The sequence below is a fragment of the Pristis pectinata genome, chromosome 20 (genome assembly GCF_009764475.1).
Source record: "Pristis pectinata isolate sPriPec2 chromosome 20, sPriPec2.1.pri, whole genome shotgun sequence".
NCBI lineage: Eukaryota > Metazoa > Chordata > Chondrichthyes > Rhinopristiformes > Pristidae > Pristis > Pristis pectinata.
Window position 1 is genome coordinate 13,444,438 of NC_067424.1, and position 72,089 is coordinate 13,516,526.

General features: G+C 41.7%; 1 protein-coding gene across 2 annotated transcripts; it reads left to right on the forward strand.

The window, feature by feature from the left end:
- The first annotated feature begins 1,120 nt into the window (after positions 1-1,120).
- Positions 1,121-58,186, forward strand: wnt2bb (wingless-type MMTV integration site family, member 2Bb). Of its 2 annotated transcripts, XM_052034534.1 has the most exons (6): positions 1,121-1,244; positions 11,793-12,333; positions 19,094-19,314; positions 30,667-30,944; positions 38,762-39,026; positions 56,370-58,186. In XM_052034534.1, exons 2-6 carry the CDS (start codon positions 12,146-12,148, stop codon positions 56,597-56,599), a joined length of 1,182 nt encoding a protein of 393 aa, XP_051890494.1. In that variant the 5' UTR covers positions 1,121-1,244; positions 11,793-12,145; the 3' UTR covers positions 56,600-58,186. The 2 variants fall into 2 exon arrangements, with proteins under 2 accessions (XP_051890494.1, XP_051890492.1); XM_052034532.1 differs by lacking the exon at positions 1,121-1,244 and having other exon boundaries at positions 11,737-12,333.
- The last annotated feature ends 13,903 nt before the right edge of the window (positions 58,187-72,089 follow it).

Below are 72,089 nucleotides of genomic sequence, written 5' to 3' on the forward strand. Positions count from 1 at the left end.
CACAAATTTGGTAGAGTTTGTGAGGAGGTGACCAAAAAGATTGGCAAGGACAGGGCAGTGGGCATTGCCTACATGGACTTTAGCATACATTGAGGCTGATGCTCTGGGCAGAAGTCAGGATGGGCCTCACTGTCACATGTGCCTTCTTTTGAATGAGAGGTTAAAACTCAAAAAGCACATTCTCCCTGCTGCCAAGGGCAAATCTATTCCCTCAACCAACACTAACAAATACAGATTATCTGGACATGATCACTTTACTGTTTGTAGTACATTGATGTGTGCAAATTTGCTGCCACACTTCCTATATTACCATTAGAGACATTTCAAAGGTACTTAATTGTGTTGAAGCCATAGGGATATACTGAGGTAGTGAATGGCACTACAAGAAACTTCCTCCTTCCCCTCTCCCTCCTTCATTTCCTCCCCCCTCTCCCCTTCCTCCCTTCCTTTCTTCCTTCCTTTCTCCCCTTCCTCCCCTTCCTCCCTTCATCTTTCCTTCCTTCCTTCCTCCCTCCCTCTTTCCTTCTCTTCCTCCCCTGGATTGCCTCGAATGTATGGCTCTGTGGCTGCCTGTGGCTTTACATGTAGCTCATGTCCCCTGATCTTTCAGTGCTCACCTGCCTTCTGGAAGTTTGTAATCATCCTTTCAGCCTCTGTTCATTGACTTCAGGAAACCTCAGTACAAAGCTTAAAGTTTTCAACGTCTAACAAGGACAGATTCCCATGAATAGTTTAATGTTTTGCAGTTCATGTTGAATTTAGGATTTGTAGAGTTAAACTGCATCCTCTTGCAAACCAGAAAATGGTCATTCTGTTAGAAATTCTTTGACTAAATACACTGAAAGTTTGCAAGGCTTAGGTTAACATAAACATTTTGTTACATCTGCCCAATCTTGAATAAAACTGGGTAAAGATGGGACACCAGGTCAGTATCAGCTTCCAACAGCTCAAGCAGTTCTAATGTATAAACTATAAACACTGTGTTAAGTCAGGAATGTCCCACTTACAAGCCAAGATGTTGAGCAAGAAATTCTTGTTGACTAACTTTATCTGTTGACATCTGCGAGCAAGCTGCTGTTTGTGTTATGTTGATGCTTGGCCCAGCAGGGAAGGAGCAATTGTTTGGTGTCAAAGAAGGCAATTGCATAATTCGATCTAAAATTGGACTAAGGACTTCCAGTGAAGATGCACAAAATTTTTTGAGTTTCAAATCCTGTTAGAAAACAAGAGTTCTTCACATACACGTATGTTGTATCCTTTACAATATGTTCCGTTGTTATATGCTTTCAGTTCAAATCCAGGTTTGGAAAATACATTGTATTAGAATTAATTTGATTGTTTAAACCCTAATTTATCCAGATCCATCAATGTCATAATTCAAAGCTCCTCGTGTTATAGAGACTTAGATGGTGTTATCATTTCCCTCTGTGCATGGTTTACAAAAATAAACTGTTTTCATACAACTCCTTCAGCATGGTATAACCATTCATGGTGCTTCACAGGAGCATGATCAGATTAAGCCTGATGCAAAGACCCATTTTGAGGTACTAGGATAAGTGACCCTAACCTTGACTAAGAGGTAGGTTTTGAGAACCAAAAATGGAGGAGAGAGAGGTTCAGGGAAGGAATTCCAGATCTTAATGTTGACAAAGGCACAGCTGCCAATGGTGGGACTAAGTTAGCAAGATATGTCCAAATGGACAGATTTTGAGACCTCAACAGATTGTAGCCTAGATGATGATATGTCAACTGGGAAGGCAAAGACATGGAAGGATTTGAAAACAAGAATGAGAACTTTGAATCAAACTATTGATGGAATTGGAGCCATTGTAACATGCTGTATCACTCTCCTGTTCTCTTCTTTAGCCCACCTGTCCACTCCTTGTATCTCAGAGAGTTATAGAGTCATAGAGGACAGAAAACAGGCCCTTCAGTCCCACTCGTCCATGCTGACCAACGTGCCTTCCTGAGCTTGTCCCTTTTGCCTGGATTTGGCAAATCTTTGGAATATCTTTCAAATATTCTAATTGTACTGTACAGCTTCCTCTAGCAACTCATTCCATATACCCTCTGTGTGAAAAAGTTTCCACTCAGGTCCCTTTTAAATCTTTCCCCTCTCACCTTAAATCTATGTCTTCTAGTTTTAGGCTCCACTACCGTGGGAAAAAGACTTATCTACACCCCTCGTGACTTTATATACCTCTCACCCTTCAGCCTTCAGTACTCTATAGAAGAAAGTTCCTGCCTACTCAGCCTCACCTTATAAGTCAAGCCCTCCAGTCCTGGTAACATGCTTGTGAATCTTTTCTGCGCCCTTTCCAGCTTAATGACATGCTTTCAATATAGCGGGGCAACCAGAAGTGAATACAATACTTGAAGTGTGGTCTCACCAATGACTGGTACAGTTGCAACATGACGTCCCAACTCATGTACTCAGTGCTGTGACCAATGAAGGGAAGTGTGCCAAATGCCTTCTTCACCACCCTGTCTACCTGTGCCTCCATTTTCTGTGAACTATACACCTGTGCCCTGAGGTCTCTCTGTTCTACAACATTCTCCAGGGCCCTACCATTCACTAAGTCAAGCTACCTCTTTTGCTCTCTGACTCTGTTTTACAATTCTCACTTACATTCTGTCACCTCCCTGTGCCTTCTCTCTCTTCTCAAGTTCTGTCCACTATTACATCAGCGATACCTCATGGCCACCAGGGGTTGGGTTTAGTCCAGATCTGATGTGTGGACTATTTCTATTTCCTTCCCTCTGAGCTGGGGAAGGCTGTGAATGGGATTATATTAACAGCAGTGGGAGGTGTTTGAACTTCAGGCTATTCGCAACAGTCCAATTGGCCTGTGCTCTCTGACAGCTGATCGCAGCCCTGTACAGAAGGGAGAAACTGACTCCAATCCAACAATGGGGTTAGTGAGTCAGTGCCCTTTATGAGGTGCAGGTTGAATTGTAGCAGCTGGGACTTGAGTGAGTTCCAATTGTCAGCCAAATTAAAAATAAAACAACTCTCCCCCTCAACTCAAGTTTTCAAAGTTCCATATTGCTTTATGACATAGAAAGAGGCCACTTGGCCCATCAATCCCATGCTGGCTTCAGAGCTCACAGAGCAATTCCTTTCCCCACTAATTTTCCCTGTAACCCATTCTACCTACATTATCATCAGCTCCCCCAGGCTGGATTCCACCACTTATCTCTGCACAAGAGGCAAGCTGGAGTGGCCAATTAACCTGCTCACCAGCACTTCTTTGGGATGTGGGAGGAAACCAGAGTACCTGGTCACAGGTTAAAGGTCAAACTCCACAGTGGTGGCACCAGAGATCAGGACTGAACCCCGATCGCTGGCACAATGAGGCTGTAACTCTACTAACTGTGCCACTGTGCTGCCCATATCATGTTACAAGACGTTACATTAAGCTGGAAAGAACGAAGATAAGATTCACGAGGATGTTACCGGGTCTGGAGGGCTTGAATTATGAGGAGAGGCTGGATAGGCTAAGACTTTTTTGCCTGGAGCTCAGGAGGCTGAGGGGTGACCTTACAGAGATTTATAAATTCATGAGGGGTATAGATAAAGTGGATAGTCTTTTACCCAGGGTAGAGGACCCCAAAACTAGAGGGTATAAATTTAAGGTGAGAAGGGAAAAATTTAAAAGGGACTTGAGGGGCAACTTTTTTCACACAGAGGGTAATGGGTATATGGAATGAGCTATCAGAGGAAGCTGTAGAGGTGGGTACAATTTCAATGCTTAAAAGACCTTTCGACAGGTACATGGATGGAAAAGGCCTTGAGGAATATGTGTCAAATGCAGGAAAAATGGGAGTAGCTCAGATAGACCTCTTGGTCAGCATGGATGGGTTGGGCCGAAGGGTCTGTTTTCTGTGCTGTGTGACTCTCTGACTCTCTGACTCTATGTCTTTGTGTGTGTTCATTTCACTGCACTCTCTATTTCCAAATGTTATTTACGTCCACCTCCGCCTCAACTCAGATCTTTCATTTTGCACTCCCTCACCAGTCCACCATTCTTTCATTGTCTCTCTCACTCATTTTGTCTCTATCTCTTCACATCACTCTATCTATCGATCCACCTTTACCTCCATTTGTTTTCCTACCCTCACTATCGCCCCTCCCATTTGTCACCAGGGTCCCTCTTTATTTCTAGCAATCTGCCCCTCACTGTCCTATTTGGTCTCTGTATCTCTGTTGGTTAATGTGTCTGTATGTGGGGTGAAACTAAGCAAGGAGTGTTTGAACAGGCTGTTCACACCAAACTGTAAATGTACCAACTGATTGATGCTGGCACTGAAACTGAGTGATGAGAGAGTGGCACCGACACTGGGAGAGAGTGATGTCTCAGTAGGATAGAATGATGTGACACTGAGAGAGATTGACACTGAAACTGGGAGAGAGTGATGTGACACTGAAACTGGAAGAGTGATGTTGACACCAGGAGAATGATGTGTCACCATTGGAAAATGATGGAACATTGAGAGACAGGGAACTGGGAGAGAGTGATGCTGACATTGGAGAGAGATGCTAAGACTGAGAGAGAGTGATGCTGACACAGGGAGAGAGACATTGACACTGGCAGAGAGTGCTGCTAACTCTGGGAGAGAGTGATGTCACACTGGAAGAGTATGATGTTAACACTGGATAAATAATTGTTTGCAAACAGGAATGGACAGATTAAAGGAGAGGTAGTTAACAGAGTAGTCAAAAAATGAAAAATCATTAATAGCTACCAGCTTGATAAATAAATAATGTAGCCAGATGGTCAGTGGACAGATATGTAAATTGATCATTGTGTTGAAAAATGATAGATAGATAGACAGATAGATAGATATATAGACAGATAGATAGACATAGACAGATAGGTAGGTAGGTAGGTAGATAGATAGATAGATAGATAGATAGATAGATAGATAGATAGATAGATAGACAGACAGACAGACAGACAGACAGACAGACAGACAGACAGACAGACAGACAGACAGACAGATAGATAGTTGGAGAATTAGAAAGAAAGGTAGGCAAACAGAATGATACCAAGAATTAAATAGTTAATTATAAACATGCATAATAGATCAAAAATACATTGAAATTTAAAAAGTTCTAAGTTTTAAAGGTTTTGAATAAAAAAGTAAAGATAATACTTGACTCTGTAAATAATTGCCTTCACCACCATGAAAGGAGAGGATAAAGACTGGAGTTCATCCTTGGGGAAGAGGCAATGTAGCTATCCTAATAAGCTTTTTAAAACTCTAAGAAATTTGAACATATAGAATGAGAAAAACTTAATAAGACAGGAAATCAATCATTAGATGGTATAAACTTATTATCAAAATGGACCAAACAGGAAAGTCAATATAGTGGATTGGATTGTGCAGTCAATGAGGAAATGAAGGTGCTTGTTGTGGTGTTCAAATGAAGCTGTCACGGAAGGTTTAGCTAACTCTGCGGCATGGATGTTTTTACATCAGTTAGTCTCAAGTTGTCAGCAGTCCAGCAAGAATACTGTCATCAAGCTGGTTGAACAACAAATCACATTGAAGAACCATTCAAGTCAGGGAGCTAAAATCACAATTTTTAATTGAGATTTCAAACATTTAACAGGTTTGCAAAATCAAGATGGGAACATAGAAAATGATGGTAAAAGCTGAAATAACACAAAGAAAGATTTTAAAAAAGATATAAATAATATCTTAAAGATAAATAATAAAAGATTTAGAAGTAAAAATATTCTTTACATATTTATGAAATCTTCAATACATTTTTGCAGGCTGCAAAATTTCAGAGTCGCTTTGGTTACAACCAAAATTTCATTGGAAATCACCAAATCACCACTATTTTGTGTTAAATTCCAATCTACAATGTTGGAACAGGAGTAAATCCAAGGGAAATCCTAAACATAGAGCTTTCAACATACTATAACTTGATAGAATGTGGTAATTGGTAATCTATGAATAGAAAAGGAAAGAGACTTACATTTATATGCAATCTTTTGAAGTCAGTGAAGTATTTCTGAAGGTTGTAAAGTAGGGTATATTGCAGCCCATTCATACACAGCAAACACCTACAAAAAGCCAAATATAAATGACCAAATGATCTCTTTGAGGTGTTGATTGACTGTTAAGTGATCAGGGAGCAATCCCCAGCTTTTCTTCAAATAGTGTCATGGATCCTTTTCCTTCTGGTCTTCTCAGGCAATCCCTCGGGATGAAGGATGACTTACTTCCATTCCAGTTTTGTGGGTTGCAAGGTGACTCTGGGAACTGCCATCACTTCCACAGACAGACAGGTGGTGGTAGATGTGGTGGGCGGTTTGTAGCTTGTGAGGTGGTGCACTCCTTCCACCAGTTACGCAGCCTCTGTGTGCTCCTGATGCATGGACTCAAGGTTCTCAATGCCAGCCCCGACACTGCTTCTGCAGCTTGAGCTGCTGTGGGCCAGAGATTTGCAGGAGTCATTGGGGATGTGGCATTTCTTCAAGGATACTTTCATCATATTCTTGAACCTTTATCTCTGTCCATCTGACAATCTCCTTTCATGACAAAGCTCGGAATAGAGTGTCTGCTTTAGGAGATTGGCATTGGGGCATGCAGCTCACTCAACTTAGCTGACTAACTAGGGCCTCAGTGTTGGGGATGTTGGCCTGGGAGAGGAGGCTGACATTGGTTCATTTCTTCTTCCAGTGAACATGGAGCGTTTTGAAGAGGTAGCATTGGTGATATTCTTCCAGCACCTTGAGATGCTGCTATAGCTAGTCCAAGTCTCAGCACACATAGGAGGTCAGGTCACTGCTGTCCAGAGACCATGAGTTTGATGCCAGGTCTGACGGTTTGATATTCAGATACCCTTTTGCACAATCTACCAAAAGCTGACATGTTGAAGGCGGTGATGAGTTTCATCAAGGGGTGGTTCTCGAAATATGGGAAGTGGTTCACATTTTCTAAGGTCTCATCTTGAACCCTTATTTTGGAGAACAATGTGGTGCAGCAGGGACAGGTTGGTCCAGCGGACGTTAAGTAGAAGACCCATCCTCTCATATTCTTCAGTGAACAAGTCATCAATGTCTTATCCTCTGAGCATGTGCAGGTTCAAGTGCCATCTTCATGCTTGGCTGCTGAGTTTTGGGTGACCTTGGTTCTGGAGAGTAGATGCCACAGGTTGAACAGTTTCCCATTAAATCTTCACAATTAATTCTTCATCATGAGAGTGTACAAACCTCAAATTAACACCTCCTCTGATGGGTGGAATACACTCAGTAAATTTTCTTCCCCAACAGAGGGAATCTCGAAAGTTTTCTCCTGGTGTGAGATTGCTGATATCGAAACCCTACTTCACTAAGTTGAACCATTTACCCCACTTTTCACAACTGGAAAATTAAAATAGTGTCATTTTATCAGATTATTGGGGATTTATGCATAATCTATAAATCATATGATCAGTGGAATTTTATTTTTATTCAGATAGCTACAGATATACTGAAACTACGGTTACTGGCTCTTCCAGAACATACACAGTGTAAAGCAATGCTAGTGCAATTACTCATGTCTTTATCTTTTTAATTCATCCTTAAAACCCTTAAATTATTCTTGAACAACTTTTGTTTTAAAAACTTAAATTTTTATAGCGCCTTTTGTGAGCTGTTCGTTACAAAGCGATTAACTACAACTGAAGTACTTTTGAAGCATTATCACTAGAAAATTCATCAGTCAATATGATCACAGTAAAATCCCACATAAAGCATTGATCAGTTAATCTGATCTTTAGCAATATTGGCTGGATAAACGTTGGCCAGCGTACTCTTCCTTAAGTTATTGCAATGGGAATTTTAAGGATCCACCTGAGACAGAAGGCAGCGTATCAGTTTAATGGCTCATATGAAAGACGTCACTCCAACAGCTCATCACTCTGTCTACATTGCACAGGGAGTGTCTGCCTAGATTTTGCGTGCTGATCTCAGAGGTGTGAATGCTACCCACTGAGCCACAGCTGCCAGCTTGAGAAATCTGTTAGCTGTAGCCAAGGCTGATGGGTCATATTAGTCGTAAACAGAGATTATTTACCTTCAGGGTAAGTTGCTAATTATACAGAAATATTCCTAGTGTTCCACCCCCTGGTGTCTGGAAGAACACATTGCGGTTAGATCGAACAATCCCAAAGCAGGTTTTGTTTCAGTTCTATTCCCAGCAGACTTGACCATCCAGGGAATAACTACGTCCCTTTATTTGTACTCTAAGCTCAGCATCTCATAAGACTAACTCAGCAGCAGCTGTCTGCTTCGGCTGCGCCCACTCCTGCACATAATCTATCAGTTATTTGATGATAGCTTGACATTGTCTTCGGTGCCTAGATTGTCTGTATAAGTCGAGCAGCTAAGTATGTCCCATAGCATTAAATAGCTCAGCCATTCTGTGCATCGTTCCCCACTTTGGCTTTCTTTCTCAGATGGCCAGAAGGTACATCCCTTCACAGTGTGGCAAAAATTTCATAAAAATTTTATGCCTATGTCTTAGCCTTTTATTTCCGAAAAGAAATTTACACACTTTGCCTACAAGAGCTTGCCTCATCCACCATCACTGATGTCCTGTACCTCTGCACTCCCTTCACCCAACATTGACAGCTGAACTACAGCCATTTAGGCTCTGGAATTCCCACTCTAAAACTACTTCTCCACCCACTCAGCTCTCCTCCTTTAAGGCTTCTCCACTAAACCCACCCTTATACAAGTTTTTAGTCACCCATCCTGTTATCTTCCTACCTAGCTTGGTGCCTGATAACGCTGCCTTGGGCTGTTGTGATTTAATGACAAGATCTTATCCACCATACTATGATTAAAGAGCCACTTTAGTTAGGATCCATTGAATCACTAAGAACTCCTGCTTTATATTGCAATGGTGATTACAAATCAAAGAGTACTTCTTTTTTTGTGAAACAGTCCGGGACATCCCTAGGTCAAGAAATATTTTAAGATATGCAAGTTTTCTTTGTCATTACAGTAGAGAAAAAAGAAAGTAAAACGTCCATTTTTCAATGTGAGGTGTTGTACTTTCATACTTTTTTGCCCTCCTGCCTGAAGCTTACATCAATGACAATGTTCCACTTGATGCATTCAGCAAAGCAGTCAGTAATTTCCTGGGCAGTATGTTGGATGTAAAGTGTTCTGCATTGTTTCTGAGTGGGTGAGGCATTGTGAGTTTCCAAAATCCTTGCAATTTACAACAATTTCAACATTCAAATTATTGGCATTGAAGTGGCAGAAGATAATTATATCTCTATATTTATTCCTCTAGGTGTCAGTGTAGCACAATGGCTGGCATGGTGTCTTATGAATCAATAGGTTCCTCTCCAGGGATCTGAGCGCAAACCTAAACGACCTGCTTAATGTTGTGCCAAGGGAGATCTGCATTGTCCAAGGAGTCTCCATTGTTAGGTTTGAGCTGTCTTGTGCACCCTATACAATCAGCCAAGTGGGCGCCAACAACCATTGGTGGAAACTTCATTTTTGAATTCAAGGCACAAAGCCACCACATGCCCTTTTCAGGTTGGGATAGGATGGCCGTGTGCCAAAGGCAGATTGGGTAATGCAAAGGACGGGGGAATGATCCAACTAGCAGTCTGTATGATGGTTAAGGGTCGAGGGGAACCAGCCCAGAAGTTTAAATGGTGCAGTTGAGATCAGACTGTAAATTTACTGGTGGCAATTGTGTGGTTAGAGGGCAGCACTCGGGGCCTGAGATGCAGGTGGATGTGGAGGCAGAAGCCTGGGAATGAGATTGGATGGTACAGGTGTGGAGCAGTGGAGAATAGGGAGCCCAAGGATGGGGGTAAGGAATTCCTCCTGTCCAGTTCTGTGCTGCAGACACCACATTATCCTACAATAGTTGTTTCTGAGACAACATGATCCAAGTTAGAGACATGAGACACTGCAGATGCTGGGATCTGGAGCAACTGGAGGAATTCAGCAGGTTAGGCATCATCTATGGAGGGAAGTGGACAGTTGACGTTTCGGGTTGAGACTCTTCATCTGGACGGAAAGATAGAGGGGAGGTAGTCAGTATAAAGAGATGGAAAGAAGGGGTGGGACAAGAACTAAGTTAGCCTGCACCAGTCCAACTTTACCTGATCCAAGTTAGCCTGCACTGCTCCATAAGCAACATTGCAGAGAGATTAGCATCAGTCCATGGAGACCTGATGCGGAAATTATGCCAGGGAGAGAAGACGGGCTTGGGCAAAGAAGTGACCAGTCAATTAACAAACAATCTGCTGGAGGAACTCTGCAGGTTGAGCAGCATCTGTGTGAGGGAAGGAATTGTTGATGTTTTGGTTCAAAACCCTGCATTATCTATCCTGATGCAGGGTTTCGACCTGAAATGTTGACAATTCCTTTCCTCACACAGATGCTGCTCAACCCACTGAGTTCCTCCAGCAGATTGTTTGTTGCTTCAGATTCCAGCATCTGTAGTCTCTTGTGTGTCCAGTGAAGTAGTTGGAGTGACAGGAAACAACCCAGAAGTGGTTGTTATCAGGACTCAATCTGGAAAATATCACTTTCAACTGCGTAAGATTGATAAAACAGTGCTATACGATTGAATTTCTAAGCAGGTGTCTGCCTTCTGCTTGGGATGGGAAGGATCCTATGTCACTGGAAGGAGAACAGAGGAATTCTCCTGTATCCTGGCTGATAGGAATCCCTCAGCCAATGTCACTAAATAAAAACAGATCAGCTGATTGTTGTTATTTGTGAGAGCCCATGGTCTGTAAATTGAGTGTCATGTTTATTATAATTTACTTTAAAAGTACTTCATTAGTCTGTAAAACACTTTGAGACATCCTGAGGTCATCTGATATAAAATGCAAGTCTTTTAAATGTAAGTATTAAAAACCAGTGCCACATTGTGAATATGCATCATTAACAAGTAACATTTGTGATCTGCATAATAGACAAAAATCTATGGACCCTAAGACCCAAGTTCAGCAGTTTAGTGCTAAGGATTTGATCACTATAAGCTTTTGTATATCTCCTGAGCTCTGTGTGCATGTACAGTATGTGTATGTGTGTGTGTGTGTGTGTGTGTGTGTGTGTGTGTGTGTGTGTGTGTGTGTGTGTGTGTGTGTGTGTGTGTAGCATCTATGTATGGCTGTGTGTGGGGAAAGTGTTGGAGTGTGTATGCAAACGTGTCTGTGTAAAAATGTGTGTGTGGCGTGTGCCTGTGTATCTGTGTGTTTGTGTGAGTGTGTGTGTGTGAGTATGTGTGCATGTGTTTGTGTATGTGTATGCGAGTGGGTGTGTATGTATGTGTGCATCTGTTGACTATGTGGGTGTGTGTGTATATGCATGTGTATGTGAATGCGTGTGCATGTACCTGCGTTCCTGTGCGTGCACTTGTCTGTGCACACACCGTGTGTGTGCTCGTGTATGTGTGCGTGAATGTGTGTGTATGCATGTATGTATATGTGCATGTGTGTATGCATGTGTGTATGCGTGCACGTGTGTATATGTGTGTCTGTGTGTGTGCATGTGTGTGTGCATACATGTTTATGTGTGTGTGTGTTTGTGTGTGTGCATGCATACGTGTGTGTGTGTGTGTGTGTGTGTGTGTGTGTGTGTGTGTGTGTGTGTGTGTGTGTGTGTGAGAGAGAGATTCTGCTCCAGCAGGTGGGGATGTGGTGCCTTTTGGAAGCTGCAGTTCAGCCTTGATGTCAGTGAGTGGATAACCAGTCGACAACCGAGAGTGCCAGGACTCTTCTGTCTCACAGCACTGTTATTGGCTTGATCCAATAGGAGAGCAACGGAGACGGTTACAGATTGCCAGTGCTTCACGGCAGACCTGATCGGGGTGCTCCCAGTCCCCAGGCACCAAGAACGCAGAGAAAGAGAGAGACCGGCAGAGAGAAAAAGAGAAAGCATTCAGTTAAAATCAACGATCGCCCGTCTCAGCTTTGACTTTACAAAGGGAATTTACAGATTAATTTGAGATGTCACTGTTCAGGATGAAAATCCAGCCAAATCAGAAGATAGATTTAACATGTTAGACAAAAACATGACGGTTGACAACTAGAAGACACTGGGAAGTATTGTTTGTGCACAAACATTGTTAATTTTCTGCAAGATTGCTTTTCTTCTTTTAAAACACAATGTCTGTGCTGGCCAGAGCTGAAGAGTGCAGGCTATACTGTAAAGCATCCCATATCTCAGGCACAGAAGGTGTGAGACAGATTAACAGGACAACCAGCAGCGATGGGACTAAAACCTGCTCCAGACTTTATCTTGCCTTCATATTAATACTGCTCACATTGACACCAAGAGTGGACTCTTCCTGGTGGTAAGTCTAATTCATTCAAATTCATGAACAGAATCCTTTTTTGCTTTTTGTTTTGGTTGACAGGTTTACAGTAGACATTCCTATTATTGTAAAATGATCTCTGTATTATTAAAAAGACTTAGAGGCACAAAGATGCAAAAGAAATCTGAATAGATGATTCAAAAATAGCAAAGTTTTACACATAAGGACTGGCTCAGGATTTGTCTTTTAAAAAAGAGAAGGTTGAAGTGTGACTTAACACAGTCCTTTAAACTTGTGAAAGGACTTGATAAAGCAGATGTGGAGATGTTTGCATTTGCGGAGAGGAGTACTCCTAGGGATCGTGATTATAAGATAGTCATCAATGAATCCAATACAGAATTCTGAAATAACATCTTTACCCAATATATGGTAAAAATGTGAAACTTGCCGGTAGTTAGTTGAGGTGAACACCACAGATACCTTCAAGGGGAAGTTAGATACGTAAGGAGAAAGGGACAGGTTACACTGACATGTTAAGGTGCAGAAGGTTGTTCATACAAAGTTTAAACAGACCATTTGAGCCAATTGCCCTAATCTCATGCTGTTAACACAGATAATTCTATATAATGTTTCTAACTCCTAGTTCGAGATTATTTTGATCCACTCTCCACTGTGCTCAGCCCCGTGACATCTCAGGACAAAACCATAAAAGGCTACTCTGTGACTGGGAACCCAGTGCCTGATTCTCCTCATCCTCCCGACCTTTCTTTCACGGCTTAGTCAGTAGCACACTTGCCTCTGAATCAGAAGGTCATGGGTTCAAGTGGCACTCCTGAGACTTGAGCCCATCAGCTGGGTTGACATTCCTAGTGCCATTCTGAGGGAGTGCTGCTGTGTTCAAGGTGCTGTCTTTCCAATGAGATGTTAAATGGAAGCCCTGTTTACTCTCTCAAGTGTACATAAAAGACTCAATGGCTCTGTTTCGAAGGAAAGACGGTAATTTTCTATAGATTCCTGCCCAATATTTATCCTCAATCAGCATTCCCTAAATTAGATTGGATGATTACTATCACATTGCTGTATGTGGCAGCATCTCTGTGCTGTTGGACTCTGGGAGAAAGTTGTGATAATAAGGATATTACCAACAGTTTCTGGCCCCCAGCAACTCCCTGACAACCCAGCACTCTACTCAGTTGAACTTGAGTGTGCCCTGTTCTTCCTGTAAATGATCTTCCGATCCACACTTTGTCCAGGTTCATTTCCATCCCTCAAAAATTCACTTGCCTCTATCCTAATCTTAGTCACACAAGATTCAAACATTTATTTATCTTTTTCACTTTGAATTTGATTGTTCCAATGCTCTTCTCGTTTGTACCCTCTCTCCACCATCCTCAACTGTCCCCATTGCTCTAGGTTGTCTACATTGCTCCTGTCCTCTGACTCACAGACGGTCCCTCAATAACACTCCCTTGCTCCTTTATCCTGATCACATTTACCTACACTGACTCCCAGCACACAGTAGTCCCTCCACAAATATGCCCAACATACTCCATCAACCCACTAATGCATTTCGCCCAATACCTTAAGAAGTTTCTTAAAGGGCATATGATCACCAAAGCCACCATTCCCCCTTGTTGACTTTCTCTCCATTGTTTTATGCCCTTTTATCTTATTTTGTTTTCCAAAATGCAATACTATTTTTCCTTGCTACTACAGTCAAGATCTTTATAGTTAAAGTTACAGAAAAGTTCCTTGAATTAAAGAGCATATTGAAAACTTCAAGAACCAGCCTTGCAAACTAGTGCAAGATTATCAAACTCACAGCCCTTAAATGCCCTTGATGTCCTTCTGTTTGTGTATAATGCAGTATCCATATAACCTACACCCACGATAGGTGATTGAATTTCAGGTCATTTCAGAGATAATCCAGGCTCTGATATTGTTGATAGTTTCTCACCAGCAAATGCTTGGAGACCCCTTGAGCAAAATCACCTTGAGTTGTGTTGTCAATCCTTCCTTCACATGCTATTGAGAAATTTCAACACTTTTCATTTATGCTCAAGCTGTTTTACTGGAGAGGACAATTCAGGAAGTTTAATTTTGACTTTATCTGTTTAAGTGTATACTGTATGTGTGTGTGTGTGTGTGTGTGTGTGTGTGTGTGTGTGTGTGTGTGTGTGTGTGTGTGTGTGTGTGTCTGTGTGTGTCTGTGTGTGTGTGTGTCTGTGTGTGTCTGTGTGTGTGTAATAATGCATGAATACAAAATATACAACATACTCCAACGTAAGTTATAATAACTCTTACTATGAACATATGTTAAACCACACCAGACGCACATAAAACCCCATTTGTGCTTGTCCATCTGTGCACCTTTGCATTTATACTCAGGTGTTTTTATACATGTGCCAGATTCTGTGCATGTATCCATGTCCGTGTGTGAAAACTTCCAATGTTGGAGAATCATTTAAATCTGTATTTTGGGTTTATTAAAAATTATTTAAGATTCATTATGTGTTTAAAGTTACTTTTAGGATGGGGAGTTAATATATATCCTGTACCTGGTGGTTTTAACATCTGTCTGTCCTGATTGAGAGAGTTTGTTGTCTGTGAGCATATTATACATTCCATATTTAGGTTTGTTTTACATTCTGTCCTTGGTACAGTTACTATTTAGAATTTCTATTCATCAGTTGTACTGAGAAACAATTTAGAATACTACATGTTACATTTAAGTGCTAGGTTTTATAACACTGTATTTAGACTGATACTAAAAGGAATGACCATGGGACCATAGCATTTGGAGAGTTTATGATAAAGCCAGCTATTGGCCAACAGCAGATATGGGAGGGCTAGAAACCTTTTCACACAGCACAATGCTTTTATCTATACAGTGAATTTCAGAGGCAGAGAAAAACATGATGGTGTGACCAGTGCTCCACAACAGGGATGAGATTCTAGGCAGGCATTTCTTAACTCAGAATGTTTTCAGTCATTGCAATACACTAGAGATAGTTGGTTGCTTCAAGCATACTCAGAGTGGAGACTGATAGATTCTCAGACACAAAGACATGGGAACCAGACAGAAGATGGTGTTGAGGTAAAAGATTGGTCATAATCTTACCAAATGATGGAGAAATGTTTGACCTTACTCTCATTCCTTCATCTTATGTTCAGTTTGGGACATTATGACAGATTGAGCATTGGAGCTGTTTATTATCCTTCCTGGAGACTTAATATCCTTCCTGAGTTTGAAGCTTATATGCTCAGTTTTTCAGAAATTTATTATATATTTTATGTTTGGCATTTTAATTGGTAGCATTGTTGATAGTGGGGAGCTATTGGTAGAACGGGCAGAGAAATGGCAGACAGAATGTAATCCTAAAAATATGAGGTGATACATTTTGGGAGGATTAATAAGGATAGGAATGATGGAGGCCTAGAACCCGAGGAAGTATTGAGGGACAGAGAGACCTTGGTGTACATATCCATGAATTAGTGAATAAATAAGGTGATTAAGAAGATATAAGGAATGTTTGCCTTCATTGAGAAGGGCAGAGAGGTTATGGTACAGCTATATAAAACATTAGTTAGACCCCAGCTGGAGTAAAGTGTGCACTTTTGGCCCCCCCCCCCCCCATTATAGAAGAGATGTGATTGTACTGGAGGGGGTGCAGAGGAGATTCACTAGGATGTTACCAGGAATGGAGAGTCTCAATTATGAGGAGAAACAGGATCAGTTGGATTTGTTTTCCTTAGAGCAGAGAAGGCTTGGGCATTGGGGTATGATTAAGGAATGCAAAATTATGAGGGGCATGGGGGTAGATAGTGAGAAACATTTGCTTTTGCAGAGGTGTCTGGGACAGAGGTCATGGGTTTACAGTAAGTGGTAAGAGGTTTGGAGAGGATCTGAGGGTTTATTGTTGCTTTTGTATTAAGTCCCAGTATTAAAATATTCTGCTTTTAAACAACATTTGTTATATATTCTTCAATGTATCAATTCTGCTTTTATTTGGGCATTTATTACATTTTATGTGAATGTGAGTCATAATTGTTTTCAGTGGGAGCAAAGAAAATTTGTTTTATCCAATGAAAACTTGTATTCATTGGATAATCATGGCACAGAAGGAGGTCATTTGGTTCTCCTTTGAAAGAAGCAACATGCTCAGTCCTTCACCAACCCCTCCAAGTACCTGCCATTTTCTTCTAAAATGAGTTATATTATCAGATTACAACACCTTTTCAAAAACAATGTTCCATCTTGCAAAAACTTCAGGGTTCATTAACGGATTGATAATGTATGTCTCTAGTCATGATCAACATTAATGAATGGAGGTAGACTAGTTGAAGAGATGCTCAAGCTTCTTGAATTCCATGGCATCAGAATATTTGCATCATTTCCCCATTACCATGTCCAGGGATTATTATCACATCCATGAAGGGGACAGCAGCCATTTGTTCCTAATGGTAGATGGCACATTTTACCACAACATTTTTAAAGAGGAGAAATAGGCTGGCAGATTACCCAGCCTATCTTCAGGCTTCATCATTTATTGGAGCAAATGAGAAGCAGAAGTTCTCCTTATGGGGGAAGAGCTTCAAAATAGGAAGTAAGTGAATCCCAACATAGCACAAGTGAACATGCATCTTGCTTGAGCACCAACTCACACCATCTGCATTGCAATTTCCCCACAGTTGCAGTTCCACAAGATGGTTTTCCAGCTGGGTTGCTGCCTGTGGGCATGGGATTGCTTTTATTCAGGCTGCTCACCACTGGCCACTTCACCTTCCTGTTGCCTCCTCATGTACAATGTCTCTCCTCTCTCTTCAAAGAAGAAGGCCTCATGCAACTCCTTCTAAATAATTGGAGGGAGGGAGTGGCCCAGGGAAAAGTTGCTGGCCTACCAAGGTAAGAGTTCCCTTTAAATTCCTTTTCTCCTAACTTTCATCTAGCAATCAACAAATAACCTGATCTAACCCCAAGGAATACCACATCTTGCCATAGTGTGCACACCTATTGGCTGCATGTGTTGCACACATCTTTACTCTTTGTGGAAGATTCTCCAAGAATTCAGAAACTCATCTGGCCAAGGCCCGATCTCCATAAGATAGGCAGGATGGCCTCCTTCTGTGCTGTAGGTTTCTAAGATACGTGGGCAAAATTGTTTCTAGTGCAGGAAGTAGACTAATCTGTAACCACTTCCTTCCGCCTTGCTCTCCATCCACCAGAAGAGATCAGATTCGGAAAACTGGTCTTTCCTGAAGGTGTCTAAATGGGTAACCCGAGTAAGGAGCTTGGAAGAATGGTCCTAGTTTCTAATCCCATCATTGGCTTTTACCAGGATACAGGATGTTGTGTGGCGAGGAAGAGATAAGGCTGTCTTAGTCAAGGGGCAACCTGATAGAAGTATATAAAACTATGGGAGGCATAGATAGGATAGATAGTCTTAGGGTGGAAATGTCAAACACTTGGCAGCATAGGTTAAAGCTGAGAGGGGGGAAGTTTAAAGGAGATTTGTAAGGCAAGATTTTTACACAGAGAGTGTCAGGTGCCTGGAATGTACTGTCAGGGGTGGTGATAGAAGCAGATGTGATAGCAATGTTTAAGAGGCATTTAGACACATGAACCAGCAGAGTATAAAGGGATACGGACCATTTGTACGCAGATGGGGTTATGGTTGACATCATGGTTGGCACAGATATCGTGGGCCAAAGGGCCTGTTCCTGTTCTATAAGTACACTCTAATTCTGCCCTGGACCCCCTGCAGGTATGTAATGGGCAGTCATCTCTGCTGGGGGAAGATGAATCAGAGCTTGTTAGCTTTTACTTAATGATCTTCCATTATAAAAAGGAGGCATGAGAGCTCAGAGTAGAAAACAGTTGACAAGAGCTCAAGAACTTTAACATGGTAAGTTTCCCTTGGTAATAAGATAAGGTATCTTTATTAGACACATGTACATCAAAACACAGTGAAATATATCTTTTGCGTAGAGTGTTCTGGGGCAGCCCACAAGCGTTGCCACACTTCCGGCGCCAACATAGCATGCCCACAACTTCCTAACCCGTACGTCTTTGGAATGTGGGAGGAAACCGGAGCACCCGGAGGAAACCCACGCAGACACGGGGAGATCGTACAAACTCCTTACAGACAGTGGCTGGAATTGAACCCAGTCGCTGGTGCTGTAATAGCATTATGCTAACTGCTACACCACTGTGCCTTAGTGGAGATCAATGGGTGAAGACAGATTGACCACCCCCATGCCCTGGACCCCCTGTGGGTATGTAACAGGCAGTCAATTCAATATCAACATCCTTCCTTGACCACTGAAGATGAACATTTAACCAAATGTTTTACTTTATTATAATTCTTTCCAAAACAAAAAGATTTAGCAGAAGGTTAATTGACTAGATATATAAAATTCATAATTATGAAGGACTTAGATGGAGGAATTAAGAAGAACCCTTTCCAATGCCAGGGACTTCAGAGGCTTCACTCATCAGATGTTTGACAGAAAGAGCCAGGGGAGGAATGAAGAGAAATTGATCTGGAATGCACTGCCTAAAAGGAAATTAGATTGTGTAGAAAGTTGCAAAAGAGACCTGAATAAATACTTGCAAAAAAACATTTGTGTAGGGGAGAGTGTTTGAGAGCAGGGCTAATTAATAATATTTCCAGGGTGATAGCATTGGCATGATGGATCAAACAATTTGCTTCTAATGATTCTAAGCAATTTATTTGAAACAGTATTTGTGATATTTGAACATGTTGATGTGATCTAATTGAACTGATCTCTCCCACAGGTACATTGGGGCTCTGGGAGCCCGTGTGATCTGTGACAACATCCCGGGACTGGTGAACAAGCAGCGACAGTTGTGTCAGAAGCATCCTGATATCATGCAATCAATAGGGGAAGGAGCCATGGAGTGGATCCGGGAATGTCAGCATCAATTCCGGCACCACAGATGGAACTGTAGCACCCTGGCCAGGGACCACACTGTATTTGGCAAAGTAATGTTGCGTAGTAAGTTTTTTTAAAGAAACCTTTCTGGTTTAAAATGGTAAGGAAGTAAAGCAGCGGAAGGATTCCATAGTTGAAGTGAGAAGGGGAACATGCCAATTTTAACCTGTTCCTTTATCCTATTCGATCACATACACACCTTTACTTAATGATGTCAATGGGAGATGATGAGTTTAAGCATATTCAATTGTAAATTTCTACCTGAGTTTTAATGGTAATTAGAGTAGCCTCTACCTCTCAGGATTTCCTTGGAGTCTCCAAGATGATGAATTATCTGTAAAAGAAAATCACGGTGCCTTTATAAGTGCGTATTTACTTTCCTTTGAACATTTTGTTCAATAATTATATATACTTAATGTGGTAGATAAAAAGGCCATTTGACCATCAGTCAAGAACCAATTAGATAATAAAGAATCTGTTAATTTTCTAATACACTAGGAAGGCAGGAATTCTTGTGATGAAATCTTTAGTAAAACATCCAACTTGCATTGGCATCCCTAATACTAACAAGGATCCAAATGGAGGATCTTCATTCTCTAAATGGAGGTGAAATCAGTTTTGTGGGAACTTGAAAGTCTTGCTCTTCAAGTGTTTCAAATAATTTTCCTTCTATAAGAATACGATTAGATTGTGCTTATACAAAGTTGAGGTATGTATGAAGCATCATTGATGTTTTGGAGCATTATGGAAGGAATACTGCTCTATCAAAGATGCTTTCTTACGAATGAAATACTAAACAATAGTCTGGGTGCTCAGGAAGATGTATAAGATTCCGTGGCACTAATTTAAAAAGAACAAGTATTTATCATCAACAAAACTGATTCCTTGGACATTTAGCTTATTTTTCTTTGGCACTGTCAAATGAAGAAATAAATAAATAAATACAATGAGATCATGTCTTCGTCAAACACTGCTAAGTGTTTTGGGGAGAATTATAATAAAATAAAACATCAGAACAGTTTGTATTTAAATAGTAGTACTAATACAGAGGAAGACCTCAATGTGTTTGTTTCATAGTAGCAGAATCTGACAAATATGGCCATTGAACCAAAGGAATGACATGCAGATGGTTGATGAGAAGTTGTGTCAAAGTAGTGGCTTCAGAGGAAGTTCCCTGCCTAAGTTTGGCTGAGCTGAAGTCAGGCACAGTAGTGTAGCAGTTAGCATAACGCTTTACAGCGCCAGCGACCCGGGTTCAATTCCAGCCATTGTCTGTAAGGAGTTTGTATGTTCTCCCTGTGTCTGCGTGGGTTTCCTCCGGGTGCTCCAGTTCTCTCCCACATTCCAAAGACGTACGGGTTAGGAAGTTGTGGGCATGCTATGTTGGTGCCGGAAGCGTGGCGACACTTGTGGGCTGCCCCCAGAACACTATGCAAAAGATGCATTTCACTGTGTGTTTCGATGTACGTGTGACTAATAAAGATATCTTATCTTATCTTATCGTCTTATCAATGGATTGTAAATGAGGAGTTAACTGCAGTGCCATGTCCATATCAAATGTTCAGAGCTACCTATCAGGATGAATTGCTGAGCAAGAGAGCATTAGAGAGGGACTGTTGGGGTCATAGGTCCTAGGTACCTGAAGGCACAACTGTCAGTGGTGGAACAAGGGGATGGTCCTCATGAGGCAGGATGTGGAGGAAAGGAAGTTCCTGGGAGGTAATGGAAGAAGGTTGTTGCAGAGTGCCAGAAGAGGAAGCTTTGTAGAATGAGCAGAAGTTACAGAGATAACTGTAGTGTTTCAAGGAGAAGGACCATCCCGTTTACCATAAGAAGAAAATGTCAGAGAAGCTATGAGAAGAAGAGGAAGAACCAAGGTTTAGTGACTACACTTTGCATCTCAGTAGGCCAAAGTGGACCTCCAAGTGTGAAGATTCTCATGTCATGTGAAGGAAGAATTGATGAAACTTGAAAAGTAATTCATTATTTTTAAGTGCAATGGTATGTCTAGAGGAAGTGAAAGAAGGTATATAAATATAAGCTTTTTATTTACTTCTTCCTTTCTTTTATTCCCCCTTCCACTAAGTCTTCAGTTCTCTCCCAGGAACCTCTCTCTTTTAACATGAATTTCTACTGTAACTAAGGGACTGGATCCAGTGTCAGCTTCAGAGATTGTAACCTAACTGTGTGCTGTTTATTCTGCACACTGCCGCAGATCTCCTGCAGTTAAAGGCAAATTGCACAGATCCTTGGCTAGAGTTGCTGTCTGTACATTTTAAGTGTGACAGCAACAAGCCAACAGCCTGCAGAATGTCAGCTTTCCTGACGAGCTGCTGGGCGCTGAGTACTTGCCATCACGCCAATTCCTGGAAATTACTTCTGGAAAGACACATCATGAATTAAAGAGACCACACACACACACACACACACACACACACACACACACACACACACACACACACACAAAATATGTGTCTTAGAAGTTAGATGGAAATCCCTGACTTATGATTGAGCAAACAGGGCAATATCCTCCAGTATTTATTCAGAACACCTTTTGTCGAATGATCAGTGGGGAAGTACTTAAAGGTTACTTTCAAGAGAAACTTCTTTAAGCGGAGAATGGTGGAGCAAGGGGAATAGAGAACATAGTTTTGAAGTGATTATTTGAGAAACTAATGTCAGTGTATTTAATAGGAAGCTAGATAAACAAATGGAAGGGAATGGATCAAAGGTTATTTTGACTATGTTAGCCAAAGAGGCAAGGAAGGAGACTGATGTAGCACGTAGCATTTTTGAAACCAATGGCCAGTTCCTGTGCTGTAAGTTCCTTGTTACCCAGCAGCACTTACTCAGTTCTCCATTTGCCTCTCAAAGCAAATGGAGAACATCTGCTTTATTCAACCTATCAGGCCAACAACCACTACTCCACAGAGATTTATTTTATTACAATTGAAAGAAACAAACACTACAATAGAAAGAAATTTCATGTTGCACAAATAGGGTTCCTTAAATAGTAGGAAAAACTTCATATGATTCCAGGAATACTGAGGGCAGGACATTCTATCAGCCATGATATTGTCTGTAGCATGAATCTTTGCAGATTCTTCACCTGAGACATAGGTAGGTGTAGTATATTTTGGTTTTCAGGAAGTGATTAAGTATGGTGTCACATAAAAGGTTACTGCATTTGTTAAGAATATACAGGGTTAGGCTAAAATATACTGACATGGATAGAGGATTAGATGTTGATGAAACCATATCTAGAGTGCTGTATATAGTTTTGATCTCCATGTTCAAGGAAGGATACAGTTACATTGGTGCAGTGTAGCGAGGTTCACTAGATTGGTATCTGTGATATTGGGATTCAAGTATTAAGAGAGGTTGGTCAGGTTGGGACTACACTCATGGAATTTTTTTCAAAAATGATAGGTGATCTTGTTGAAACATATCAGATTCTAAGGGGTAAATGCTGAGAGGATGTTTCCCTAATGAGGGTATCTAGAAATAAAGGGCATCATTTTAGAATAGGGGTCACCTATTTAAGATGGAGATGAGGATGAATTTCTTCTTTCAGGATTTTGTGAATCATGGAATCTCTCTACCCCAAGGCAGTCATTGAATCTATTCTAGGTGGAAACTGACAGATATTTCAACTACAAGAGGGTCAAGGATTATGGGGAGAGAGTGGTAAAATGGTGTTGAAACCAAGATTGAATTAACCATGACCTTATTGGACCTTATCAGGAATTGACAGACTGAGTTATAGAGAGATGGTGAGCAGGTTGGGACTTTTTTCATCGCAGTGTAGGAGAATGAGGAGTGATCTTATAGAGGTGTATAAAATTATGAGGGACATAGATAGGGGGAATACGTATAGTCTGTTTCCCAGGGTTGGGGAATCAAGAACTAGAGGACATAGGTTTAAGGTGAGAGGGGAGAGATTTAATAGGAACTTGAGGGGAAACTTTTTCATCCAGAGAGTGGCCAGTGTATGGAATGAGCTGCCAGAGGAAGTGGTTGAGGCAGGTACTTTAATACTATTTACAAGGTACTTGGACAGGTACATGAATAGAAAAGATTTAAAGAGGTGTAGGCCAAACACATGCAAATGGGACTAGCTTAGCTAGGAATCTTGGTCGGCATGGACCAGTTGGGCCAAAGGATCTGTTTCTGTGCGGTATGACTTCATGACTCTATTGAATGGTATAGCAAGCTCAAGGGGTCAATTGGCCTACTCCTGCTCCATACAGATGTACTCCACCCTTGGTGTGGAGACCACACAGCCTCCAAAATTACTTCCAAGTCCTTTGATGCATGATGCATGGAGGCTGTTGGGCATTCCCAGTGATCTCAAATAATATGCAACACACATTTGAATGTTATTTGCACAAAATTGATTTGCACATTGGTGGTGTACAAGAAGCACATGAAAGGCCACTGACATAGAATTGGTCTCAATGAAGCAGCTGAGGCCTACTTCCATATGACAGTGGCCATTAGTTCCTCTGACAGGACAGTCCTGTTTAACGTTGTTACTTACTCTTACCTCAACCTTTCTTTGCTGATATCATTCATGTCCCCCACACAGTACGCTGTCTGATTGTGTGCCCAATGTCCTCATCATCAGACCCTGGTCTGAACATACTAAACCAACCTCCCCTCCCATGCCTTGTGCCCTCATATCTCCTCCCTCGACATGATCATGACACCCTTTCAACCCAATGTCCCAACTCAATCCTCTGACAAGACTCCACACCCCAAGCCCCTAGTCCAACCCTCTTCATCACCCCATCAGATCTCTCTCAATCCTACCACCCCACCAACCCATGGCCCATTACCAATGACCTACTTGATTTTCATCAACTCGTTCTACAGAGATCGAGTTGGGGAGGGAACAACTGTTGTGTGCCATGGGATGCGTAAAGTGTTTATGATGAAATACGGTGACAGGGAGGCCAAGCACAAAACAGCCAGGCTTAGTACCCACGATATGCATCACTGGTTTGCTGTGTCGTTTGAGGCACAGCAGAATTTCTAGGCTATTACCTAGTCACTATGAGATAGAGGTTTATGGAATATTGCTGTGCACAAATTGACTTCTCTATTTCCTATGTTACAGCAGTGACTTCATTCAAAATATTCTTTATTGGTCTGAAGGGCTTGAGGACATCCAGTGTCATGAACGGCACTATATAAACGAAAATCTTTGTTGTTTCATTTATATCTAGACTTTAACAGCATCGTGTTGTTTTCAAGTGGGAAGTCCAGGCGCACAAAATTTTGGTTCCATGTGTGGATAAGTCCAGTGGAAAAAACACCATAAATGTTTCGTCAGTGTTGTTTTGATCAACAACTGTGGTTTCATTGCTGCATAAACAGATCTGAACAGTGCAAGAGAGAGAATACATGTTTTACAAGAGTTCAGGCAGCGGACTCATCTCCTAAAGTCACTGGTTGGAGCATGCCTTTGTGTCGAGATGTGTAAACAGTAATAAGAGATGTAAATATTTCCAGAGGCAAAATGGTGAAAAGTCAAACAGAGATAATTCAAGCAGTAACTGGTTGAAATGATTTGCATAGGACCCAGTCAGAAACCGTGAAGGTAAAGGTTTTAATGCTACCCCAGTGCTACTCCAGACACCCTACTCTCCACTTTATATTTCTTTATAGGATTGCTATTGCCAAGCACAGTCACAACTAAACCTGGTATAATGGAAGTTCCAGGATGAGCAAACTGAGATGTTCAGAATGATAAAGGGATTCAATAGTGTAGATGATTTCCTCTCCCAATGAACCTGACCTGAGGGACCTTAGAAATAGATCTTTCGGGACTGAAATCACTGAGCAGCTTTTAACAGAAAGAACGTTGGGAATCTGCAGCTTCCTCTTTCAGGCTGCTGTGGATGTTGGGAGTCAGTTGGAACTTTCAATCCTGAAATTGATCGATTTTGTTCAGGAGGATATCTAGGGATATTGAAAGAAGTTTTAAAATTCAAATTCTTGTTTTCGATCCTTCCACAGCCCCATCCCTCCCCCTGCTCTTCTTTCCTTCAATTCTCTCTCCTTTCATAGAGCATAGGACATAGAGCAGTGCAGCACGGGACAGGCTCTTCAGCACACGATGTTCTGCCGAACTAACTAAACCAATGGCTCCTAATTAATCTGGTCCCTTTTCCCTGCACATTGAGCAATCCCTCCCTTTTCTGTATGTTCATGTGCCTTCCCTTCAATTCTCTCTCCCTGCACAGGCACCATTAGTGGTCTTGCCTTCAGTTCTCAAGGCCCTAATTTCTGAAATTCCCTCACAAAACTATTCACCTCTCTCCCTTAGGAAACACCTTAAACTCTTTTTCCAGAAATAAATTTTATTCATAATGTGTACAGTAAGTGGAATCAGGCTATGTCTTTCTCTACTTCCATTGTACCACTAATTCAAACCATTCCCTTACATTGCATCAACACCATTAACGTTTCCTTTCTTGAAGCGTCTGAGAGGCTATTACACAGAGCCCACCCCTTCTGTGTTCATTGGTGGCAGAACTCTGGACAGTGAAAAGGTGGCCTTAGGAAACACCTTGTTAATCACTGCAACCAATATCTGTTAGTCTACAACAAACCTCCATTATTAATAAGCTTTGGGAACCACACGCTGAAAGCACACTCCACTGATTACAAGCCACATGCCTCAAGCTACTCCTCTTCTGCATTCCAATATGTTATTCTCTGAGAGAAATCTATCCACTCACATTTAAATGAATCAATATTTAGTTCCACAGAATGACCACTTTCCCATCAATGACTGTTTCTGTGGAGTAGCTTTGAATTTACCCCCCCTTGATTAGCCAATGGCCACCAATGCCAATAACATGTGACAGATGTGGATGAGGACAACCCGTGGCTTCACAATGGAGGTTCCTTGCAATCAAAAAACCTACTGTCATTCCATTGTCATCACACACTACTGAAGAACGGCAGACTGAGTGAGGGATCAACAGGTGCCTGACAACTCAAGACACATTCAGAGGGTAAAGGGACAACTCCAAAAGACTATGAATGTAAAATGAAAAACACCCAATGCCAGAGATTATATAGAAGGCCAGTTGGTTTCTGCATGATAAGTTATTGTTTCTTTAGAAGGCTTTTACATCAGGAATGCAGCGTATTAAGAGAAAGGGAGAAGGGAAGATGTGAAACAGGCAGTTTTTGCAGATTCAGAAGCTGACCCATGTAGGTAAACAACTGGCGGCTATAGAACAAGATAGAAGCTACAATTGAGAAGCAGGCAAGGGTGATTCACACCCTGAACATTAACTCTTTTCACCACTGATGCACCATGGCTACAGTGTGCACCATTTACAAAATGCACTGCAGCAACTTCCCAGAACTTACCGCTTAACAACACAAGACATGGGACTACCAGGACCTGTTGCAGGTTCACAATCAAGTCACACATCACCCTGACTTGGGAATATATTATCCTTCCTTCATTGTCCTCAGGTCTAAACCCTGGAGCTCCCATCTGACTGTGGGAATATCCTCACCAGATGAAATTCAATGGTTCAGGAAGGTGGTTCACTACCACTTTCCCAAAGGCAATTAAGGATGTCAGCCTTCCCAGTGATCCTACACATGAATAAAGAGAGTGAATAAGGCAGAAAAAACTGTGAGGGTGGGATTGGGTGAAATGATAGTGTTAGCACAGTGCAGCAAAGCCCAGAACGTGATGTGAAATCAGGGCGTGACATAACGTGTCTCTTGGTGAATAAGGCACTGCCACAGATTTACTGCTGTTTATGCTTCTATGTTAGCAGTTAGATGCCTCCAATAAATTATGTAAGTGCAACTTGACACCCTTCATGAGAAAATAAATGGTAAAAGTCTGTGTGTGGGAAAAATGGAATGAAAATAATTGTCTCCAATGCCCCAGTTTAAGCGTCAGTTAAAACAAATTCTATTAAACATTTCCGTTTATAGATGCACTTATAATTCCAGTGTTAAACATTAAATTCTGTCTTACTGCTGCTTCCATGCTGAAAGATCTTGAATCTATACCTGTGCTTAAAGCAAGCTGTGAATACAATAGTGGAACAGTGAGTATAGAACAAGTAATCCAGATTAGTACTCCAAAGATCAGTGTTCAAATCCAACCATGGCAACTGGAACTTAATTTCAATTAATAATCTGGAATTTTATTTAAAAGCTAATTATATGTAACAATCTAAAATAAGATATCTTTATTAGTCACATGTATATCGAAACACGCAGTGAAATGCATCTTTTGTGTAGTGATCTGTGGGCAGCCTGCAAGTGTCGCCACACTTCCGGCGCCAACATAGCATGCCTACAACTTCCTAACCCATACATCTTTGGAATGTGGGAGGAAACCAGAACACAGAAACCCACACAGACACAGGGAGAACGTACAAACTCCTTAAAGACAGTGGCCAGAACTGAACCCGGGTCGCTGGCGCTGTAAAGCATTACGCTAACAGCTACACTACCGTGCCTAATCTAAAAAACCCATCTGGTTCATTAATGCTTTTCCAAGGATGAAATCTGCTGTCCTTTCCCGGTCTGTTCTATAACTTCATACCCACCAATGTTGTTAAATCTGCAATGCTGGCAAGTTCAAGGTCAGCGAGGGATAGGCAATGAATGCTGGCCTTGTCAGTGATGACTGAGATCCTGAAAAATGAATAAATAATAATGAATTATATTGCAGGTTTCTTTGTCATGTTGCCCAGGGATAATTGGTCAATGTGTTTGACGCTCTGTTTTCTGGCCTCTGTAGTCAATATTTTTTGTGATTTTGTAAACACAGTTAAAATCATTGCAGGTCAAGTTTAAATAGATAGAAGCAGTATCCCTTTCTCTGGTCTTAGCCTTCTACTTTAGTCCCAATGACCTTTTTCTCCAGCCTTCTGAAAAGTGCATAGCACAGTTATGATTATTGAGAATGGAAAACTGCTTCACATTGGCCATAACCTTGCCGTGTAATCCAACTATCTCTGTGAATGTTTCGCCTCTCTCTATAAGAGCCTCTTTGGCAGCACCTCTCAGATGTCTGACTTCCACCGCCAAGAAGTACAAGGGCAGCAGGTGCAAGGAAACATCATCACATCTGAACTAAAAACAGAAAATGCTGGAGATACTCAACAGGTCAGACAGCATCTGTGGAGAGAGAAACAGTTAACGTTACAGGTTGATGACCTCTCAATTATCTCTTCTGAGGTTTCCTCCAAGCCATTGAACATCCTGACGTTGGGACAAAGTCCTAGAATTCCCTACCTAGCAGCATTGTGGAATCATCTCACAAAATTAGGATTGTTTATGTGTTTGGGTTACCTTTAAGAACTGATTTCTATCCCACAGTATGACTAATGACCGCATAACAGACCGCAATCAGTAGGGATAGGCAGCAATACCTCCGGCACAATTATTCTCAACACTGGTGCCCCACAAGGCTACGTCCTCAGCCCTCTACTCTACTCCCTATACACTCATGAATGGCTCACTGTGGCCAGATTCTGCTCTAACTCCATCTACAAGTTTGCAGGTGATACCACCGTTGTAGGCCGTATCTCAAACAGCGATGAGTCGGAGTCCAGGAAGGAGATAGAGAGCTTAGTGGAATGGTGTCATGACAGCAACCTTTCCCTCAATGTCAACAAAACTAAAGAGCTGGTCATTGACTTCAGGAAAGGGGGCGGTGTACATGCACCTGTCTACATCAATGGTGCTGAGGTCGAGAGGGTTGACAGCTTCAAGTTTCTGGGAGTGAACATCACCAACAGCCTGTCCTGGTCAAAACACGTAGATGCCACAGTCAAGAAAGCTCACCAGTGCCTCTACTTCCTCAGGAGGCTAAAGAAATTTGGTTTGTCCCCTTTGACTATCACCAACTTTTACTGATGCACCATAGAAAGCATCCTATCTGGATGTATCACGGCTTGGTACGGCAACTGCTCTGCCCAGGACCGCAAGAAGCTGCAGAGAGTTGTGGACACAGCCCAGTGCATCACGGACACCAGCCTCCCCTCCTTGGTCTTTACCTCTCGTTGTCTTGGTGTAGTAGCCAGCATAATCAAAGATCCCAACCACCCGGGACATTCTCTTATCTCTCCTCTTCCATCGGGTAGAAGATGCAGGAGCCTGAGGGCATGTACCACCAGACTTAAGGACAGCTTCTACCCCACTGTGATAAGACTATTGAACGGTTCCCTTATACAATGAGATGGACTATGACCTCACCATCTACCTTGTTGTGACCTTGCACCTTATTGCACTGCACTTTCTCTGTAGCTGTGACACTTTACTCTGTACTGTTATTGTTTTTACCTGTACTACGTTAATGCACTCTGTACTAACTCAATGTAACTGCACTGTATAATGAATTGACCTGTATGATCGGTTTGTAAGACAAGCTTTTCACTGTACCTCGGTACAAGTGACAATAATAAACCAATACCAATACCAACAATGATACATTATGGTACTCAGGCACTTGTTTAGTTGAAAGTCTTCCATAAAGAATGTTTTATCTATAGCCTACTTCTGTCTCTCTGCTTTTAGATGCAACAACCAAAAAGAAACCTACTAACACTACAATCAGGTACAGGTTAAGACGATTCAGCAGCTTAATCTTGCTCCACAATTCAATTAGATCAAGGCTGCTCTGTGCCTTCAAATAATTTCCCTGCCTTGGTTTCAACCCACAAAGCAAATATTAAAGCAAAAACAGGGTAGAGACACACAGCAGGTCAAACACCATTTGTGGAAGGAGAAGAGGAGTTAATATTTCAAATCATTAACCTTTCAACAAGTGTCCAGTTACGCTGGGAATAGAGTCGTAGAATAATACAGCACAGAAACAGGCCCTTCGGCCCAACTTGTCCATGCCGACCATGGTGCCCACCAAGCTGCTCCCATTTGCCCACGTTTGGCCAACATTTAAAAAACATTTTAATAACATTTTGGATAGGAAAAGTTTAGAGGGATATGGTGTCAACCGATAAAACCTCAGTCTTGATTGCTTCATTATCCCAACAATCACAGTTTCCTGATCCTACACCAGATTGGCATAGCTTTAATTTTATATCTTCTTACTTTTATTCTCCATTTTTAGAAGTAGCTTGACCATATCTGGTCTGCCAAACCTTATTAACACTGTAACCAGCTGGATCAGATCACCCAACAGATGGCAGAGGTTCAAGAAGACCCTCCACATCTTCTCAAGGACAGCTACGGATAGATGATACATGCTGACCTTGCTAGTGTTGCTATATCTGTGAATAATAAAAAAGAAACAAACCAGGACTAATTGTTCCTCCATCTTGCTGTATGGGGAGAAGGCACAGTTCATTGTTACAGTCTAATTCTAACTTTGCTCTCACTATTTCCTCCTGTCATCTTCAGGTAGCCGAGAGGCTGCTTTTGTCTATGCCATATCCTCTGCTGGGGTTGTGTATGCCATCACACGAGCCTGTAGCCAAGGGGACCTGAATACCTGTGGCTGTGACCCACGGAAGAGGGGCAAGGCCCGGGACCTGAGAGGGGAATTCGACTGGGGAGGCTGCAGCGACAACATCAACTATGGAATAAAGTTCTCCAAGGCCTTTGTGGATGCCAAGGAGAAGAAGGAGAAAGATGCCAGGGCACTGATGAACCTCCACAATAACCGATGCGGCAGGACGGTGAGTAGATGATAGGCAGATCCTTGAAATGAGGCCTTGCAAGATCAGCAGATCTAGTTTTGGAATAAGTTCTAATGTTATGCATAAATCCACAGACAAGTAGCACTGTGGCCTATTCAGCCAGTCTAATGTTTAAAGGAGCCAGCTAGAGATTTATAATTTGTCAACCATTCAGCAAATGTCTGCTTTCTTTTTCAGCCCTTAACTCTTTTTCCCATTTATTGCTGTGTTTTGTGGTACAGGCAAGTTAGTTATTAATGGAAGAGCAATTCTTGAAGTAATGAGATTAATAATTTATGGGAAATAACTAATTATTAAGCAAATGGATTCATTATTGAAGAAATGCTATTAACTATCAGTGAAAATGTATTAATTATTTAGAGTAGTTTATCTGTCATTGATCTCAAGGTCTTAATTATTGATGTGCAGATATTAGTTATTGATGTGAAAGTGTTATTTATTCAGAGTAACATTTAACTATTGATATAAGACTATTAATTATTGAAGATCATTAATTATTGGGATAAGGCATGAATTGATTTAAAAGTTAGTTTTCAACAGAAAAACTATTAATGAAGCAACTGCATTGATAATTTATGCAAAACAACATTATTAGCTGAATCCATTAATTACTTATGAAATAATATTATTGAAATAATGACTAACATTGAGACTAATTCATTATTTATTGATCTCAAGGCAATTGATTGTACGAAAGGTAAAATACTGTTGATATAAAGAAAATAACTATTAATAGTTATTAGTTACTGATATAAAGTTATCATTTATTGAGTTTAAAGCATTACTTGCTGTTGGAAGTACCATTTGCAAATAATTTTCAAATTCATATTTAATCATGTTTGCTTTCTTGTCCCAATGTAACCACCCTCCGTGTCTAATTTTCCTCTAACTGGAAATTCCCTCCCTCAAAAGTTACAAAATCTAACATCAAATCAGATCTCTTTTATGCCCAAGTCTACCTCTGCCAATGGCACAATAATAACAACACATTCACACTTGATTTTCTTTACATTTGAGTGATGAAAGTTCCCATTCTCCAACTTACCACTTATTGATAAAGAGGCATTCAAGGTTAAGTTACATGATAGTATTAAATAGGATGGAGGGAGGGAGGGAGGGAGAGAGAGAGAAAGAGACAGAGAGAGAGAGAGAGAGAGAAAGAGAGAGAGAGAGAGAGAGAGAGATTCTGCTGTTATAGGAATCCATTATTTAATGAAACTCGACCAGCCGAACAAATACAATGGACAACCATCTACAAGGGCACAAGTCAGCAGCTTGATGGAGAACTCTCCATTTGCCAGCATGAATACAGGTCCAACAGTACCCATTATAATTGACACCATCCGGGGATACTTGATCAACTTGATAGCCCAAAACTTTAAGGGATATGTGCAAAGATATGGAGAACTGAGTCCGAGATCAATTATGATCTCAGTGAACAGAGGGAGTAAATATCCCTCTCCTGTTGCTGTACTCTTATGATCCTGCATTATTTTGCTGAGAGACTTTGTCTGCCAATCCTTTAACATTTTGTCATTTAACAAGAGACAAAAATAGCATTTAACAGAATTTAAAAAAAAACATCTGTTGAATTCTGTATCAGGCAATGTGCCAATGGAGTGAGATTGGTATCAGATGTAGAGCAGACAACAGACACATGTTCAAAACATGCAAAGGAAACACAAACCTCAAGGGGTTAATGATTTTTAAATCAATTTGCATCAGTTATCACAGTGTACAGTATTTCATCAGCAATTTTATAGTGTAAACCATTTATAAAAAACTCAAAAAATTCTCAAAGGAAATATAAAGAAATATTTCACTCATTCTGCTGTCCTGTTAGATTGTTTTGTGCATTATATTCAGGTAATTGTTTTTTAGTGGTGAAACATGACTCTAATGGATATGGAAGGGCCTCCTTTCTGCTCCCCACATGGTCAGTTGCTTGTTACTAACCAGGATCTGAATAAAAAGGTGACTGTGGTCCATCAACAGAGATTTCTGCCTTTTTCATTCTTAACAATTTTTCCAGTATTTACACAGAGATGGTGGGGAAGGGGGTGGGAAGGAGGGTGGGGAATTAGCTGATAGTTGGAATGTTAGTCCTCTAAAGATCAAAAAGAAACTGCAAATGCTGGAAATCTGAAATAATAGCAGAAAATGCTGGAAAAACTCAGCAGGTCAGGCAGCATCCGTGGAAAGAGAAACAGTTAACATTTCAGGCTCATCGTTAGTCTCTGAGGTTGGATTTATGGTGCATTGGTGTTTTTGGGAGTTCAACCATGTTTTATTGAAAAGCAAAGGTGAAACAGCAACCTCAAAGTATAGCACTACTGAGCTTGTAAAGAGCTGAGGGAAACGAAGAGGAGTTAGCATCCTCCAACATCTGTCCATCATTGTCCAGCTGAGTGGAATCACATTCAAGAGGTTCCATTCTTATCTCTGCTGCAAGGGGTCATCCACAATGGATTCTCTTCCCACTCCCACATTTTTAACTCTGGTACCCCGCAAGGGCATATCCTTGGCTCCTCCTATTTCACATCTAGGTGTTTCCTTAGCAATGTTATCCAAAGACACAATATCTATTTCCATATGTGCATTAAAAGCACTCAGGCCTTTCTCAATATCATATATCCCAACCCCTCTACAGTCTCTAAGTAGCCTGACTTCTTGTCCAGCATTCAGTACTCAATGAGTAAATGCTTCTGCAACTGCTTTGTTCTGGCCAATACTTTTCCCTAAGCACCTAGTCATTGTCACTTTGCTTTTACACCATATGCATTTGGTTGCCAGGCTGTTACATTACAATTGTGACCACAATTCAAAATGTTTCATTGGTTAAACACTACTTTAGGACTTCCTAAGGCTATAAAAGGTGCTATATAAATGTGGGTCTTTTATTTTTAAATATTGGGAAAATTAAAGCCATTGTTTTCAGTTCCTGGCATAAACTCTGTGCCCTAGCTACCAATTCCCTTGCCATTTCCCTCAATTCCCTCAACCAGCCTATTCACACCCTTGATGTAATATTTGATGATAAGGTGGGATTTGAACCACATATCTGCACTTTCACGAAGATCACCTCCTTCCACCTCCATAAAACTGACCCATTCAAGCCTGCCTCAACTCTTTCTATCTTTGTACTACCTTCCAGCCCTAAACCTTCTAAAATTCCCACTCTCTTCCAATTATAGCTGATCATTAATCATTCCCAATTTTAAAAGCTCTGCCCTTGCCAACTGGGCCTTCAGTTGCCAGGGTCCCAAGGCCTGCAATGCCTTCCCTTAAACTTCCTTCTCTTTGTCTCTTATTCATTCTTTGAGATGCATCATAAAATCTGTCTCTTTGGTCAAGCTTTTGGTCATCTACCTTAACACATGGCTAAGTGTTAAATTTGATTGGTAATGCTCCTTGGAACACATTATAATTTTTAGGATGCTAATGTAAATGCATGCAATTGTGACACTGGCAAAACACTTGGTAAACCAGCAGGTGAGCCCCTCCAGGTCACTATATTCATCATCAGTTCTAGCAACTAATGGTCCAGATGGGGGTCTAATCAGATCTTTATGTAACTGCAGCCTCTTTGATTATTTTTGTACCTGTCCACTGCCTTTCACTGTTTTCTTTAAGGGCCTTTACTTCTTCTTTATTCTCTTCGAGTTTCTTCACAGTTAATGCCCTCACTCCTGAGAGCTGAATCCTTTCTACACGCTCAGGAACCTTCATAAAGTAAAACTCTCCAATGATCTAACTGCAGAGTAATCAATGCTTCCCGTTTCCTAATGCCCCCTCCATCCATATTGACAAACTTTAGGGCCTGTTTTCAAACCATCATCAGTCAAAGCTCTTCTGTTAATTCCAACAACTATGTTATTTGCAGCTTTCCATTAATCCATGGAAATAACAACTGATTTACTCTGTAAGTATCAATTCTCACTCTAGGTATAAAGGGAGTAATTCCCAGGGTTACGTCCTAGCATAGAGTTTGATTTTACCAAATGGAACAGTAGTCAGTATTTTCTAATTCTCTAAGAGTTTTTCCGACATCTCCTCTCCATTCATTGCATTTTTATGAATGTGCCAGAGGGCTGTTCATCCAGTAATGTGTCATACAGGTTCTTCAGTCACTGTTTCCCTGTTCCCCTCTACTGTTTCAGTCACCCCCTTCCAACTAAAACAGGGTTAGAGTCATAAAGTCAAAGAGCTATACAGCACAGAAACAAGCCCTTCAGCCCAACTGATCCATGCCGACCAAGTTGCCTAACTGAGCTGGTCACATTTACTTGCTTTTGGCCCATAGCCCACTAAATCTTTCCTATCCAAATGCCTTTTAAATGTTGTAATTGTACTCGCCTGTACCACTTCCTCTGGCAGCTCATTCCATATACTCACCACTTTCTGTTTTAAAAACTTGCCACTCAGGTCCCTTTTGTATTGGTATTGGTTTATTATTGTCACTTGTACTGAGGTACAGTGAAAAACTTGTCTTGCGTACTGATCGTACAGGTCAATTCATTACATATTGCAGTTACATTGGGCTATTCCCTTCTCAGATTAAATCTCAGTCCTCCAGTTATAGACTCCCCTACCCTGGGGAAAAGACCTTAGCCATTCACCTTATCTATGTTCCTCATGATTTTATAAACCTCTATAATGTCACCCCTCAGCCTCCTACGCTCCAGGGAAAAAAACTCCTATCCTATCCAGCCTCTACTTATAACCCAAGCCCTCCGGTCTTAATAACATCCTCGTAAATCTTTTTTGCACCCTCTCCAGTTGACTGACATCAATGATGTGTACCACAACCACTCTTATTTTCCACAGAATGTGGAATATAAGAAATACTTGTTTAAAATCGCTCTCAGGATGTGGGAGTCAGTGACAAGGCTGCCATTTGTCCTACGAGTCTGATTTCATTCAATTAAATGGTGTACTAAGCCACTTTAGGAGAGAAGTTAAAAGTTAATCGCCGGGATGGTTCTGTTCAGAATCACAGAATTGTTATGGCACAGGTGGAGGCCATTCAGCATATCAAGTCTATGCTGCTCCTAGTTGAGCAATCCTGTCAGTCCCAGAGCACAATAAGTTATTTTCATTCTGGTGCCTATCCAATTCCCTCTTGAATGACTAATTGATTCTGTTTCCACCACATCTGTAGGCCGTGAATTCCAGACCACAGCTACTCTCCATTCGTAAAATAAAAATCTCCTCGTATCCCCATTGTATATTTTGCCCAGAATTTTAAATTTATGGCCACTGTTCCCTCATTAATCCACAGATGGGTTCAACTTCCCTCTATCTATATATCCTATCTAATCACCAGATCAGGTAAAGATAGCAGGTTTCCTTTCATAAAGAATGTTAACAACATCAAGGAGCATCGAGAACTTAGGGTCAATATTTAACAATAAGGAGTCACCCACTTAAGGCAGATCTGAGGCAAATTTTGTTTCTGTCAGTGGGTTGTGAATCTTTGAAACTCTCTTCTTCAAAGAGCGATGGAAGCAGAGTCTTTAAATATATTTAAGGTACATGTTGAAAGATATATGATAAACAAGGGGGTGTTCGTCCCAGGTAGATAGGAAAGCAGAGTTGAAGTTAGTATCAAATCAGGTATGATCTTATTAAATGGTAAAGCAGGCTTGTATGACCTCCTACTGTTTCTTGTTCATATGTTTGTGTGTTCTTACAGTTGAATTTATGTGGCATCTTTATGTGTCATAGTAAGTCTTCCCAAGGCAGCTTAGAAGGGTGTTATCAAACTAAATTTGGCACTTAGCTTCATGAAATGTTAGGACAAGTGGCCAGAAGTTGGTCAAAGAGGTAGGTTTCAAAGAGGAGAGAAAGAAAGAGAATCAGCAATGCTTACAAAGGGTATTGCTGATGGGATTATTCTACAAAGAGTCAGTAAAGATTCAACAAGCCCATTTTGTAACTATTCTATTAGCGCATGTTTCAATTTTCCAGATCTGAGGGTCTGGGTATCTGAAGGAATGCAGCCAAAGGTAGGGCAATGAAATTCACCAGTGTATAAGAGGTTTGATTCAGAGGAATATAGAGATCTCTGAGGATTATATAACTGGGGCAGGGGCAAGGAGGAAGCTTGAGAATTTTAAAAGTGAATCTTTTTGGTTTCTCTGACAGCTTCATGTATCTTTTCACTCATGGAATGTGAGCAAGGCCGGTAAAAGGAAAGTTTGCATTTATATAATGCCTTTCCCAATATCTCAAAGTACTTTAAAGGCACTTTGGAATGTGATGCACAAAGTGCAACAAATGATTTGTGCACAGCAAGCTCCCATAAACAACAAAACGATAACATTAAAAAATAGAATCAGGAATAAACCATTTAGCCCATCATGCCTGTTCCATTGTAGCTAGTCTTTTACCTTGATGACATTTTCCTGTGGCAACCTCTTATCCTTTGATTCCCTTAATATATAAAAATCTATTCACCAGATAATTTGTTATTTTGGAAACGTTCATTGAAGGGTGAATATTAGGCATGACAGCATAGATACTTCCTGTTGTTCTTTGGAATGGTCCTATGAGACCTTTCATCTCCACTTGAGGGACCAGGTGAGCCAAGGTTTTGTGTCTCCCAGTAGTGTAGCACCTTACAGCAATGTATGAGAGGGTCAGAATGGACCAAAGCATTCAGGTCTCTGGAATAGTATTTGAAATCACAACCTTCTGCTGCAGAAACAAGAATGTTACTTACCGACATATGCTGGAAATAACCTGCCTTCCTGAATCTTTGGAGTCAGTGTGGTAAAGGACAGTTGCCTAAATTATCCTTAGACTTCTTTTGGTTAATGTTCAACTGGATCTGGTCTCAAAAAAATGAGATTAGAGCAAGCAATTAAACCAAAACCTACTTCAGCTCAGGAAGTACTTGTTAGTTTCATAGCATAGGTATTAAAGTAATTGGGAATCAAAAAAACTGGAAATCTGAAATAAAGACAGAAAATGGAATTACTCAGCAAGTCAGGCACAGCTGGGCATGTCCTACAGCCCTGAATTTCATAGCTTTCACCTTCCTTTGTGTGTATTCTCACTCTCTAATTGCCCCCATTAACCAATCACCCACTACAAAGTATCCCCCTGACCTCACCCTATCAGAGATATTCCCTTTGTCCTATCCATCCCTGCCCCACTTTCTCGGCAACCGAAAACTAACTTGTTTTCTCTCTTTCCAAGTTCTGATGAAACCTGAAACTTTAACTCTCTTCCCACGGGTGCTGCTCACCTGCTGAGTGTTTCCAGCTTTTTTGGTTTTTATCACTAAAATGATTGTTCAGACGTTCCACCTGTTGTAGAATTCATTTGCCTTTCATCCATTTGATTTCAATTGGGAAAGAATGAGATGGGACCTACACTGGGATTGTGAACTGCTCCCCAGACCATTACTCTGGAAGGCCAGCTGAAAGTTACTCCCAATGTTTTTTGTTCTGTTCTCTATTGCAGGACCTGTGCTTATTTGAATGGTGGCTTCAACTGGTTGGCAAATTGGTAAGAAGAGTCAAAAAGCTGAAGGTTACAGTTATAGAATCATAGAATCACATAGCACAGAAACAAGACCTTCAGTACACCCCATCCTTGCCAACCATTAAGTACACATCCATATTAATGACATTTACCAGTAGTATATACAGAGTAAAGCTCCCTCTACATTGTCCTATCAAACACTTGGGCAGGCAAACCCTTTAGAGTAACTTATCTCTTGAAAATCATTTGAGTTAGTGATGAGAGGTTCATGGCTATGATAATTCTGGCTGTCTTCTCTCTTATAGGCTGTAAAGCGGTTCATGAAGCTCGAATGCAAATGCCATGGAGTCAGTGGCTCGTGTACACTACGGACTTGTTGGTTAGCTATGTCGGACTTTAGGAAAACTGGAGATTACCTGAGAAAAAAATATAACTTGGCAATCCAAGTTACTATGAACCAGGACGGAACTGGTTTCACTGTCACCAACAGGCACTCAGGCAGGTTGATCAAAAATGAGCTGGTGTACTTCGAAAACTCGCCTGATTACTGTGTCATGGATAAGGCAGCAGGTAAGATCGGGACTGTTTTACCAGAAACAGCAGCTGTCACTGAAGAAACAACGGTTTTTGTATAAGAGATAATAGGCATGGACTAGAGTCTTGAAAGCATAGGAAAGAGAAGCAACAGATGGGGATGAGTGTACCAGAGGAGAAAGAATGGAGAATTGGGACAGGGGGCATGTTGTTCTGGGCTTGAAGCATCTGTCCAGAGAGCACTGCAAAGTTGAGGACAGACCTTATTGCCAGAAACTGAAAGGAATGGCTTGAGTCAATCCATAGATGATAAATAATGAAATCCAGGAGTGAGAAGCAATGGAGGTAAATCATTGATGGGAGAAGGTGGAGGAAAGTGAAGGGCAATAGTGAAGAGGACAATGAGAGCAAATTGTTGAAATCATGATTGAAGCCATGTCCCTGAAGACTTGACCAAGGCAATGCCTGCATCTGAGTCATTCAGAAAATTGAAATGCTGGGATATACTGGAAATGGAGTTGGTAAGGAAGGAAAAATACATTCAAGGATCTCAACTAGTCAGATCAGGGGTGACGAGATTTAAAGAGAGGAGGATTCAGGCTGTACTTTTACAAGAAGGAATGAATGTGATTTTATATTCTAGTTGCTTCAGGCCCTTTTTCAATCACCTCCTTTCGCCTCTGGCCCTTTGTCATGAATTTTACAATCAACCTCATTATACAGGAGGTCAATTATACGCATTAAGAAAGTTACCTTGCCTACCTGCCAAGCATCACCAGTAGATGTCTGTGACTGCAGAGTTGCCATGTGCCTCCAGCCATTGAGCATCCTGGGCACATTAAACACCAGGCACTGCTGAAAGTGGGTACACCCCTCCACCTGCTGCCCTCTTCTACAGCAGAGTGGGGAGTGGCACAGATAGTTTGCCCGTGTCTCCCCAGCAACAGCAAGATCCCAGTGTAATGGGGCACTAAACTACAATCCCACCACGTATTAAGAAAATAGGGAACTTGAGTTTGGGTGATAGTATTCATGAACTCATGGATGTCCCAAGTCCTTCACAGCCACAGAATTACTTTAGAAGTACTGCCACTGTCGTAATGTGGGGAAATGCAGCAGCCTGATTGAACACAGCAAGATCCCACATACTGCAATGTGACAATAAGTTGATAACCCAAAACCCAACAAATCACAGCAGCTGTCTGCCTTGAATGGGCACCCATTTACAAGCATGGCTACTTCCTGTTGCCGTGTCAACTGCCCACTCGGTGTCCATTATAGGCTGACATTTAGAGATCAATTAGTATGATTGGTCACACATTCTGTTACCATTGAAATCGGCTGCCAGAGGAAGTGGTTGAGGCAGGTAAATTAGCAACATTGAAAAGGTACTTGGACAGGGACGTGGATAGGAGCATTAGAGGGAGAAGTAGATAGTCTTTCTGTCTTTAAATTTCCTTGTAAGTTAGTCCTCTTTGATTCCCTTTTACCTCACTTATAATTTGTACCTCGATATTAAATACTTCACTACAATGAGCAAATCAAAAACACCATTGGAATTAATATAGGATTGTTGGAGACATTAGCAAAATGATCAAGTGAGAGAGTAACAGAATGAACACTGGGTATTGTGAGATAAACTGTGGGAGGGCTCAGAACGGTAAGGATAGTTTTCAATGCAGAGGTTACCACACATGTTCAGTGCTGAGAGACACATGGGCCTGTCTCTGTGACAACTGGACAGAATTCAAAGTAGAAACTGATAATGCTAGAAAACACTCAGCAGGTCAGGCTGCATCTGTGGAGGGGGAACTAGAGTTAAGGTTTCAAATCAATGATCTTCCTTCAGAAAAAAGTTAGAGATTTAACTAACTTTGAGCAAGGATAGAATCAGGGAAGTGGGGAGATGGGGTAGAGGAAGACCCATGAAGGGATGGAGGTGCCTGCATTTAAATAAAGGGAGGACAGTCCAATACAGGTGTGGGTGGTGATGGGACAAACAAATGATGGGTCCAGAAGATAAGACAAGATAAGATTTCTTTATTAGTCACATGTATATCGTAACACACAGTGAAATGCATCTTTTGCGTAGAGTGTTCTGAGGGAAGCCCACAAATGTCGCCATGCTTCCAGCGCCAATATAGCATGCCCACAAATTCCTAACCCGTACGTCTTTGGAATGTGGGAGGAAACCGGAACACCCGGAGGAAACCCACGCAGACACGGGGAGAATGTACAAACTCCTTACAGCCAGTGGCCGGAATTGAACCTGGGTCGCTGGCGCTGTAACAGCGTTACCCTAACCGCTACACTACCGTGTCTGTAAATGGTTACAGAACCACGGTTACAGAGAATAGGAGCAGGGGTTATGATCTGAACCCATGTTCCCATGGGCAGATTCCCCACAGAATACAGCAGCTGACAGCGGTTCTCACTGACTCTAGTTAAATTACCAGTTTCTTGGATAGAAAGTACTCTAAACGGACAGAGTGCAGTCAGATCAGGGGCCATCTGTATCGAGGCTGAAGCTTAACAATTGCATCTAATCAGTACTCTTCTGGTTTAAGAGCCTTGGATCGAGTATAAATATTGAATGAAATTCTTCTGCTCCCAAATTGTGGATATCCCTGAAAGTTAAAAATAGGGAGGAAAGTTAAATATAATTTGGAAGTACTGCCACAAATTAAATACATTTTGTGCTCTCTTTCCAAAAGCAAAATTAACTGAATTTCCCAATGCATGAAGCATGATTATGTTTCTGTGGCAAGATTGGGCATGTTACACAATGACAATGACCTTGCAGCTGCTGTGATACATCTCCAGGACCTTAATAAATCCTAGCAACATGCCATAGCAACAGCGTATGTCAGATCCCATCACTGGACTCTGTCAACTTAAACTCAACATCCATAGGGCACAAACAGAACTTGCAACAAAATAATCTTACATATCATTTTGCATGTTCTGTTTAATTAAATAATATTTCAAAGTGCCAAGGTTTAAACTGCACAGCTGGAAAAAGTAAAAGTTGAGGTAACTCAGAGTTATAGACTGGGTGGTGCCAAGTTTGAATGTGCTGGTAATGTTTCAGCGATTAACAGATGAATGGAAAAGAATCCTGTTGCATTATTTCAAAGATGCACATGGAAATTCTCCCTGCTCCCCGGTCATCATTTATCCCCCAATCAACAATTAAAAATAGATTTTTTAAACAGTTAAACAACGCTCTTGGTGGGATCTTGGTGAGTATTATGGCCTTTTACAATCCCTCATTGAATCTGAAAGTATTTGTTTATTATTGAGTTCTTATGAAACCTGCTCTATAGATGCCAAATCATTCTTTCTGGGGATACAGATTGGAGGATATAAAATGAAAATACTCCACAGTTTTGTGATCCAGGGAAAGAATAACCTGTGGAAGGAGACAGTTTCAATTCAAAGCACAAAGGGTCAAATTACTTGAAGTTTTGGAGGAAAAATAAGCATTTAGATGAGCAGGAAAGATAAAACCGAGAGAAACCAGAGAGTCTCTAAATTGTTCTAACCTATGCTCCTCCAATTGGAAAATAACTTCCTGGGTTCATTTTCCATTTCATTGAGATGTACATTTTGGGAAGTCAATTTCGGCCAGGGATGAAGCAAGACACGACTGAATATTATTGGTTTAGATAATGAAAATAAAGCTAAGTTGTTCCTATTCACCAATGTTTGAGGACCAGGGGTCATATATTTCAAGTGAAGGATTATTAACATGGGTGAATATGGGCAAGTTTGCTAGAGCTGTTGGGGAGGGTTTAAACTAGCTTGGCAGGGGGGTGGGAACCCGAGTGATAGGTCAGAGGTTGGTGCATTTAGTGTACAAGTAGATGCAGAGTGTAGAAAGACTGTGAGGAAGGATAGGCAGTTGAAAGGGCAAAATTGCAGTGCTGGATGGGCTGAAGTGTGTCTACTTTAATGCAAGAAGTATTAGGAACAAGGCTGATGAACTTAGAGCGTGGGTAAGTACATGGAACTACGACATTGTGGCTATTACAGAGACTTGTTTGTCACAAGGGCAGGAATGGCTGCTGGATATTCCAGGGTTTAGATGTTTCAAAAGGGACAGGGACGGAGGTAAAAGAGGTGGGGGAGTGGCTTTGCTGATCAGGGACAGTATCACAGCTGTAGAAAGGGAGGATGTCCTGGAGGGATCGTCCACTGAGTCAGTGTGTGTGGAAGTCAGAAACAGGAAGGGAGTGATCACTGTATTGGGAGTATTCTACAGACCCCCCAATAGCAGCAGAGATGCTGAGGAGCAGATCGGGAGGCAGATTTTGGAGAATGCAAAAATAACAGGGTTGTTGTCATGGGTGATTTCGACTTCCCTAATATTGATTGGCACCTCCTTAGTGTAAAGGGGATAGATCGGGCAGAGTTTGTTAGGTGTGTCCAGGAAGGATTCCTGACACAGTATGTGGACAGGCCAACTAGAGGAGAGGCCATACTGGACCTGGTACTAGGCAATGAGCCTGATCAGGTTTCAGATCTTTTGGTGGGAGAGCATTCTGGAGACAGTGACCATAACTTCTTGACCTTTACCATAGCCTTGGAGAGGGATAGGAGCAGACAATATAGGGAAGTATTTAATTGGGGGAGGGGGAATTATGATGCTATTAGGCAGGAACTTGGGAGTGTGAATTGGGAACGGATGTTCTTGGGGAAGTGCACAACAGAAATGTGGAGGTTGTTTGGGGAGTACTTGCATGGGGCTCTGGATAGGTTTGTCCCATTAAGGCAGGGTAAGGATGGTAGAGTGAAGGAACCGTGGTTGACAAGAGATGTAGAATATCTTGTCAAGAGGAAGAAAGAAGCTTACTTAAGATTTAGAAAGCAAGGATCAGACAGGGCTCTGGAGAGTTACAAGGTAGCCAGGAGGGAGCTTAAGAATGGACTTAGGAGAGCTAGAAGGGGGTATGAGAAGGCCTTGGCAAGTAGGATTAAGAAAAACCCTAAGCCGTTCTACGCGCATGTGAAGAATAGGAGGATGACTAGAGTAAGGGTAGGACCAATCAGGGATAAAAGAGGAAACGTGTGCCTGGAGTCAAAAGAGGTAGGGGAGGTCCTAAATGAATACTTTGCTTCAGTATTCACCAGTGAGAGAGACCTTGACATTTGTGAGAATGGCGTACAACAGGCTGATACGCTAGGGCATGTCGACGTGAGGAAAGAGAACGTGCTGGAACTTTTGAAAAACATTAGGATAGATAAGTCACCGGGGCCGAATGGGATATATCCGAGGGTATTACGGGAAGGAAGGGAAGAGATTTCTGCCCTTTGGCGATGATCTTTGCATCCTCACTGACCACAGGAGTAGTGCTAGATGATTGGAGGATGGTAAATGTTGTTCCTTTGTTCAAGAAAGTGAGTAGGGATAACCCTGGGAATTACAGGCCAGTGAGACTTACTTCAGTGGTGGGCAAATTACTGGAGAAGATTCTTAGAGACAGGGCATTTGGAGAAGCATAGGCTGATTAGGGACAGTCAACATGGCTTTGAGAGGGGGAGGTTGTGCCTCATGAGCCTGATTGAATTCTTTGAGGATATGACAAATCACATTGATGAAGGTAGAGCAGTGGATGTGGTGTAAAGGGGTTTTTGGTAAGGCATTTGATAAGGTTCCTCATGGAAGCCTCATTCAGAAAGTCAGGAGGAGTGGGATCCAGGGAAACTTGACAGTGTGGATTCAGAATTGGCCCTCCCATAGAAGACAGAGGGTGGTTGTAGATGGAGAGTATTCTGACAGAAAATCCATGACCAGTGGTGTTCCACAGGGATCTGTTCTGAGACCCCTGCTCTTTGTGATTTTTATAAATGACTTGGATGAGGATGTGGAAGGGTGGGTTAGTAAGTTTGCAGATGACATGAAGCTTGATGGTGTTGTGGATAGTGTAGAAGGTTACTGTAGGTTACAACAGGACGTTGATAGGATGCAGAGCTGGGCTGAAACGTGGCAGATGGAGTTCAACTGGGAAAGTGTGAAGTGATACACTTTGGAAGATCAAATCTGAAGGCAGAATACAAGGTTAATGGCAGGATTCTTAGCAGTGTGGAGGAACAGAGGGATCTTGGGGTCCATGTCCATAGATCCCTCAAGGTTGTCGTGCAGGTTGATAGGGTTGTTAGGAAGGCGTATGTTGTGTTGGCCTTCATTAGTCGGGGTATTGAGTTCAAGAGCCACAAGATAATGTTGCAGCTCTATAAAACTCTGGTTAGACCACACTTGGAGTATTGTGTTCAGTTCTGGTCGCCTCATTATATGAAAGATGTGGAAGCTTTAGAGAGGGTGCAGAGAAGATTCACCAGGATGCTGCCTGGATTGGAGAACATATCTTATAAGGACAGGTTGAGTGAGCTGGGGCTTTTCTCTTTGGAGAGAAGGAGGATGAGAGGTGACTTGATAGAGGTGTACAAGATGATAAGAGGCATAGACCAAGTGGACAGTCCCAAGGTGAAAATGGCTAACACGAGGGGGCATAATTTTAGGGTGATTGGAGGAAGGTATTGGGGGGATGTCAGAGGTAAGTCTTTTACACAGAGATTGGTGAGTCCATGGAACACACTGCCGGCAGAGGTTGTGGGGGCAGATACATTAGGGACATTTAAGAGTATCTTAGATAGACATATGAATGATAGAAGAATGGAGGGCTATGTGGGAGGGAAGGGTTAGATAGATCTCAGAGCACAATAAAATGTCGGCACAACATTGTGGGCCGAAGGGCCTGTACTGTGCTGTAATGTTTGATGTTCTTAATATAAGGAAAAAACTTTTTACACAGAGACTATTTATCATGCAGAGCTCACTGCCTATAGGGCTGTTGAAAACAGATATTTTGGGCCTTGAAAAGGGAATCGGGTAGGCACAAGACAGAATAGCCTTCAGGGCTACAGAGAAAGAACAAGTAAATGGGACCAACAAGATTGCTTTGCTAGGAGCTAACCTAAAATCGATGGGCTGAATGGCTTCCTTATGAGCTGCAGAGTTCTCTAATTCTGTGGTATCATTAATTACAGGCTCGGATTGTTGTGATATGGTGAGGGCGATGCAAAGTAACTGAAGGGAATCAAAGGGGACGAGTTGGGAGAGATCCAGGCTGTATTTTTTTTGGGAATGTCTTTGGAGAACAGAGGACAATGCTAGAGAAGAAGGAATTGTTATAGATGTTAATGGGCATTGAGCCATGGAGAAGTAGCTGAGTGACAGGTTATTGCACACTCTATGGATTTAGGCCAGATTTAGCCCTTATTTGAACAGGTCATGTGTACTAAAGCCAGGATTGGTTTTCAAGCTTCTTAGTCATTAGAAAGTTCAGCACAGAGGAAACTTTCCCTTTATATTTCCCCCACTAATCCTGAGTTGGTGTCCCTTTGTTACTAATTCATGAACCAGAGCAAATAATCATATTATTATTATGTTACCATAGTTTATACATCCAAAGGAATGGATTTTTAACTGAGGTTTAATAAAGAAACTGTTCCTAGTGGCCAGAGGATCAATAACCAGACGACACAAATTAAAGATAATCTCCAAAAGAACCCAAGGGAAAGTGAGGAGAATTCTTTCAATGTAATGTTATGATCTGGCATGTTCTGCCTGATAAGGTAATGGAGGCAGATGTAACTTTAAAAGGTGCATTGGATATATATGTAAAAGGTAAATTTTTGCAGGGCTTTTCAGAGTGGGACTATTAGGTTGTTCTTTCAAAGAGTCAGCACACAGCCTTCCTCTGTGCTGACAAAATGAATAATGTATTTATCCTCTCAAATGCTTCAATAAATCTTAAAATTCACCCTTAGCCTTCCCAGGCCAACTTTGTGCATAGAAATGATCTGGGGAGAAACATGTTTGCTGGGTTTTTGCATGATAGTGTTCGCATATGTTTAATAAAGACAACACAAGGTTAGGAGGCTGAAGCTAAGCTTTGACTAAATAACAAGCTGTGAACCTGTCTGAGCAATTTTTAAACTCCTCACTCCCATTGTGCTGTTAGATCTCTGGTATTTCTGGCTATGAATAGGGAGATAAATAAAAGTGAAAGACTTAAGCAAAGACAGTAAAGTCCATCTTGTTTTAAAATTAAAACTAGCAATAGTGAGCTTTGGTCATTTTTGGCAAGGGAATTAAAAAAGTTAGTTAGGGGTTAATTTATTTAAGTCAAGCAATGATGATGTTAGGTTAAAGTGGGATGTTCACCATTTTTAATTAAAGGAAAGTTATATTGGTAAAGTAAGTTTGATAGAACTTGTTACCATATATTTTGATTTCCCAAAATATATGGCAACCATTTATTATTGGTCTTGTCTTTTAAGTGTTTTCTTAGTCCACTTTTAAAAGATTAAAGAACTGCATATACAAAAGATGGAAATACGATCGTGATTGAACAGTGTTTTTAGAATCTGCATTGTGTGATCAGATGGTTAGGTTCTGGGAAGTATAGGCACACCATCACACATAAGTCTGAAAGACTGAGAACAGGAGTAGTCATCCCAGACAACTAAAGAACCAAAGTATTTATCAGCTCTAGGTATAAAACAGTGAATGACAACTGAATTTTTATAATATTTTAAACATAGTAACCTTGCTTTCAAACATTTATGACTCTCTGCATGAAGATAACTGTATGTGCTTCACAGATTATAATGTTGGCATCATAAGATCAGAGCATCTAAAGATCTAAATAAAAGGATCAGAGTATCTGCATCTCAATCAGAAAATCTACACTAGTAGATAAGACCGTCTGTGCTCCAAGATTAGGGCACCAGCACCTTTACATCAGAGCACTTGAGCCCTTAGACAATCTGAAGCCCAAGCTTAGAACATCTCCCCTAGACCAGAGCATGTGCTTCACCAGATCACAGCAACTTCATGCCAAGTTCCGAGCATATCTTTAGAGCACCAGCACCTCTAGTTTAGTGCATCTGATACGTTCATTTCACATCCTGGTTCAGAACATTTTCTCGCCTAAATCAGGTCATCTATTTCCTGAGGTGAGACCACCTGCACCCTTAGATCGGTGCCCCTGCCCAGTTAGATAAAAGAATTTTCTCCTCTGGATCAGAACTACCTGCACCCCAACTGAGAGCATCTGCAACCCATGGTCAAAGCATTTCCACCATTTGATCAGAACACCACTCGAGTGGCACAGTAGAGCCATTTCCTTGCATTGCCAGAGACTCAGACTCAATCATGGCCTCGGGTGCTGTCCATGTGAAGTTTGCTCAATCTCCCTGTAACTATGTGGGTTTCCTCCATGGGTTCTTGTTTCCTCCCACTGCCCAAAGACAGGTGGAATGGTAGGACCCAACAAGCTCATGCTGTAACTCTCTATGACTCTATGATTCTAACATCTGCACTCCCAGATCAGAACATCTGCTCTCCTAGGTCAGGCGTTTATCCCCCACTAAATCTAAGCAACTGTAACCCTAAAACAGAGCAGCTTCTCACACAGACCACAGCACCTGCACCCCAACATTAAACTGCACAACTAGATCAGTGCTTGCGCCCTCCTAGATAAAGGGAGTTGCTCCACTAGATCAGAACATGAGCACCCCAACAAAGCATCTGCACTGTTGGTCAGACCATTTCCTCACCAAGATCAGTGCATCTAGGCCACTAAATCTGAGCACCTGCTCACACAGTCCAGAGCATCTGCCCTCCAGTGTTAGATCATCTGCTCTCCCAGATTTGTGAACCTGCACCCAGGGAAGCAGATCAGAGGGTGTGCTTTCCTGGTTCAGACTGTCCAATCCCCTGGATCAGAACGTCCCCACCCCTGGATCAGACTGCTTAATCCCCTGGGCTGGAAGATCTACTCCACTGGTTCAAAGCACCAGCTCCACCCAATCACACCGTTGACCCCCTATCCCCCCAAGATTAGTGTGTCTGCTCCCATGGATCAGAGCAACTCAATCAGAGGGTCTTATCCCCTTTATCAGAGCTTCTGCTACCCAAGATCAGAGAACTTTATATCCTTAGAACTTTAGGACTTTATTCCTTGGATTGTAGGAAATTGAGGGGTGTATAAAATCATGAGGGGTATGGATAATGTGAATGCACACAGTCTTTTTCCCAGGGAAGGGGAACTAAAAACTAGGAGGCATAGGTTTAAGTTGAGAGGTGAAAGATTTAAAAGGGACCTGAGGGGCAACTTCTTCACACAGAGGGTGGTGAGTATATGGAACGAGCTGCCAGAGGAAGGGGTTGAGGCAGACACAATAACAATATTTAAAAGATATTTGGATAAGTACATGGACAGGAGGGGTTTAGAGGGATATGGGCCAGACATGGGCAAATGGGACTAACTTGGTGGGCAGCATAGTCATTGTGGACGAGTTGGGCTAAAGGATCTATTTCCATGCTGTATTACTCTGTGACTTTAACTTTCTTCCCTAGATGAGAGCACCCAGATCAAAATGTCCAGACAACCAGATCTAAAGCATCAGAGAATCTAAATCTTTCAAGCAAACTATCTGCAAATGCTGAACACAGCATATGCGTCCCTCAGTAAGAACACCCTGCAACCCTAGATTAGATCATACCTCCAATAGATCAGATTATCTGCTCCCATGGATCAGAGCACCTGTACCTCTAGTAGTTACATCCTTACATCAGAGCATTAGAACATAAAATCTTCACCTGTAGGACAGAGAATCTGTACTCTAGATCAGAAGGTTTGATTGCAGATATCAGAACATTTGCTCTCCCAGATCACAACATTTACTCCCCTAGATCTTTGCCACTGCACACCTGATTGAAGCATCTGCTTGCCTAGATCAGATTATGTGTTCCCCTAGATCACAGCTCCTGCACCTCTAGAGCAGAATATCTGCATCCTTAGATCAGAACATCTGCAAAATATTTCAGAGCAGATGCTCCCATTGATAAGACCACCCCTACCCAAGATCAAAGTTTCTCCTCCCCTCAATTAGAGCTTAAACACCTCAAGATCAGCATGCCTGCCCCCCAAGATCATAGCATCAGCACCTAGAGGATTTGATCCCTGTATCAGAACATCAGCCACACTTGATCAGAAGACCTGCACCCCTGGAGCAGAGAATCTTCTCCCTTAGATCTGAGAATCTGCACCTTCACATCAGAGTAGCTGATTCCAAAGATCACAATGCATGCACCCCTAGATCAGAGCACCTGTGTACCTAGACCAAGATATGTGCTCCCCAAGAGGAAAGCACCTTTACCCTAGGTCAGAGCATCTGTACACCAAGAACAGTCATTTAGATCACAGAATCAGTGACACAAGATCACGTCATCTGCTCACCTAATGTGGATCACCTGCGTAGATTCACAGAGTCTTACAGCACAGAAACAGGCCTTTTGGCCCAACTGGTCCATGCTGACCAAGATTCCCATCTAAGCTAGTTCCATTTGCCTGTGTCTGGCCCATATCCCTCTAAACATTTCCTATCCATGTACTTATCCAAATACCTTTTAAATGTTGTTAATGTACCTGCCTCAACCACTTCCTCTGGCAGCTCATTCCATATACTGACCACTCTCTGGGTGAAGATGTTGCCCCTCAGGTTCCTATTAAATCTCTCTCCTCTCACCTTAAACCTATGCCCTCTAGTTCTCGATTCCCCAACCCAGGGAAAAAAAAGCTGCACGCATAACAAGACTGTGACTTTTACATCATACTTACTTACATCAGAACCTTTGCTCATCTAGATGAGACACCTCCACCCCTAGAGGAGAGAATTTGCACCCCAACATTAGACCATCTCCTTGCCACGATGAGGGCATCTACATGTCTGGATCAGAGCACCCATAGGTCAGAGGATCTGCTCCCCTGTGTCAGAGTGTCTGATCCTCTACATTGAAGTTTTCACTCCCTTCAAGAAGCCCAGCTGAACCTCCAGAGCAGAACAATTGTTTCCGTAGATCAGAGCATCTGCACCCCTGGTTCAGAACATCTATGCCTCAAGATCAGACTACCCAGCACCCTTCAACAGAATATCTGTCCTCATAATTTATAGTGTTACATATGAGATTCTAAGGGAGAATGACAGGGTGGATGCTGACAGCATCGTTTAGCAGGGTACGTAGGACCAGATGGCATCATTAAGGAGCTGCACATTTAAGATGGAGACAGGAGAAATTTCTTATCTTCATTGCAAACGGACATCTCCTTATTCTGAGACTATGTCTCCTAGTCCTGGATACCTCCAATAAAGGAGACATGCTCTCAGCATCCAACCTATTAATCCCCCTCAGAGGCTTATGAATCTTTGGAGTTCACTACCCCAGAGAGCAGTAGAGCTACTGGTATTGGTATTGTTGTTGCTATTAGTGTATTATCGTCACATGTACTGAGATACAGCAAAAAGCTTTTTTTTAGCGTGCCATCCAGACAGATCATGCATACATAATTAGCAACAAGAAAACAGAATGCAGAATATAGTGTTGCAGTGACAGAGAAAGTGCAGTGCAGGTAGACAAGTAAAGTGCAAGGGCCACAAATGGTAGATTGGGAGACCAAGAGTTCAAGAGTTCATCTTTTAGCAGAAAAGAGGTCCATTCAAGTGTCTGATATCAGTGGGATAGAAGTTGTCCTTGAGTCTGGTGATTCGTGCTCTCAAGCTTTTGTATCTTCTGCCTGATGGGAGAGGGAAGAAGAGAGAATGACCGGGGTGGGAGGAGTCCTTGATTATGTTCACTGCTTTCCCGAGGCAGCGGGAGGTGTAGACAGAATCAATGGAGGGGATGGTGATGTGCACGATGGACTGGGCTGCGTTCACAACTCCCTGCAGCTTCTTGCGTTCGTGGTGTTCAGGGTTAAAATTGGGAGTCATGGGGAGAGAGCGGGAAGGTTTGGATTACCTCCAACATTATTGAATGGCAGAGGAGGCTCAAGGGGCTGATTAGCCTGCTCCTGTTCCTGTTTCTTATCTTCTTATGTTCTTATCTACACACCTAGATCAGAGCATCAGCTAGAAATTACTGGAGTGCTGAAGAATTTCTGCTAGAATTATCGAGACCTACACCTCTATCTACTTGATCAGTTCTGTGTACTGCATCTGGCTTATAACCTTTGTAATTTACTGGTTATTATGATAAATTGGCACAAGTGCAAGAATTGGAGTCATTGTGTTCACAGGACCACCTTGGGGAGGGTTTGGCATATCAAACCATTCCATCAGGGTTTGCAGGCTTTGAATGTAATGCACCTTCTCGAAAGTGGCCCACATAGTGGCAACTGATCAATTCAAGTGTTAGATCAAAGATTTTACATCACACAAAAATGCACTCAGCTCCAGATGTTGACTTGCTAATGTTTAAATTTAAACACATGTTGCTTCAATTTGGAAAACGAGCTTTCAGAAAACACAAAATGGGAGCTGTGTGAGTATTCAGAGAAACCTAATGAGAACATTAAGAAGAACAAAGCACATTATGAAAAAAAGAGCCTCAACTCCCAGTAAACCTACTCCTCCTACCAGAGTCTCCATCCAGGACTGTGCTCAGGCACTTTAATAGGTGATATTGGTTTTGGTCGGGAGGTTCAAATGGCCAACAGCCAGCAAGCAGTTTAGTTTATTCCCTGCCCTGATTTTCTTTCCACACCATTAAGTACATTGACAATTTGCTTTTACCGACTGCAGAAAATTTATCGAACTTCACCATCTCAATTCTTCAGTCCAGATCAATTATTTTCCATTAAGAACATTCTCTATAATTTCAACAATATGGAAAAATCTTAACATCTGCAATCACTGCAATCTCTATCCCATTTCCAATTGTTTATTTATTCAGTTCAACGCAGCATTAACTGCCATCACCTCTTTAGAGTTGATAAAATCCAATTTGTACCTTCTCTTCATGTTTCTTGGTTCTGATCTTGAGTTATCTGATTCTGCCTTCAAGTGATGATTAAATAAAGATGAAAGGGAGAACATGAGGTTGATCTATGTAAAGGAAGGGCTGTTTTGGAATCTTTTCTTGAATCTAGAACTGACTGCCTGTGGAACATTTCTTAGCTTCTGCATGCACCGGTTCTCCATTTGTCTGTTATAACAGAGGCAATGACACCTATGTTAAAACAGATTAGAAGCATGTCATTTAGACATAGAGTATAGTACAATAGGAACAAAAACAGGCTATTTGGTCCTTCTAGCCTTCTCCACCATTTAATATGATTTTGGCTGATTTAATACCACATTCCTGTTCTCTCTCCACATCACTTAATGCCTTTTATGTCCAGAACTTTAGCAATTTCCTCCTTAAGTATATTCAGCGACTTGGCCTCCACAACCTTCCATGGAAGAAAATTCCACAGTGAAGAAACTTCTCCTCATTCTGAGTTGATCCTAGCCTGAGGTGCCCAGTCAGGGGAAATTGCCCCTGCATTGAGCCTGGCAATCTCTGTCAGAATGGTGTTTATCCCAATGAGGTCTTTTTTCTCATTCTTCTAAGTTCTAGTGATTACAGGTGTTGTCGATCTGATCACTCCCCACACCACAGTCCCACCATCTCAGGAATCAATCAGGTGAACTTTCATTCTATGGCAAGTATATCCTTTCTTAAGTAAGACCAATACAGTACAGTATACGGTATGTGTCTCCATTTTACTGCACAGTATTCTTCAGGTATGGTCTAATCAAGATCCAGTATAATTGTAGTAAGGCACCCTTGCTCACTTACTCAAAACCTCTTGTAATTGTATGGTAACCATTCATTGTATTAAGACCATTCTGGTGAAGGACCTTCGACCTGACACATTGGCTCTGTTTCTCTTGCCACCACCTACGTCCTGACCTATTGAGTATTTCCAGCAATACTTTTATTGTATCTAATATACCATTTGCCTTCTGAACTGCTCATTTCAAATGTATGTTTGCTTTCAGTGACTGGAGTACGACACCCAGATTCCTTTCTATGTTGTTAGTTCCCAATCTGTCACTGTTTAAGTAATACTCTGCCTGTCAGTGCTGCCTGCCAAAGTGAAGGACTTCACATTCATGCACATTATACTGCATTAGTCATGCATTTGCCATTCACTCAAATTGTCTAAATCACTTTGAAGCCCCCATTCCCATGTGCGTTAACTTTTTATGCAGGACTTTATCATGGGCCTTTCGAAAATGCAAAATCCACTCTTCTGTATCTGTTCTCCAAGTTACATCCTCAAAAAAACACCAGCAGGTCGTTTTTCATAAACCTATGTTGATTTTATCTAAAAGAGTTGACATTTTCTCGGTAGCTTGTTATTACAACCTTTATAATAGACATTAGCATTTTCCCTACAACTGATGTTAGGCTAACCAGTCTATCTTTTCCCGTTTTCTTTTTTGCTCCTACCCATTGATGATACTATATTGCTGGATGTAAATTTGGAATATGTCATGTGAAATTGATAGAGACCCCCAACCTTGCTCTTGAATGAGATCATGGATAAAGTGTGCATCTTTGATCCATATCCCCTCATAGCATTGACTGAAACAAACATATTGGCCCGAAGTCATGATAAATTCCCCAGCATCCACGCTCTTCTGAGGGAAGGAATCTCAGCCTCTGTGTGAAGAAGTGATTTCTGATTTCACTCCTGAATAACTGGTGTTAATTTTAAGATATTGCCATCCACCTTTTGCTGGAATTCATCACTAAAAGAAATAATTTCTTCATACCAACCCTAGCACATACAGTTTGAAACACCCTGTAACATCACCCTTCAACCTTCTGAACTCAAGCAATCGATCCTCAAACTTTGTATCATTCTGTTGAAACCCCTGTACTCCCTTCAAGGTCAATATATCCCTCCAAAAGAGCAGTGTTAAATCTGAATACAGTTCTCCAGATTCACCCTGCCCCAGGAAAATGTTCAAATACTATCTTCAATGGTAATTTCTTGTTTCTTGACTAGTTTCTAATTACCCTTGAGCTCTGTTAGTTAAAACTGTGAAGACTGGAGATACCCATATAATCATAAGTAATAAATTTAGAAGGGATGATTAGGAAGAACTTTATTGTCAAGGCTTTGGCAATAATTGGATGAACACTTTAGGAGAGACAAAAGGATATTTTGAATGGAGGTGGATGTAATAATCAGATAATAGGTGACTGAGGGGGATTAGCTATGGGACAAGTACTGTAACTTTTCTGATACTCCAATGTCATAAGCTTTCATGTTCTGATTACATCTAGATCCCAGGGAAATGTTTTACTGAGTATTATTCAGCCTTGACTAGTTGCCACTGATGTTCCTCTGGATTGATGTTTAACAGAAAGTTTGCCGTCCATATCAATGCTAGGTTATGCCCATACTGAGGGGTTTACGAAGCATGGATACCGCAAATCTACACCACAGTATATTAACCTTAATGTTCTCTGGCTGGTTGTGTATTAGTAAATAAGACTCTTGTTTGGAATTATGGGGACTCAAGTTTCCCCTCCAGAAATCTGAAGACAAATCCAGACCAATAACAGTAACAAAAGACCTGCCTGTTTGCAGTAAGTATTAAACTGCTGTTGCATCTGTCCTCTCAGGTGAGAGTAAACAGTCTCATAGCACTATTTCAAAGAAGTTCAGTCCAGTTATCCATGCCATCATATCCCTCAGCTAAATTTAGTAGAATAAATTGTCTGGTCATTATCAAATTGCTGCTTGTGGGACCTTACAGTGCCAAATTAGTCATCACATGTTCCTACATAACAACAGTAACTCACTTCAAGAATACTTCATTGGCTCTTAACTGTTTTCAGATCTCCTAAGGTCATGAAAGAGGCAATTTTTCCCCCAAATAATGCAGCCCAGTCCATCACGCAAACCAGTCTTCCCTCTATTGACTCCATCTACACTTCCCATTGTCTCTGGAAAGCAACCAACATAATCATGGACCCTCCCACCCTTGTCATTCTCTCTTCTCCCCTTTCACATCGGGCAGAAGATACAAAAGTTTGAAAGCATGTACCACCAGAGTCAAGGACAGCTTCAATCAGACTCTTGAACAGACCTCGCATGTGCTAAAAGATGAACTCTTGATCTCCCAGTCTACCTCTTCGTGGCCCTTACACTTTATTTGGTTACCTGCACTGCACTTTCTGTGTAGCTGCATCACTATATTCTGCATTCTGTTTTTCTTTTTATTATCTTGATGCACTTATATATGGAAGGATCTGAATGGATGGCACACAAACAACAGCTTTTCACTGTATATTGGTACATGAAACAATAATAAACCAATACCATACCAATATCAACTCTTCTGTTTATTATAGAACTTCTGCAAAAGCATTGGCTAGGGGTAAGAGGGGTGTGTTACCAGTGGAATGCACTGAATGCCTCATCAGATCTACCCTCTAACAATCTCATCACTACTGTCTTTTTCCAGGATCTTTGGGCACAGCTGGGAGAGTGTGCAACAAGTCCTCCAGGGGTATGGACGGATGCGAAGTGATGTGTTGCGGCCGGGGCTATGACACAACACGGGTCGCACGTGTTACCAAGTGTGAGTGCAAGTTCCACTGGTGCTGTGCAGTCAAGTGCAAGGAATGCCAAGAGACAGTCGACTTCCACACCTGCAAAGCACCAAAACGTGCAGAGTGGCTGGATCAGACTTGATTGCAGCAAGCAGTGCTGCCTCAATATGGGATATGCGTGGAAGCGCGTGGCATTTTGGGAGTTGTAGTTTAGCTGCATGGCTTTTCATTTTAATTAATACTCTGCAAAGCACCAAGGTGGACTACACCTCCCAGGGGACCATTTTGAACTATTGGACATGTTCAGTAAATCACCGCATATTCCTTATCAATGGGGGAAATAGCAATCTAAGTATAAATCCTGAACCTTACAATTTGCAATGTTTTATTTTAAATGGAACAGTGAAACTGACCATTGAACAAAAGACTTTATAAAATGAAGGACATGGCCTCTATAGCTGTCGTAACGAGGACCTCCCTGTAGCATCAGCTGCATGTGACTAATATCTCCAGTCTGGTATTTCTTATTTTTTTATTGGTATGTCAATGCCTTATTAATAAGTGGAAAAGCTGCTGACTGCTCCTTACGATCATTCAGAGGGGTGTGAAGCTGCATTCTGTACCAGAGAACAAGGGCTTGCACTTTCTGAAGGCAGTTGTGTAACTGTATTAACAAGACAACCTGCACTATGGACATTAGCTATGAAAGGATAGCAGAGAGTGTGTGTGAAAGAGAGAGAGAGAGAGAGAGAGAGAGAGAGAGAGAGAGAGAAAGAGACTTATTGGGATATGACTATCTGTTGATTTGAATTCATTTCAGGAGCTACAGCCTTCAACTGTAAAGGGATATCTATGAAGACATTAGGGAATAAGGTTAAGCTCTGGCTTGCTGCTGCTGATTTCAATAGTGCAAACTCACCTGTACTTTTTTATGGTTTAATATTTTTTTTAAATATTGTAATAATTCTTACACTGCTATCAGTATGTTAATGTTTGGCAGACTCCAAGTGCTGTTCCTGCAGTCTAAGTTGATGCAAGAAGTTGCATTATACACTGTACTGTAGTTTTAAGCCACCCCACCTAAGCATCCTGTTTGTAATTCCACCGAGAAACTTTTTTTTCTAATTAAAATGAGAGAAAAAAATTGGGATGGATCCCATGTCCTGTATATTTAAAGTTCTGTCTCCAGTTGTAGGCTAGTCAAGAGAATAATCTTAAAGTTAGAGTGGGCCACATGAGTGAAATAACATTTTCACAGAATAGCTATTGAAAATCTGGGACTTTTTCCCCAGTGGTAGCAAGGTACTGATTGGCTGGAGTGATGGATAAGGAGGGAGACACTAACTTCATTCCCACCCTGAGCAAAAACACCCTAATACTGTGAAAGACCCAGACTACCAAAGTGTGGCTGGAAGTACACAGGAAATGCTATTTATTATCCAATCAATTACATTTTCAGTTGAAAGATATAGTAGCAACTATAAGCTCTCATAAAGAGCCCAGCTAGTACCATTAACTTGCCTCAAACATTGCGATTGTTTGTTTCTTTCTTTCTTGTATAAATTTTGGGTTTGGTGCTTTTCTGCTTGACTTTGTTATTTATTGTATATAGATTCCGTATAAAGATGGAGCTGCTTATTTAATGGGTTCTGTATTTGAGTGATGCTGTTAATAGGGATTCTGGGGGTGAGATGGTTTATTTAAAGGATTCTAAATTAGAGTACACTCTTTTCTATTAGTGTTACGTGAGTGCCCCAGTTCAAAGGCACATTAGAATGACAACACCACCCTTAGAAAGTAAATGTCCAGCTTTTATGCCACTGACATTCCAATTCAGAGGTCATTGCTGCTGAGGTAATGCAACATTTTGATGTACAGGTTCACTGCCATGAATTCAGCCTCCCCCTATATTATTTCATGATAGCAGATCAAGGAGAGTCCTATCCCATTGGTTGAGGTTGGATGTAAATGATAAACAGTGTGAAATTACCATGTCTAAACACAACACACAACCCAATTCAATAAGCAGCTCCACCTCAATATAGAATCTGACCCTTGTGTACTGATTTAAACCTAACACAGAATGACAAGGGGTTTTGCTGACCATCAACAAGACAGACTTTAGTTATTCTGTCTGATAATAATTGTACCAAACATTGTCTATATGCTACATAAAAATGATAATGGGTTACCAGAGAAAATGTGACCATAAGGTGACTAGAACTGAGAGGGTACAATTGTCAGGAAGGAAGGAAGGTAGGTGAGAATACTTTGTCACTGGAACAGAGAGGACTAAGAGGGCTCTTTAAAATAATGGAGAGGTTTGTGTTAATGGATGAGAAGAAACTGGTTCTCATTGTGATGGAGTCCAGAACCAGCAGAAATTGTTTAATTAGTCACTGATAAATCACATTTTAAAAAAGGGAAAATTTCTTAATGCAGAGATTATTGAAGTAGAGGTGAAAGATATTGTTAGGGAGGAAGCTGGATGTGGATATGAGGGAAAAGTGAAGAGAAAGGCAGGATGAGAAGATGGAATTAGAGTGGGAAGAAGCTCATGTGGAGTATAAACATTGGTGGAGACTAGTTGGACAAAATGTCCTGTTCTGTCCACAATAAAAACATAAAATTCTGGAAACAATCTGCATGTCAAGTAGTATCTGTGAAGACAAAAAGAAAGTTAACATGTTAGGCCAATGATCATTCATGAGATTGGAAAGTCAGAGATTTAATCATTTTTAATTAAGCACAGAGCCAAGGATAAGGTCAGGATGAGAGAAGAGGGAATAAAAGGAAAGATCTTGGATAAAGTGCAGGGCGTGAGTGATCAAGTGATAAATGGATAATGGTTTATCTGTAATTCTATCCCACATTGGTTAAAAGTGCAGCACAGGCTGAAACTGAACTGCAGGGGTAGTAATAGCTGGTTGTTGTGGCTGGAACCCAGTTAGAGATGAAGAAGCCTGTGGGCCTTCTCATGCATTACTGTGGGATCGATTGCCTGTTGGCGATGGGGTCACGGTGCGGAGCCACTTGCATTGTTTCAGACCACCCAGCATACATTATACCTTCCACTCAGTGCTGCCCGAGGGAAAAATTCCTCCGTCCATTAGCCTCTGAGCAGTGAAGGGGATTGAGGTGGGTGAAAGGTTGTCTTCCCCATCAGTCAGTAGTTCCTAACCCCAAACAGCTCTACTTTCTCCCTTCGTATCTCCCCAACACCACTACCATCGCCCACAACCCCTACCTCTCCCATCGCCCACAACCCCCACCTCTCCCGTCCCCAGCATAAATCCACAATCAGATTCAGGATTGTTCTCTTGTTTATCTGTTAAATATTTTTAGCACGTGGGTGTTGCCACTATATCCCTATCAGATATTGTGCTATCAAAGGTTTGGTCCTGAAAACTTTATATGACTGATTAGTGACTGAGTAGTCACTAATCAGTCACTGAAGGGAACAAGGGAGAGGATAATTCACAGACAGTAATAATCTACATGTTTATGTCCTTAAGGGATAGAAGCCACACTTTTATCTTTTTAGTCTTCTCTTTTTTCCTCATAACTTCCAATGTTTTACATCACTATTTCCACTGGCACTGGTGCACCTGTTCTTCTTTGCCAGGTTATGGGTTAGCAGAGATGTCTACCATTCTGGGCATCATTGGCAAAGCAGATATTTATTGCTTGACATAGGGGGCTCCTTGAGAAGTGATGGTTGGCATGCCATTGTAGAGGGCAGTGACAGATCAATGGCACAGCTGTGGAACTGGAGTCACATATAGGCTACACCAGGTAAGAACAATAGGTTTCCTTCTGTAAACATTCCTTAAACTGAGTTTAACATCCAAGGATTTGAATTAAAAGCAGAAAATGCTGGAAACACTCAGCAATCTGTGGAAAGGAAAACAGGTAAATGTTTCAGGTCCAGACCCTTCATCAGAACAGAATGTTTTTGTCATTTTCTGTTTTTATTTCAGATTTCCAGCATCTGCAATTTCTTTTATTTTCATTTAAGGATTTGAATTCATGTTCTTTGAATTAGCCCATATTTGATTGATGATGCTGTATCACAACAAAACAACCCTGCAGAGTTCTCCCAGTTAGTTAATTCTTTCCTTTGCCAAAACTAATTCTTCTTGAAGTCTTCTGTGCAAAACAAAATATCCAATTAACTCCAATCAGACTTATTGTAAAGAAAGTAGAGAAAAAAGTTTCTAGGCCTACCCATTTTTTAATCTGCAATTACATCTGATAAGAGGCCATTTTAATAGATCTTTCAAAGTTTCACTGATTTTTCTGACAAAGTGTAATTGAGACCTTCTCTCAGCCGATCAGAGGCTAGGCAAAGGAAATAACAAGGTGTGACATTGTCAGTCTGGTTGTCTAATATAAAATTCCAGATCAGCAGGAACTTCCTCCGACAAAATGAAATGGGAAGATCAAAGCCATTGCTTTTGGCTGCTGCTTGGAACTCCATTATCTATTCCCCTACTCCACCCATCTCTCTGATATTTATTGGAGACTGAGCAAAACTTTCAGCGCATTGGTACAGCACTTGACCCCCAGATGTCCTTCCAACCACATATCCGTGCCATCACTAAGGCTGCTCACTTCACTTCATACCATGACCCATCTCAATCCCTTCCTCAGCTCAGCTGCTGCTGATGCTCTCAACTATGCCTATATTATCCATAGGCACAATTCCAACGTTCACCCAGTTGACCACACATCATCTACTCTTTGACCTTTGCTGCCCACAATTTAACTGTTCACTCATCACCGCCATGTACAAAGAATTACACTTTAATTATAAAATTATCATCCTTATTTTCAAATCCTTAACTTTTTCTTTCTCTAGTGTTTCCTTCCCCATCCCCGCTCTCCTCTATAACCTCTATCTACCAGTACTGGCCCCCTGGGCACCCCTGATTTTAATCATCATCAAGGTGACGATGGCTTCAGCTACCATGCCATGTCTAGAAATCCCTAAACCCCTGTTGTTCTCCCCTTCATCAAGAAGGTTCTTGAAACTTGCCTCTTGCATCAACCTTCTGGTCATTTGTTAAAATAGCTACTTATGGATCAAATTGTTTCAGAAATTGTTTCTCTAAAGTACCATGGGAAGGTTCACTACACTTAAACCACTATATAAATTCAAGTTGCTGATGTTGAAGTGGGGAAATTGTGAGATGGAAAAATTGTGAGATAGGGAATGATTTTTTGATCAAATAATCGAACTGCTGGAGGAACTCAGCAGGTCAGGCAGCATCTGTAGAGGGAAATGGACAGTCAATGTTTCAAGTCTCATCTGGACTGGAGCAGTAGAAATCACAGAGGGGGAGCAGTGAGAGAGGGTCTCACAGAACTCCCGTTTAAGAGAAAAACTTCTTCAAAGTGGACATCCAGTCCAGATGAAGGGTCTCAACCTGAAACGTCAACCATCCATTTCCCTCCACAGACACTGAGTCCCTCCAGCAGATGGTTTTTTGCTCCAGGTTCCAGCATCTGCAGTCTCTTGTGTCTCCAATCATTTTTCGATAGCTGGTGAACTTGGGCAAGGGTATAGCTCCTGAACCAGCCCAGTTTGATTTGAGAAATACCATTGCATCAGATGTCCACTAAACTTCAAATTGGAGCTTGTCTGCTCTCTTCAACCTCTTCCCATCCAGCCATTTGCAGCCCCCAACCAGACACTTAAACATTAAAAGAAATAGCACTCCTACTCAAGTTTGCATCTTCTTTTCTCAAATACAAGATCCAGCATTGGATCTTATATTTGAGGACAAATCTATATTTACAGTTACTGGTCTGATAAAAGACCATTTTATTAAATCTTTCAAAATTTCACTAATCTTTCAGTCGAAGCAAAAGGCAATTGGAACCTTCCCACAGCCCATCACAGGACAGGCAAAGGAAATAACAGGTGTGAAATGGTCAGTCTGGTTGTCTAATATCCAGTTCTAGATGAGCAGAAAGCTCCTCCAACAAAATAGGAGGTTTACCACTGAGCATCTTCTTATCCAGTTTTGTCATCTATAGAAGAAGGAGAGAAGTCAGACTGTGAGGAAAGAAGGTAAAGTCCTCTCTCAACAAAGTAGGTGATTCATCAAGCACAGAAAAGAGTAGCATATTGCTAATGTTACCACGGTTGGAGATGGCAAAAGTGGGTTAAAGAGATTTAATAGAGGTTGAAGCTTCTATTACATCTACAGGGCAGATATTAAATACTTCTACACATGGACAGAGGTTTAGTTGTCAGGATGTTTGGATGCAGAAAATATTTCCAATCCACCCCATCTCTACACCCCACAATTGAATGTTGAACTGCATGGCTTAAGTTGTTAATGGACTAATGTAGCTGATATGGAGGGTTTGAAGGCTGCAGCCACAGATTAAGTAAAATTGGACAAATGCTAAGCACTAAATAATATTGGTTGTTATGTGAGAATGGCAATTTTAAACCTTTGACAGATTACTCATCGCACCCAAAGCAAAGCAACAAATCAATAATTCTGTTATCATAAGAACAAGTCTGGGAGCACTGGACCACTCTGTATATTAAAGTCATTTATTTCCCAGTAAATTGGAGTTATCCAATAATTTGTACAGCAAAATTGAATTATTAGCTAATCTAAATTAGGTAACTTTCAATTAAGGTGGGTGGACAGTGTGTGGAGAAATTGGAGCAGACTAGAGCAACACACAGCAGGATGGTAATCTAATCGTGTTCAGATGTCTTATATATAGAGTAACCGGCATCTGGGAGAAAGCTACAGACTGAAGAGAAAGCTACAGACTGAAGAGGTTCATGGAGTTTATAACAACAACATTAACATTTCATTTTGTGTCTTGAAAATAGCAGAACGTCCCAAGATTCTTCACAGATGTGTTATATGGAGAGTTACAAGGACAGATGACAAAAAGACCTACCTCTTCGGTCAAGGTTTAGGAAGAAAAAAAAAGTGATTTAGAGGGGGAATTCATGAGCTTGGAGCCTGGGCTGTCAAAGACCCACATCCTGATGTTTCAGCAACAAATGTGAAACAGCAAAAAGACACCAGGAATGGTGCAGTGGATGGCACAGTGGCACAGCTGGTAGAGCTGCTACCTCACAGATCTAGCAACCCAGGTTCAATCCTGACCTCTGGTGCTGTCTGTGTGGAGTTTGTATGTTCTCCCTGTGGCTGTGTGCATTTCCTTGTGGGTGCTCTGGTCTCCTCCCACATTATAAAAATGTGCAAGTTGTACATTAATTGGCCACTGTAAATTGCCCTCATTGTGTAGGTGAGGTAGAACCTGCCACTAAACAATAAATTTCACGTCATAAGACAGTGATAATGATAATGATTCTGATTCTGCGTGAAGAGTGAGAAGAATTAAATAAATTAGTTTATTATTGTCACATGTACTGAGGGTACAGTGAAAAACTTTGTTTTGCAACACCATCCGTACAGATAATTTAATCATATCAGTACATCAAGGTAGTACAGGGGAAAAGCAATAACAGAATACAGAATATAGTGTTACACTTACAGAGAAAGTGCAGTGCAGGTAGACGATAAGATGCAAGACCACGATGAGGTAGATTGTGAGGTTAAGAGTCCATCTTATTGTACAAGAGGTCCGTTCAGTAGGCTTAGTATAAGTTAACGTTGATGATCGTGTGGATTTGGTGGGCCACGGGGTCTGTTTCTGTTCTGCAATGACACCATGACTAGGAGTCTGAAATTCTTTGGGGATTGTGGAGCTGGAGCAAGTGTCAGGGATGGTGCCACAGAGAATTTGGAATACAAGGACGCGAAGTTTAAGACCAAGAATTTGCTAAACCAATTGCTTTCTGCAGTTCAGTGAGCAAGTTTTTAAAATGATAAACAAACATTTTGTTTTGGGTACTGGAGAGTCGGGTCATTGACACCAATAAACTGTAACCACAGGAGTCAACCCTTTAAGGAGAAAAATGAGATGAAAGTGGAAGGTGGGGATTAAAAAAAGAAAGGAGCTGCTTTATAGTGTCTCCTCCATTCATCATTTAGTGAGAGAGGGGTCTTCAGGCAATCACACCTCACTTAAAGATTGATGACTACGTTCGAGATGGCTCCTCAGTTATCTTCTTGCCTAGGTCTATTCATTTAACAGAGGTGATAATGGAGGGTGGGGATGGTGATGTTATGGGGAAGGTGACAAGCTGGGAGTGGAAGCTTGACAAAAGATGTCAGCAGTAAAAATGCACCACATGCTTTGCCCAAAGGTGTTTCATCCAAAACTGCATGTCTCTACATTATCACCCAGAGGCAGAAAGGTAACCTATGCCGTTTGGCAGCATTTCTCAAACTTAGGTTCCCTTCCCATCCTCTAGTGGGTACTTGGCAGGCAGGCAGCTAGTTCATGAAGACAAGTGATGAGAAACATACTATCGGTGAGTCAGATCTCTGCTGATGGCTGTACTTGCTGGGGGCGAGTAGTCATGAAATGGGATCCTCTGCAATTCACCTGCACTTCACAGACCTCCGCGCCTGCCCCCACTTATCTGAAAGGAGTCCATTAATCGCAGTTTCCCGAGGTTAACTTCAGTCAGGCCAAAACAAACATAAACACAGACTGTCTGAATCACCTCAGGGTACAACGTCCCACCTTGGTATCATTTATTCAGATGGCCAGTTGTTACAATCCAGCATGCACTGCCTGAAATGGTGGTGGAAGAAGATCCATCACCATCTTTCTAAAGGGAGGTAGGTAAACATACAGCACCACGTGGAAGCGGGGTGGTGAGGTGGGACTAACAGGACAGCTCACTCAAAGAGCTGGCATGTGCATGATGGTCCTTCATTCTGGGCATGATTCTACGATCAGTTATCTTTTCAATCACTCACCACAGTTCCAATTAGTTCTCCTGACTAGGGAGTGGGCTGCTTTTAGAACATAGAACATTACAGCACAGTACAGGCCCTTCGGCCCATAATGTTGTGCCAACGTTTTATCCTGCTCTAAGATCTATCTCACCCTTCCCTCCCACATAGCCCCCCATTTCTCTATCATTCATGTGGCTATCTAAGAGTATTTTAAATGTCCCTAATGTAGCTGCCCCCACAACCTCTGCTGGCAGTGCATTCCACGCACCCACCACTCTCTGCATAAAAAAAAATTACCTCTGACGTCCCCCTTATATCTTCCTCCAATCACCTTAAAATTATGCCCCCTCGTGTTAGCCATTTTCACCCTGGGAAAAAATCTCTGACTGTCCACTTGATCTATGTCTCTTATCATCCTGTACACCTCTATCAAGTCACCTCTCATCCACCTCCTCTCCAAAGAGGAAAGCCCTAGCTCACTCAAGCTATCTGAAGGGCTATGCCCCTTTGCTTCCCCACACCAACGTCCAAACCAGAACTCATCAAACCGTTCTCTAATCTTTTTGTTGGAACTATTCCACAAAGTTTCAGTACCTGACATCCTGCACCCACAGTCTGGCAATTTGTCACTTACAAGGTTCCCCTTTAACCCATCGTACCATCCTACAGCAAATTAGGAGATCCCTCATTACCAGTTAGATGACAATGACTCCCTCTGCCACTTGTGTACTGCAGCTGCAGTGTTTACTACCAACAGGATGGACCATCCCAATCTCATTGCCTCTCAAAGCAGAGATACCAAATAATCGTCATATTCACTGACATTAATTGGTCAGGAGTCAGAGAAACCAAATGCTAATGCAGTGTCTCTTAAGAGCCACAGATAGACACACTTCACTTCTATATTCTAGAGCACACTCCCCATGAGAAGGACTATGACCTCACGATCTACCTTGTTGTGACCTTGCACCTTATTGCACTGCATTTTCTCTGTAGCTGTGACACTTTACTCTGTACTGTTATTGTCTTTACCTGTACTACGTTAATGCACTCTGTACTAACTCAATGTAACTGCACTGTGTAATGAATTGACTTGTACGAACGGTATGCAAGACAAGTTTTTCACTGTACCTCGGTACAAGTGACAATAATAAACCAATACCAATACCCTGTTTACAGTACAACTGGATATTAAAATACAGCCACAGACCCTTGCTTAGTCTTCCTTCTTCTAATCACTTGGCTTCAGTCCCAGTTAGGTTTGCCAACTCTCTAGCACTGCTCTGAAGTCTTTAAAGACTGGAGACAGTTGAATGTAACTCTGGAGAAAAATCATAGCAACCTTAAAACAGAATTGTCGTTTCTGAAATGTTCCTTGGATCAGAGTTGAAAAGTTGAATTAAGAAGCAAGGATTACCAAATTTGGGTAACAACTGGTGTGAGGTGGTGATGCTGTGGTAGGGTGGACATGTTGGGTGATTAATAGACCAGTGGTGGAGTGCTGAGCTGGGAGATAAAATCTCCAGCAATACGTCCAGTCAGAGCTGGCATCCAGAGTTTCACCCCTTGGGTAAACCATGCACACACTGCTCTAAACTGGCAGTCCCACCTGTGCTATAAAGGTAACAGTGTGGAGAATTGGAATGGAGGTCTACTGCTGTAGAGAGTGCTCTTTCTGGAATGGAGTTGGGAACTGGAGACCATTGGCAGAAAAAGAGCTCGCAGCTGCTTAGCAGCTGATTCTATTGGCAGTTAATGATGTAGAAAATATTGTTTGGTTGTTGCATTTTAGTGCGTTGTGCGATCTGGAATAAAGATTATCCCTCTAAGTAAACATACAAAAGACACCTTTGCACATTGAGCAGCCTGGGTCTACATTAATTGGAGCCCTGGTGAATGGGATTGAACAAGTGGTCTCTGGATTCAGACAATAACGGTTGGAGCCAACCTGACAGACATATTCCCCAGATAGGTTGTTGGCTTCAGACTGTGCCCAGCAGATGCTTCTCCTGTTGCGCACTTTGCCGCACAGCATCAGAAGGCAGGCTGACCAATATGAGCTCTTGTCTGCATCTTGACCTCCTTGAGGTGCCGGGGGAGTTGAAAAAAGTGCAGTGCGTTCACAAACACTTGCAAAGCGGAAAATTTCCCATTTCCCGACTCAGTTCCTGACCTCATCGCTCCTCCCCACCTTTAACATTCCTCACTTAAATCGGCAGAGACAGGGAGAAAAGATATATTCCATCAGGAGGTTATTGCTGGAGTGGAAGTTTAAAAAATCCCTGAGTAGCAACTGTGGACAAATCTGAAAGTTTAAAGCAAGTGTCTATACTATGAGAGGAGGAAATGAAAATTTTATATCCTGTTACAATCAATGCTGAAAGCTTCAAATTAACAGTTGTCTATACAAGTATCTCCTTCGATCTCACAAAATAAAGCCAGTAACAGTGCAAAATGAGTCACCTTTCCTAAACACCTGCAATAAATTGAAGCAGATAAAATTTCTCCAGTATGTTTCAGATAAATGGGGAGGGAAGCAGTATGCGCAAAAAAAAAATGATTCACTGATCATCTTGCCACCAGGTTTTCTTGTTGTATTTGCAGTTGTGTTTGGGCTAACTGCAATAAGCCAATCCAGTTCTGGAGAGGGCAAGAGCAAGGGGAATGCATTTTTTGCATTACTCATGAGTGTAGAGAGGCAGGCGTTGCAGAATAGAATCTGAAAAACATTATGGCACTGAAGGAGGCCGTTTGCTCCATCAAGTCCGGTCTGGTTACATGTAAAATTACCTCATGGAGTCATAGAATCACACAGCATGGAAACAGGTCCTTTGACCTCAAGCACCCATTTATACTAATCCAGCATTAATCCCATTTTTATTCTTCACACATTCTCACCAGTTTCCCCAGATTTTACCACTCACCTACACATTAGGAGCAGTTTACAGTGGTCAATTAACCTACCAACCCACACGTCTTTGGAGGAAACAGGAGCACCCAGAGGAAACCCGCGTAGTCACAGGGGGAACATACAGTACATATGCCACAGGCAGAACCAGAGGCTGGGATTGAACACAGGTCTCTGACGCTGCCAAGCAGCGGCTCTACTAGCTGCAGCACCAAAGTACCTCTCCAATTTTCTTCTGGAGTGTTGATTGCCTGTTCATATCTTTAAGAAAGTGGACAAACAGGGGAGCATCTACTGAGTACAGTCTGAATCCAACAGCCTTTCTGAGGACTGCATCCGTCTGCTTGATTTATCATTTTTACAGAGTTTAACTTCCAAGTCATAAAACTCTCTGCAAGATAAAGAAAGGCTTTCCACCTCTCTCCCTCTGCTTATTTTGCCCTTCACTTTAAATCTGTGTCCTCTGGTTCTTGAACTAGCTGCTAATGGGAACTACCTGCCTACCTAAATGCAAGATGTTCTTGTACACTAATATTGCAGATGCTCGGCATCTGAAATAAAGCAAAAGAAAAAGCTTGATTTTGTACACCTCCAACAAATCCCCTCCCTGTTGCCTTTGCTGTAATGAAAACAACCCAAGCTCTTCCATTCTAACCTTGTAGTAAATTCTCTCATCCTTCGGACTATTCTAGTATTTTTTTTGTACCTTCTCTTGGACCTTCACATCATCCCCAAAGTGAGGTGGCAATAACTGAACCCATCCCTCCAGTTGTGCCTCTATATATTACCGGGCTTTGGCAATGGAGCACTGGCTGGTGAGATTGCATTGGATTTGAAGTGATTGCCCCCATTCACCAAACAGATAGACCAAAGACAATCGCACACCTTAGTAAAAACATCTGAAGCACTGAACAGAATGAAGGCCAGTGACCAGGGATGTGCTACAGGGATTAGTGTTGGCTCCCTTGCTGTTTGTCATTTATATTAACAATTTGGATGAGAATTTAGGTAGCATGATCAGTAAGTTTGCAGATGACAGTGAAGAAGGTTGTCTAAGGTTACAACAGAATCTAGATCAACAGGGAAAGTGGGCAAAGGAATGGCAGATGAAATTTAACTCAGATAAGTGTTAAGTTATGCATTTTGGCAAGTCAAACCAGGGCAGAACTTACACAGTAAATGACAGGGCCATGGTGAGTGCTGTAGAACAGAGAGACCTAAGGGTACAAGTGCATAGTTCCCTGAAAGTGGCAACACAGGTAGACAAAGGGGTGCAGGTGGTGTATGACATGTTTCCTTCATCAGATGGGGTACTGAGTAAAAGCGTTGGGATGTCATGTTACAGCTGTATAGGACATTGGTGAGACCACACCTGGAATATTTGTGCAATTCTGGTGACCATACTATAGGAAGGATGTGATTAAACTAGAGAGGATGCAGAAAAGTTTCACAAGGACATTGCTAAGACTAGAGGGTTTGAGTTATAAGGAGAGATTGGATAGGCTGGTACTATTTTCCCTGGAGCGACAGGGACTGAGGGGTGACCTTACAGAGGTATATAAAATCACGAGGGGCATAGATAAATCTTCGTCTCAGGGTATGGGAGTCTAAAACTAGAGGGCATAGATTTAAGGTGCAAGGTAGGTTTTTTGTGGGTGGAGGCTGATACATTGGGCAAGTTCAAGAGATTGTTAGGTAAGCATATGGAGGAATTTAAGATAGAGGGATATATGGGAGGAAGGGGTTAGATAGTCTTAGGGGTGGTTTGAAGGTCGGCACAACATGGTGGGCCGAAGGTACTGTATTGTGCTGTATTGTTCTATGGTTCTATGGTATCTAGAACAAGCTGCCAGAGGAAGTGGTAGAGGTGGGCACAATTATGTTTAAAAAACATTTGGACAGGTTTATGAATAGGAATGGTTGAGGGGAATATGGGCCAAATGCAGGTAAATAGGATTAGCTCATGAAGGCACCTTGGTCAGTGCAAACGAGTTGGTCTAAAGGCCCTCTTTAACTCTATGATTCTAGAAGTGTCAGCAAACAAGATTTGACATCAAACTTCAGCAGATGTTAAGACATGCCAAAGATCTCTTGTTTTATGTGGGCATTGTAGTTAGCGTAATGCTATTACAGCACCAGCGACCCAGGTTCGATTCGGCCGCTGTCTGTAAGGAGTTTGTACATTGCCTCCATGACTGCGTGGGTTTCCTCTGGGTGCTCCAGTTTCCACCCACATTCCAAAGACGTACGGGTTAGGAAGTTGTGGGCATGCTATGTTGGTGCCGGAAGCGTGGCAACACTTGCGGGCTGCCCCAGGAACACGCTACGCAAATACATTTCACTGTGTGTTTCAATGTACATGTGACTAATAAAGAAATCTTATCTTATTATTGCTGGCAAGGCCAGCATTTATTGTCCATCCCTAGTTACCCCTGATGTGAGTAGCTCGCTCAAGTACAATTAGAGTCAATCTCACTAGTGGGTTTGGAGTCATGTATAACTCAAATAGGTCTTGGCTGATATTCTTCCCTTAGAGACATTCATGAACGAGGTGGATTTTTACAATAATCCATTGGTTTCAGGATCATCATTCTTAATCCCAGTTTTTCATCCCAAATGTATTTAATTACTTAGTGCATAGTGGGATTCAAACTCATTTCTCTGAATTAATAATTCTTGGTCAAAGTAGTAGATTTTAGGAAATATCTTAAAGGCGTAAAGTGAGTCAGAGAGGTGGAAGGATTTAAGGAGGGAATTCCATTCATAAGGTCCAGACAGATAACTCAAACCTCAGTCAGTGGTGCAGAGGTTGAAAGATGATGGGGCCAAGGAAGGTCTGGTGATCTCGGAGTGAGGTATAACAGAGGGGGAAGCATTTGCTCAAAAAAAAGATGAGCTTGTTGGTCTGTTCCAGTTCCTGATAATTCTCATGCGATAGATGGTGAAAAGGTCTTCAAGATGAGCTGTGTCCAAGCCAACAGACTTCAGCTTGTTAATTGATGTAGGATGTTTCCCTCCACCTCAAAAAAAACCTCCGTCTGCAGCAGAACGGCAATAAATCCAATCCAAATCAATCTAACGGAACAGTCTCAGGGACAGGGAGCATCTCCTGACAATTTCAAATTTCAAAAATGATTATATTTTTGACAGCCACAATTTTGACACCATAGAGACGAGCTCACAGAGACGATGAAATCTTTGCAACATTAGGAGGCCTTTGAACCTTTCTGTGTAAACTTTAAGCCCTTTGCAGGGGTGGAAGAAGATTGATTTTACATTGGCTAAAGAAATTTGGTTTGTCCCCTTTGACTCTCACCAACATTTACCAATGCACCATAGAAAGCATCCTATCTGGATGTATCACGGCTTGGTATGGCAACTGCTCTGCCCAGGACCGCAAGAAGCTGCAGAGAGTTGTGGACACAGCCCAATGCATCACGGACACCAGCCTCCCCTCCTTGGACTCTGTCTTTACCTCTCGTTGTCTTGGTGTAGCAGCCAGCATAATCAAAGACCTCACCCACCTGGGTCATTCTCTCTTCTCTTCTCTTCCATCAGGTAGGAGATACAGGAGCCTGAGGGCACGTACCACCAGACTTAAGGACAGCTTCTATCCCACTGTGATAAGACTATTGAACGGTTCCCTTATACAATGAGATGGACTATGACCTCACCATCTACCTTGTTGTGACCTTGCACCTTATTGCACTGCACTTTCTCTGTAGTTGTGACATTTTACTCTGTACTGTTATTGTTTTTACCTGTACTACATCAATGCACTCTGTACTAACTCAATGTAACTGCACTGTGTAATGAATTGACCTGTACGATCGGTTTATAAGACAAGCTTTTCATTGTACCTCGGTACAAGT

What these genes read in the sequence shown, in the direction of transcription:
- wnt2bb (XM_052034534.1), top strand. Translation starts at nt 12,146, where the DNA reads ATGTCTGTGCTGGCCAGAGCTGAAGAGTGCAGGCTATACTGTAAAGCA. An exon ending in TGGCAAAGTAATGTTGCGTA is followed by an intron (nt 19,315 to 30,666) that starts GTAAGTTTTTTT and finishes TGTCATCTTCAG; the next exon opens with GTAGCCGAGAGGCTGCTTTT. An exon ending in TGTCATGGATAAGGCAGCAG is followed by an intron (nt 39,027 to 56,369) that starts GTAAGATCGGGA and finishes GTCTTTTTCCAG; the next exon opens with GATCTTTGGGCACAGCTGGG.